This window comes from Strongylocentrotus purpuratus, unplaced genomic scaffold (assembly GCF_000002235.5).
Source record: "Strongylocentrotus purpuratus isolate Spur 01 unplaced genomic scaffold, Spur_5.0 spur5_scaffold_14, whole genome shotgun sequence".
NCBI lineage: Eukaryota > Metazoa > Echinodermata > Echinoidea > Camarodonta > Strongylocentrotidae > Strongylocentrotus > Strongylocentrotus purpuratus.
This window is the reverse complement of record NW_022145599.1, coordinates 23,034,554-23,091,927: the sequence shown is the minus strand read 5'-3', so window position 1 is coordinate 23,091,927 and position 57,374 is coordinate 23,034,554. Positions and strand designations below refer to the sequence as shown.

Sequence of the window (57,374 nt, the reverse complement as noted above, 5' to 3'; positions counted from 1 at the left end):
GCCATACTAGTTAAGTTACGCAAAGGACCAGCAGATACCAACGCAGCAACGTAACCATGGAAACTTTACCAACAAATTTACGTGGACTCCGCGTGAAGCAACTACGTGCTGAGTTACAGAAAAGAGGTATGCATACAAACGGAGTAAAGGCGATCCTTCTTGAAAGACTAGAAAATGCAGTAGGCCTAGACGAAATAAGGAACACTAATGCCGCTGGTGATGTAGATGAAGATAAACATGAAAAGCCAGATGATGTCTTCAATGATGACGCAGACTGCCGACAACTACTGCATAATGTACTGAGTGAAATAAAAGGCTTGAATAGTAGGCTAGATACTATCGAGAAGAAGTTCAACAATCTATTCGAACAGCATACTTCTACTTCTACTTCTACGACGATACTCAGCAGGATCCATAAGTCAGGATGTAGTGCAAGGGAGAAGGAGAAGGAGAAGGAGAAGGAGACGGAGAAGGAGAAGGAGAAGGAGCAAGGGAATCTGAGGGCACAACAACAAGTATCTAGGCCTACCACCAAATATTTCCCGACAATTGCTACGCATAACCGGTTTGAAATACTATCCGAGATCACGGAATCAGACAACAGTGCCAAGAGTGTATCAATGCCAATTGAAGATCAACTTCGTGACTACAAGGCCAAGCACCTGAAGTTGTTCTCCAAAACCAACATCACCCATTCTGAAGTTATCTCTGATGACGCAACTGATGACAGCGACGCAACTGTTGACAACGACGCAACTGATGACAGCTCAGACCGATCTTTGTCAACACCTACTAGTACTACTTCTACTTCACCACCATACCATGAGCAGATAGAGGGATACCGCCACCGACATAGTGTGATCCGCAACAAACGAGATGTAGTTGTGGTCGGTGATTCCATGATAAAACACATCGACGGAAGACATCTCTCCCGCAGCAAGAATGTGAGGTGCGTCTCTTTTCCCGGTGCAAAAGTGAGAGACATATTCACCTCTTCACCTTGCGAGTTTCTCAAGCCAGGGGGAGAACTGATCATCCACGCTGGCACCAATAACATCTCTGAGGGTGCTGGTGAAGTTTGCCACCAAATCACAGACCTCGGCAAGTCTGTTGCTGCCGAGGGGTTTAACGTCTCAGTCTCTACGATCATCCATCGTAGAGGGGAGAGTGAAGCGGACAAGAAGCGGGTTGATGAGATCAACTATCTGATGGAGTTGGCAGCCAGCGAGAACAGATGGGGCCTCATCATCAACAATGATATCAGCGAGCAGCATCTCGGGCGTGATGGCGTTCACCTCAACAGAGCCGGTCAACGAATCTTGGCAGGCAACCTGAAACGCCTCATCAACAGTGCTGACCAACCGACAACACGAGGCCATGGCTGGACTCAACGGTCGTCCGATCAAGTTACAGGCAGTGAACCTGGAGCAAGGCGGCATCAAGCCATCTACCGAGAAAACCAGAGTCTTCATTCTGATGAGGAGAAAAGCAGCCCCGTAAAGTCCTACGCCGAATCTGTTTCTGGGAGATCTTTGGATTTCAGTGCAGTCAAACAGAGGTCACGACTGAAACCAGCCTTCAGACCATCCAAGGTGGACATGAAAGACTGGGCGAAATATCTTCAATTTGTAAGAAGGGTATTGAATTAAGTGAAAGTTTGACAAAATCTAGTGATGATCCGAAAATTATAGTTGACGGTCGAAAATATAAGTTCCCTTGTGGGAACTGTGATAAGCCAGTCAAATGTAATCAACACGGCCTTCTGTGTTCTTATTGTAAAAAATGGTTTCACACTAATTGTCAAGCTATCAGTTTTTCAGAGTACCGCAGGTTATATTATGAATGCCCTGATGAGAAGTGGAATTGTTTAACATGTTGTCTGCCATCTTTTTGTGACTCATTATTTAACGACGATTGTTTAGAGAAAGAAAGCCAAAACGAGTATAGACTAAAAGAAAACTATTTTAAGATAACGCGCGTTACACCTGAAAAGCAAGCGATAGCAAGAGTAATTCAGCCAAACCTCAGAGATGAAAACACTTCTCTTTATCAAGAATTTGAAGAAAAGTTTAAAGTTAAAGGTCTTCATTTTTTACACCTTAATGTGAGGTCTATTCTAAACAAGATATCGGAACTTAGAATTCTTTTTAAAAGAAAAAGGCTGTCTATTATTGCTTTCACTGAAACATGGTTAAACAATTCCATAAATGATGAAGAAATTGAAATAGACGGATATAAAATCATACGCCATGATCGATCCTCTGGCTCTGGAGGTGGTGTATGTTTCTATATCAGAAATGATATTGCATTTAATATTATGGATGCTATAAGTACTGGAGATACGGAATCCCTGTGGATAAATTTGCTTATACCAAGATCAAAACCAATTGTTGTTGGTGTTCTGTATCGACCTCCGAAAAACAATTTGTTTATCGAGAAATTGTCCAATATTCTTGATACATTAAAGAAGGATGACGAAATAATTCTTTTAGGAGACATGAATATTTGTCTTCTTCGCAAATCGCCACTGGCTAAAAAATATATTGACTTGTTGAGTCTTCATGGGTTTAGTCAACTCATTAAAGAGGCAACACGCGTTACACCTACATGTTCTTCTCTATTGGATCATGTTGGTTGTACCAAAGAAAATAAAATAAGTCAAAGTGGTGTCATTGATCTAGGTATTAGCGACCATTATTTTACTTTCTGTACACGGAAAAATGTTAGACTGGCTATAGGTCATCACAGGACTAATGATATCAGATCCATGAAAAAATATACAGAAGAGTCTTTCAATCTTCAACTATCTGTTGTTGATTGGTCACGAATAACTGACTGTACAGATGTAAATGAGGCATGGTCAATATTTCAACATGTTTTTATCTCAAATTTGAATATGATAGCGCCACTGAAACGGATAAGAATAAAACAAAGATCAGAAACTTGGGTGACTAAAGATATTCTTTCCCTAATTCAAGAGAGAAATATAGTATACAAAAAATGGAGGAAAAGAGCAAAAGATGAGAAGCTCTATAAAAGATACAGAGTATTAAGAAATATGGTCCAAAGAGAGGTGAAAAAGGCTAAACTCGATTACTTACAAAACAAGATAGAAGAAAATAAACAAGATTCGAAAAAACTTTGGCAGAATCTAAAAAGCTTAGGATTGAAAAATAAGAAGCGAAAAGAACAAGAATCTGTCATTAAAATTGATGGGGAATTATGTCATGATAAGATGGCCATCGCTGATGAATTCAATTCTCATTTCACAAATGTGGCTGCCAAATTAGTAGACAAACTCCCCCCTTCCAAAGACTTTTTCAGCGCAGACAATGATTGTATTCGTGACTTTTACGAAAGAAAAGGTGTACGTGAAAACAGCTTCGAGTTATTACCAATCAGTGAACAATTTGTTTTCAAAGAGTTACGTAAGTTGAATGTATCAAAAAGTACTGGGTTAGACTTGATTCCAGCTAAATTTCTAAAAGATGGTGCGAAGGTTTTATTTAAGCCTCTAAGTTACTTAATGAACCTATCTATCTTGACGAGTACTTTTCCAGAAGATATGAAAATAGCAAAAGTGACTCCACTTTATAAAAAGAAAGATAAAACTGATGTTAGCAACTATAGACCTATTAGTGTTTTAAGCGTAGCATCAAAGATTCTAGAAAAATCGGTCTGTGTTCAAATTGAAAGATACTTCAAAGAAAATGATATAATTTATGAATTTCAATCTGGTTTTCGACATGATTATTCGACTGAAACATGTCTAATTCATTTGACTGATTATTTGAGGAGAGAAACTTCCCAAGGACGCTTTGTTGGTATGGTGCTCCTTGATCTGCAAAAAGCTTTTGATACAGTTAATCATTGCGTCTTATTGAAGAAGTTACAACTAATGGGTTTTGATAAGGCAAGTTTAGATTGGTTCAGATCCTACTTATCTAATCGGCACCAAGTAGTGGCCATTCATGATATTCGTTCCAAACTAATGCCTATAACATGCGGTGTTCCTCAGGGAAGTATTTTAGGCCCAATTCTATTTTCAAGTTATATAAATGATATGTGTATTTGTATAAAAGACTTCAAACTATTATTGTACGCAGATGACAGCGTACTACTCTATTCAAATCCTGATCCTAAATATATTGAGGAAAAGCTCAGTGAACAGCTGTCTACGTGTGTCGATTGGATGACTGATAATAAGCTTTCTTTACACTTGGGAAAAACAGAAAGCATTTTATTTTGTTCTAAAAGTAGTTCTAAAAAGTCATTTGAATTCAAAGTGACACACAATAATCAAGCAATCAAGAGAAAAGAGTCTGTGAAGTATTTAGGCATTGAGTTGGCTAGCGCAATTTCATTTTCATCTTTAGTAGAATCAGTTGTAAAAAAAGCAAATTCTCGTCTGAAATTTTTGTACAGATATCAAAGTTGTATGGATTTAAAAGCAAGACGTACACTCTGTTTTGCTCTTATTCAATGTTTATTTGACTATGCTAACCCTGCATGGTACAGTAACATAAACAAGTCAGATCAAAAGAAGTTGAAGATTATACAGAACAAAATGGTGAGATTTATCAACTGTTCTGGTCCAAGAACTCATGTTGGCTATAGCGAACTTTCTAAAGCTGGTTTTCTTGAAGTCGACCAAAGATCAAAACAACTCGCATTGCATCACGTGCATAAAATATATCATACTAGGGCGAATCATTATATTCGATCCAACTTCGATCTTGTTACTGACGTACATGATTATAATACAAGAAATAGACGATTCAACTTTAACTTACCAGAAAGAGTAGGTAGTATTGGAAATTCGTTTTATTACAATGCCATAAAACATTGGAATTCCCTTCCCAATGGTGTAAAAGAAATAGGAAACTATGATCATTTTAAGAGGAAATTAAAGGAATACCTAATACTTGACAGTCAGAGAAGAGAAGTGAATGACATGTTATATGATTGAAATTGTTATTCTTCTGTCGGTTCATACTTTTTCATGTTGTATATACTTATGTTTTCGTACGTTATAGAAATTCTACAAATTCATCATTATTTTCCTCTTCTTCCTTCTCCTCTTTTTCTTCTTCTCCTTCTTCTTTTTCTTCTTGTACTTAATATCATTTCTATCATCAGTTTAATGTTGTTATTATTATCTTTAATAAGTAGTTCTTTTAATTTTCTTATCTGTCTGTAAATATTACTATTTTAATTTATTAATTGTATACATGTCTGTAAGGGACCCCACTGGAAATAAGCTCTCGAGCTTTCGTGGGTTATCCTGTTCAAGCTGACTTATTTTTGATCTGTTATTATTGTATATTGTTGTATATTGGAAGCTTGTCGAATAAAAATCAATCAATCATCAAATAACAGTTGAAAACTTCACGGAGGGGGGGGGGGGGGATAAATCCCCGATACATGATGAACAACTATTACCATTTTATGAATTTACATAATTTTGCGCTTGGGAAGAAAAAGAAAAGAAAAGGAAACAGAAAATCGGTTACTGAGTTAATTTTGTATCTGTTTAACATTGATTGCCATAAAAAGCCTCGATCTTTAATAGCCTCCGTAGCCTAGGCCTATACTGGGGGGGGGGGGACATAGGCGCCGGAAGTGGGGGGGGCAGGGGGGGCAGTTGCCCCCCCAGTCAAAAAAGTGGGGGCAAAACGCATTTTTGCCCCCCCAAAACGCCCCCCCCCTCCAAAAAAAAACAAAAAAAAACAGTAAAGGAGTAAACATGGTTTGTATTTTTAATCCAAAAGAACGTAACAATAATAAAAACCTGAATTAAATCACATATACAATTCCATTCAAAGAAAAAGGAAAGTTCACAGGAATTAAATTTCATAAACATTGCGCATGCCACCTATACGGTATTTTAAATGGAGGTCTCTATAATAGCGATACGCGCATATCGTGAGCATATTGTGCGAGAATGGGAAAGCGTGTCCGTTTTTTTGTTATAGGGGTAAGAAGACATGAGCCCCTGAACGCTGGCGTAAATGGGGGGGGGGGGGGGGGGGTTACGTATTTCTTATTCGAAACAAGTGATTTACAAATGTTGATGTTGTGACATGATTTTCCGGCATTTTTTCTCCATTTTTTTTGTAAGTCATACCTTTTTATGCGTTTGTTGGAAAATAAGAAATTCCCACAGTCAGGCGAAATACGCTTATTTAGAAGCCTTTATGTCATGGTCTGCAAAGTGGCTGGGCTGCCGAAAAAAAAAAGGTGACCTGCCAATGTCACAAATAAGGTATAAAAAATGCTCATCTGACCGTAATTAAATGCTTAAAACCCCCGAGCTTCCGGGGCTTTGCCCCCTGGACCCCACCAAGGGCCCTAAGGCGGCCCCCTTGATGCTTATCTGACCTTAATTAAATACCTAAAACCCCTGAGCTTCTGGGGGCTCTGACCTAAGGCGGGCCCCTGGATGCTCATCTGACCGTAATTAAATACCTAAAACCCCTGAGCTTCCGGGGGCTCTGCCCCCTGGACCCCACTAAGGGCCCTAAGGCGGGCCCCTGGATGCTCATCTGACCGTTATTTAATACCTAAAACCCCTGAGCTTCCGGAGGCTCTGCCCCCTGGACCTCACCAAGGGCCCTAAGGCGGGCCCCTGGATGCTCATCTGACCGTTTTGAATACCTAAAACCCCTGAGCTTCCGGGGGCTCTGCCCCTGGACCCCACCAAGGGCCCTAAGGTGGGCCCCTGGATGCTCATCTGACCGTTATTAAATATTAAAACCTCTGAGCTTCTGGGGGCTCTCCCCCCCCCTTGGAACACATCAATTGCCTTACAGAGGGCCCCTGGATGCTCATCTAACCGTAATTCAATACCTAAAACCCCTGAGCTTCTGGGGGCTCAGCCCCTTGACCCCCTGCCGAGGCTCATTCCCTAGACCCCACGCCAATTTACGCTCTACCTGATCGATAATACTCCACTTTGAAAAACGTTCCGCGGGACCTGCATGTAACGTGTAAGACTGGTGGTGATGCAGATTTTTCGTCTGCCCCCCCCCCCCTTCCGAACTTTTTTTCTCATTACGTCACTGCCCCTGGAAAGTGAGCCCCCTGGAATGTTTGCCCCCCCCCCCCAATCCCAAACTGCTTCCGGCGCGCCTGGGGGGGGGGGGGGGGAGAGTACTCACATATTAGGACATAACCTAAACATATATGGGTCCCAAATACCATGAAAAATGGTTCCTTTTTCTCAAAATTTCCAACCCGAAAAACACTCGAAAATTTTGACAAATGCAATAATAATGGGTAGGGGTTTCGAGGCTTGAGCGGCACACCCCTGAAACCAAATTTGAGTACCCCCCCCCCCCCCGCGGGCCTAAAATGTCCACAAAACTTGCATGCTTTACGTTCGCGCTTACATTATTGTAAGCATTATGAGATCGTTGTAAAATGATAGAGGTCATTATTGAGATAAAATTGTTCTAAAAACTTTCCAAACGAAGTTTGTCCATTTCAGAGCGTTTAATTTTTGCACTAATTCAGAGTGTCTGGCGGGCTATACAGATGCAACACTTTAACACGATTGTGAGTTGTCATTTGTGATGAACAGTCTTACAGAGTACAGTAATCCCCTGCCTTTTCCTTTTTAGGTTATAATTATAAATATGTTCTACTATATTATATTTAAACTCAATTTAAAATCTATTTCTTCAGTCATGTTTGATCCAGCTAGGATACAGTCTGTCTTCTGCCAATTGACTCTTAAAACATGGGCATGGGTTTGAAGGCTTCAGCCGCGCCGCACACCTAAACCAATCTTTAAGTAGATAGATTTAGGTAGATTTACGCCTTCTCTATACAGTTTTAGGCTGCTGATTAGCATCTCCAAAGATTTATCGCATTAAAAATAGATATGAGAGTGAAAATTTATTGTATTCGTAGCCTCATTTGCCCATGATAAGTCAGCCGTTTCCTCTTTGAAGAGATCAAAGAGGTATATGAGGCCTTCACAATAATAATTTATCTCACTCCTTCCCGAATACAGGGTACGTTTTGCCCTATTAATGCCGATCGAGGGGAGGCGGGGGGGGGGGGGGGGCTACCTCCACCGGCTTGTTCGCCAAGGACATGAATCACCGAGCACTTGAGCACATCTTTCATGCCTCATAACAAATATTTAAAAATTCACTTGTGTTGCTCCTTCTTGCCCTATTTTGACCAAAATATTACCATAATTTTGTTTAGCTCACCTGAGCCGGAGGCTTAAGGTGAGCTATTGCCGTCCGTCACCGTCCGTCATCCGTACTCAGAACCTTTTACATTTCCATCTTCTTGTTGAAAACGCATAGTCGGATTTTATAACCAAACTTGGCAAGCATCATCCTAGTGACAGGGGATCCAGGGGGGGGGGGGGGCCGGGGGAGGGCCGCCCCCCCCCCCCCTCCCCTTGAGAAAAAAAAATCATGTAAAAACACGTGATTTTTACCTTTTCGGGTGGTTGGCCCCCCCCCCCTGGCGCTCAAGGGGGGGGGGGGGTGCAAATTTTGAAATTTCAGAGGACCAAACAAAAAATGTGCTCACTACCCCCCCCCCCCCCCCCCCCCCCCCCCCCCCCCCCCCCCCCACTGAGCGAATTTTCGGCCGGCTCGATTTTCAAATTTTCGGGAGCAAAAATTTGAAGAAAAAAAGTTGGGCCCTCTCCCCTAAGAAATCCTGGATCCGCGCCTGGATCCACTGTTGTTCATATTGCACACGGGGGGGGGGGGGGGGGGCGCTCAATGTTAAAAGTGTCACTGTTTCATCGGCTTCAAAAGCATATTTGGATTTTAATGAAAAACTTGACAGAATTCATCCTTATATAGGGTATAGTGTGGTACAGTATGTCACTGAAACAGTTCCCGTAGGACTTTTGTGCCAAAATTGATTCATCGGGGTCTTTAAGCTATCAGAAATTGATAGGGTTCAAATTTCCCGAAGACACCAAATTTCCCTATTGCGCTTTATATAAGCCATTTTGGCGCCCAATATGGACCCCCCCCCCCCCCCCCCACCCCCAGGAAGTGAAGGAGGGGTCTGAAAATTTGAACCCCATCATTTTGGGCCAATTGGGACCCTTTTGAAGCCAAAACAGCAACAACAACAACAAAAAAAAAAATCACTTTTGGCAAAAAAATCCTACGGGATTACATACCATACCGCACTAGTAGGGGATCCAAAGGTTTTCAAATGGTTAACAGGGGGAGGGCCCCTACAGCCAAAACTGTGTAGCTAGCCTACAATTCAAACAACTTCTCCAGATCCAAAAGTAGAACAGTCAACTTATATTGTGAGTAGATACCTTCTTAAGTGAAGAATACAAATTATTCATGCAGTTCCCGAATGGCCCAATTTGGTCCATGAGAGCTAGGGTAGTAGGTGGACATGCTCGTTTCATCTACTTCTTCAAAAACCATGGTCAAACTTCAACCAAAATGTGGCAAGAATTAGCCTTATATAGCCGCAGAAAAGGCAAGGTTGTCCAGGTTGTATACTTGGCCCTTATGGTGGCTCAAAAAGAGGGCCCCAACTATATAAATTTCTCTTTCCCAACAACAGACAATGCAGTCAAAGATTGTTTGCCAAAAAAGTTATAGATAGGTGAAGAATAAAAAACACTGCTTAGCAGTATATGTCCATGGTGGCCCAATTTTTACCTCTGACATTATTACCTTTGACATTTTTTACCTGGCACTGTCTAGTCACCCTAGCTGAAATTGTGGGTTTTAATAAACACAGGTCATCACAATAACAAGAAACAGAGTAAACAGTTTTTATCATTGGCATGTACGATTTTAATTGCATTTGAAAGAAATTACTATATCCAAGCTCTCCATGTATACAAACATACATGCATTTTCAAAAATGTATAATAGTGCAAAAATAGAGATATGCAAGAATTTTGAAAGTCACTGATCAACCGACTATGATCACACAAATCACAAACTGGAATCAATTATAGAAGTGTATGACACATTTCACTTTACAGGAATCATATGAACAGGCGGCATCCCATCCAACAGGAGGATCAACAGGCTGAATTCAGTCTTGTTTAAAATAAAGGGCAACTCACAAGACCATGAACATTAGCCCTATTTGATCTGATGAACCTTCGTCAAGACTCAACAGAATGATGGGCTAGGTATCAAATATCATCAGTTTCACAATGATCTTGGTTTACCGGAAAATGCTTCCTCCGATCAACAATAGATTTTAATTTTTTTTAAACTAATATACATATGGTATAAATGTACGAAAGAATTAATTCCAGACTGTTACTCCAATGATGGAGCTCTACATGTATCTAGTAAATAAGGAAGATGTTTTATGTCCTCTCGATACAAAATGTTGAGAGATTTGTTGTTTATTCCATGGCTCTATTCAGCTACAAAAACACAATTTGTGTAAAATCCAAAAGCCAGTCGTTATGAAATTGGATTTATTTATCTATTTATTTATTTGAATACAAGTATATATTGACATTGAAATAAATCAATAAATAACTATAATCCATATTTACTTGCATTTGGATTTGTACCTTCCACTCCTTAGTTTCTGTCATTCAAAGATGTCTTTTTAAAAGAGACCTAGTGCATGCCTTTAAAGTGTACCAATCACTTATATAATCATAACAATAATAATAATAGTGGAGTCTTGTATAGCACATTGCCACTCCTGGCACTCCATTATTATTACCCCAGCTTTGACATGGCTGCAATTACAGCGCTCAAGCATTTTAAGGAATCAAAAGAAAAGAAAACCTGACAAACTACAGCATAAAGCCTTATACGAAATAGTGAGCCAGTTGAAAACATCTTGAAATTGGAGTTGGATTCTGTATTTCTTCATACCAGTACTCCATAACAGTTAGCCTATAGAATGCCAGGTAAAGTGTCCCTTTTAAGTTTTAATTATTCCAGCTTTACACAAATAATCTTTGTATTAACAAAAATAAAGGTGCTTGGTACACTTTCAATTTCTTGCATCTAAATTACCTCATGCAAGAGCTTTTCTTTTCACCTAGATTGATATCTAGATGTATATCACCTTATATAATAACCTGATACTAGCCCTTTTCTAGATTGATACCTGTATTTATATCGCTCTATAATTTGTATAGGACACTTTTACATGCATTGGCATATCCAGAAACTGCCACAATAGGGGCAGATCTAGACCTCCAGAAAAGAGGGGGAGGGGCTTTACGTAACTTGACAGACCTGCATGCAATATAACCTGTTGCCAGTTGCATTGATTTTACTTCATAGGCCTTTGAGCAAGGCATACTGTTAAAACAACTTCAATTTATACTAGATATACCACTATAATGCACAACAGAATACAAGCAGAAATGGATTAATGTGCCACTGAGACTTGATGTGTAATTATATTCCAGATGTTAATAAAAGAAGAGATGCAATAAATTACAAAGTAAAGATTTCATTTCATCCCCTTGAGTTTTGCAAGTGGATGGAATTCAGAAACTAAACAGCTCTGAAAACAAATGGGAAACAAAGTCTGCCAAGCTGCTCTTCATAAGATTTATGTAATGTCCTTTTATATCTCTTCATGCCTTTCACTAGTAGAAAGAAACATTGAGAACTGTTTATAACTGCAAAAGAACTCCCCAAAGTTGGCTAATTTCATCCAATATTGCATCTCAGTCTACAGGCACAGACCCTAATTTGTCACCTTTAAACACGATTCCATCTAGTCTTGAGCCAAGCCGGACTATGTCCGTCTCAGTCTCATAGTTCAGACATACACACTGTGGACTGACAAGGGTTTACAATTGTAAAATAATTTCATCCAGCAAAATAAATTTATAGACAGTAATGTAAATCTATTGATATCAAATGTTGAAAATGAAAGATATCCTATTTTTGCAATTTGAAATACCAAACAATACAAACAAATTAAACATATACATGTAGACAAGACATTCCATATTTCCATTTCTGAATCGTACAATTAACGTAATCATCACATATACACTTATATGTATATACATAGATAATATATAAAAAAATCTTGAATTTGATTCCTATAATAAATGCACTGAAATTATAGTAGCTAAATGACTTACATGTACATGATTTATAAATATCCTGTGTTAAATGAAAATCAAAATGCACAGTATTAAATGTATATAATTACATACTACCAAGTAATATTCCACATAAAATTCTTGAATTGATTATCAACATCACTACAAATATGAAGAAGTTGATCTGTTTGGACAACCAATTGGTGCAGCAGGAGTCCCAGCTATAGCCAAAAAATTGTGGTGGCAACTGGGGTTATATTAAACCCCAGGTGGTGATAATATTGTTCAGTCTGTGACATAATGTAGATGATTTAGTCACCAGTTGGAGGAAAACAAACTTTGAAAGAAACCTCCTGTAAACACAGTACCTCCTGCCAAGCAACTGCCAGATTTTGGAAATGTCTTAAGCTAACCAGATCATGTGGGATAACTTATCACAGACCAACTGAGGAAGAGATTTCAAACTCCAATGAGTACAGGAAACTCTATCTAGAGGACTGAGTGCTTTCACTGCCAAGATCTTTCTAGTGACATTAAAAATGAAATCTCTGTTTATCCATATGAACACTTTTCACACAGGATGGTATATACATGTAATTTCTTCTCAGAAATTCAAGTTTTTCCTAAACAAGGTTAACCTCTAATCTATCACAGACATTCATAGGGGATCACCATGGGCAAATTACTCCCCCCCCCCCCCCCCAGTCAAAATGTGAAAATGTTTAAAACATGAATACTGAACATTTAGTGCACCTTGCTAATACTGGGAATATTTCTTTCCTGTTTGTCAGAATTCATTTACTCCTAACTTTTCTTCTGACAAATGTGAAACTGTTTGACACTAATAAACCAGAATTGATGTAACCCATCACAACAGATGTTTGAGACTCAACTAAAAATGTAAACAAACATCTTTTGAGATTTAAAAATCTGAATTGGAGAAACACAATATTAAACCCAGTAAAAGAAACCTGGATCCACCACTGTCCATATACACTGTATGTACTCTGTTAAACCATTATTACTACATGTAAAATCAAAATATGTTATGTTAACAACTACTGGGATTGGGACAGAAAGAATGTATGCCACAGTTTAGGTCAACTTTCTTCTGATTTATTATGTATTTTTTTATTGATAAATAAAAATAATAAAAATAATATTATTAAACTTAATGCTACATAAGTACTAGTGCCCATGTCTATCTAAACACATTTTTAAGACATTCTCTAATTTTTACTTCAAGTGGAAAATAGAAAACATAATATTTGTTCCAATCCTAAATTCTACATTTTATGTATGCTATAAAAGAAGACAAAACACATTTAATTTTGATGCCAAAGTAAAATTAAAGAGGTTTATCAAGTGAAAATATAGGTTAATTATCCCATTCTTTGAGATACATGTAAGAGAATACATGTGTTTACTGTACATCATACATCTAACAATGTCTCCTGCTTTATACATGTATTTCATATACAAAATTTTAATACTATGAACATTACAATTAAAATAGCATAGTGCGATGATAGTTTCCTAATTTTGACATATACGTTAACATGAGTGACAAGTATTTAGTTCATGAATATACATGTACATGTTCCCTACTCCCTTTTTCTTATACCATTGATACCATCTGGAAAAAGGGAAAAGAATTGTATACATGCACATCTAATAAATACATGTTTATTGTCATGGTGATTCTATGATAGGTAAATACTAAGTACATTTTAAGGTGACCCCAATTTGAGCTACCATTAGTCAAATAATGTGAATTCAGTTTATTCTTTTCAAACTAGTTTTGGATTACAGTTCTGAGAACAAATAATAATAATATGTCTTGTTTACCCAGGGTAGCCTCATCAGTATTCATACTGTTCTCCCTGAGGGCCCTGCAATCATATTATGATATGAAAGTATGATTTACTTGCTTCTAATTATACTTTTTCTTTGTATCCATTCCACGCATCTGTCTTTTCGTTATTTAACTGTCCAATAATGTCATACTTTCACTTTCCAGCTTTACCTCAATAACTTGTGTTCAAAACTCATGTGGACAAACTATTTCAAATTGAGTTTGGAAGAGCTCATAATAAACAAGAATACAATATTTGACTAAACATAACATATATAAATCTCTCTGCTGTACATAAATCATAGGTGTGTGCAGAATTTGGTGATGGGGGACTGAAACCAGGCGCGCCCGAACCATCCCAGCTTGTTTATTGAGGGTTCCGGGCATGAGGAGGGCTTCAGCCGCCTCCACACTAGACGGGATAGTGTAAATGTAAAAGCTACAAGATATGAAATCATATAAATTCTTTACCTTCTCACAGATATACTACATGTTATCTTTTAAACATAATTACCTGAAGACTTCAAATGACAGATTGAATTTAGATTAATATATGACAAACAAACTTGTTAGCGTCAAACCCTATAAGGCAAACATGTTGTTTTCTGCCTCGTTCATCTGCATCTGCCTATTCTGCTGGGTGGATGCGGGAGCAGTCACATTGCTATGGCTACCGATGTTGGCTGTTGGGAGCGTCTCGCCCACTTGCGCCCTCTCCTGCAGGAACTTGTCAAACTCTGGAATAGAAAGGACAACCAACAACTTACACAATAATGTTTACATTACATGCAATTGTTTTTGTAAGGAAGTTACAATGCTCTTGAAACAGGCAGTCATTGTACATACAATCTGCAGGATAGACATACAGAAAGATAGTAAGGCAATCACACCAACAAGAGTTGGTCTCTTGTAATTTGCTAAACATACAAGTACTGAACAGGTTAAAAGCAAAGAGACAACAGACAAGAACAGGAGGCAGGCAGATACACAAAGGAAAGAGTAAGAGAGAGAGAGAAAGAGGGAGAGAGGAAAAAAGTAAGAGATACAGAAAGAAAGAAGGATGGGATGGGACACGAGGGTTAGACAGATTAAAAACATACGCAGGCTTTAAAGGGAAAAAGAGCATGAAAGAGAGAAGGGAAAGAAACTGTTTAAAATGAAAAGACAACAAACTTACATACACACAGACAGGCAGGACAGAGAAAGACTGATAGAAGACAAGAGGATGGAAGATAAACAAGGTGCCAGAAAAAAAAAAACAGGTAGTAAAGATATCATTTTCAAAGGAAGTAATGTGTCTACCGGTATCTGTTGGGAAACAAGGAAAAGCATGCAAAGCACTAGGGGGAACAGGCAAGACGGATGGAGGCAAATAGACATACAAACAGCTGCACTGAGTGTGTGATGTTTTGATCTTACCTCCAGTCTTTGCACCTCCAATGGCAGAGAAAGAAAGAATGATAGAAATATAATCTTTAAATGAAACGTAAATCAGAGACACAAAGACGACAGGCAGAGAGTTAAACAAACCAACAGTTTAGGTTACTTCCATGGTGTTTACCTGATTTTAAAACAGCAATGGGGAACAAAGAAGAGAGCAATCCCAAGAGAGACAAACACAGAGCGAAAGGAAATTATGCAGACAATGTGCTATGTATCACATAGTAGATTTTATAATGTACATGTATGTACCTCCGTTCACAGAAACAGAGAATAGGGACTTTTAGATTTGCGTGGACTGAAACGTGTGACGTCCATTCAAGGCAGTGCATTAAAAGAACGTCGATCGTAGCATAGACCTATTGTCTTTTTGCGAATCTAAAAGTCCCTAATAACAAACCAGCACTGCACAAAGACACAGTAAGAGGCAAGAAATAGAGTGAGACGGGCAGACAGAGTGACACAGATCAACTACAATTACAATCATTTAAAGCAACAGACAAATAAGGAAATACACAAAAATATACACACACAACATAAACATTAAATAAGAAAAAATATACAAACAAACAAAATAATCTTTTGTATTTGTATTTACCTGAGCATGAGATAAATATACATGAACATGTATATCCATTGGGCCAACAGAGAAAAGTAGGCAATTCATAGAAACAGAGTCAACAGACAAGGAGGTACACAACAGACATAAAGAAAATAAACTTCAAAATCAAGTATTTCCTGAGCATGTATCATCCACAAGGAAACAGAGGGAACTAAAAGTAAACAATTAAAAGCAATAAGTACAGATAAACGGAGAAAATTACAGACACACAGAACTATATTGTGTGTATTTGGTACTCACCTGAGCTGCTAATACCTGGATCATCCACATCATCGGAATTAGTATTAGCGGCTGCGTATGTATCTTGTGCTTTGCTCTGTTTATAATTAGAAATGATAGTACTGATTACATCCCATGCTGTTGTATTGATGTATAGCAAACATTGTCAAATGCTATAAAAACTAAATATCAAATGTACATGTAATACAAATCTTAAAAAATAAGTAGGGGCTAGAAAGTTTGTTTAACACACAGCAGTTTAGTGTTGCCTTTTTATGACATTTTATTTTTATCTTGTGATCCAGAATGCTCTACATTACAAATCATACATGATTGAGCAGGAAGTGCAAACATCACTGGAAAATGTTAGTCTATTTCTGTTCCAGTACACTGTGCCAATCGTAAAACAAGAGCAATGTACATGTACTAACAAATAATAATTGAAGTCTATAATTTGGCAATGCAGAGTGAATTTATAAACACTGTTTTGTATACAAATCAGGAATTTCTTGCTGATATTTAGTATAATTTTAATTCACACTGTTTCATTTATATTTAATGAGCATTCTTTATTTGTTTAAACTATAAACAAGTTGAAAATATATTATTAAATAAAAAGCCGATTCATTTAAACGTTTACAAAACTAATTGCTTTTGGTTAAAGGTTATCTTGAGTTCTGGTACAGAAGTATACCAACTACTAATAACTCTTATTACCAAATCACTATCTGTAAGCCACTGCTCCATCTCGTCCATCCCTCCTGCTCCTTTCGATGCTGGGGCAACGACCGGTTGCTGCTAGAAGAATCAAACAAATTATTATGAAATAGTAGATACATTCTGTAGCTCTTTAATACAGATACAAAGGTGTGATTGGTCCACAGCTCGTCATATGGTATAGATTATCATGTTCAAAATGAAAAACATATTTCTCTCCTGGTCATTTTTCAATGGTTATATTGACCATATGGTCAAATGAGTATATTTTTTGGTCATACTGGATCGACGAAACCCTGCGCGTACCCATTATATGCATTGTTTTTTAGGCGTGCATTTGCTAATTGGCTTGAGAAAATTAAAAAGGCACAAGATCGCAAATACCTTTAATCTTATATCAAGGAGAAGATAACGCCCTCCAGCAGTCCAATGAATGTTCAGATGCCAAACTCTTGACACAAAAAAATAGACTGAATATCCTAAAAAGTCACATTTTCACGAAAACTCGACATTACGACTGGCCCGATGGCCCCGGGCTATTAAAATGTCAAAAAAAATGTTTTACTGGTAGGAACGTACCGGGGTAAAATATAACATGTTTGCTCTTTCATTAACATTTAATGAGAAGATTGTAAAGCAAAGTTTTTTCAGGTTTGCACGGTTTACTTGTTCATGTTTCTATGCAATGCCACAGTTTATATGTGCGTTTTGTTTTTGTTTTAAATATTTTTTTTGGAAAGATGAAAAGCCGTGTTTGCAAGAGGCGATATCGTATTATCGTATTTCCCCTTTTTTATCGTACTAAATACGATAAAATCATACTGGTTGGCATCTCTGTATACCGCACTGTATATCATCTCATTAGTGATTAAGGAAGGGAGATGGCTCAGTCGGTATAGCATCTGCCTACATAGAAGCAGGATATGTAACAGTGGAAAAGACTCATCCCTTGGATAGGATGTTAAATAGAGATCCTGTATGGAGGAGAGTCCCCATCCTTGCGTTTTAAGAACCCACTGCACTATCAAAGAGGAGGGCTGTGGTAGTACACCTGAATATGCCAGATCAGTTTGTTATACATGGGGAGGAGAGACCTGAAAGTTTGCCCCCCCCCCCCCCCTACCCCTCCACCGGCACATGTGATGGCAATGCTTAGTTATAATTTCAGTAATACCTTAAAAGCAATATTTTCATTAAATACATGCAACCTTAAAGTAAAACATACAAATCAATGTATCATGCGAGTGTATGCTATATGAACATTTCTATTCCAGCTGTCATGTAATACACAACTCACTCATTCATTCCTTTTTTTTAGTTGTCAGGTATACACATTCATGCGCTATAAAAATGGAATCCATACTGTCTTCAAACAAAAAGAAGATTTTAGTAAGTTTGAGAATTTTGTCTTATCTTCCATATCAAACAGCTTAGGATCCTGTGCATTATCTTTATGACAAAAACACAAAAAATACCCAGCAAACTTCCATAAAGGTTACCGGTAGTAGAAAAGATAGCAAAAATACAGTTCACAGCACGTGTTACAGAGTCCATGCAGGAATGTCATAAACCTATTTTAGGAACAAAAGAATCATGCTGACATTGAAGGATTCACACACAAACACACACACATTAACGTACAACAGTTTAGTGTAATCTTTTTATTAGTGATGTTCATAATTTTGATCTCTTGTATGGGCAGAAAGCGCAATAATCATTGGAGAATTTGCAAGTACATTTGTAGGTTCACAGAAAAGAGTGATTTAATCAAATATAATGATTTAAGTATCTAAACTGGCAATGCAGATTGCAATTTATAATCAACTGTTGTCATGTAAAAGGATGCTATTTCTTGTTGATTTTTGTTGTACATTTTATTCTTTTAAAGTACAAAAGGATGGAAAATACAAATTATTGTTGCAAATTCTAGGAGGGAATGGTGATGCACTTAGACCTGTAGAATACTCTGAACTGCTATGTATGGACCTTTAGGAATTTTAGAGTAGAGGTACGAATAAGGAAGCTCAGCAAAATGTAGTGGCATATATAGAGTTTTGGTAAGCCCTCAAAAACTGTTTGCCAGAATTCTTTTTGCTGTTAGATGATAAAAATTGCAAGATATATTGGCCAAAGTACGATGCTGTGAAGTTTTTTTCCTCCTCAAGCGGAATATTAAACAAATAAGAGGCAGACAAAATGTACTAAATATATAGTCTGGGTCGTAAATTCCAACAATGCAATACACATGGTATCTGCATATGTATATAGCATTGAGATTGTTGTACGAGAAGCCGTCAGGGTGGAACGGTCCTTGCATAGGAGGGTATTGTATACACATGATCTAGCATTCTTTTCATTTACACTAACATTCACCAGAAAACATGGATGGAATATCAAATTATCTATCTTTCAATACAAGGAGAATAATGTGAGACTATATTAAACACGTTTCATGACAATTTTCTTTCTGCTACCAAGACTGTGCGTGTGCTTCAAATGCATGGAGGCAAAACCAGAATATTATACGTCTCGCAAATAATACATTAATGGAGTGTTATTTGAGCTTCATTCCTTGCTTGAGGGAGAGGTCCCATAATGATATATATCTGATAAGTAGACATTGTTCAAAGTATTGAATGATGCAAATGTACTTTAGGGGAGAAAATCCATTTAAGACATAGAGTAGAAGAGAAGGAGAGAGAGAAAGGGAGAGGGAAAGATGCAAGTATATAACCTTCCTACATATACATGAACATTGAAAAAGGCTATTATTCAGAAACTTAGGGTTACACTTTTACATTCAATAGCATCACCAAAAACAAATATGCCTCTTTTTATGTGCAACTTTGTTTTGCTATTAAAGCTAGCTATACACTCATCAACAATTTTCCACTACAGTCTTACCTCCTCTGTCATGACAGCATCATACTGAATGCATGGAATGAAATAACATCATGTGACTCTAACTACATGTACATATATAGCTGCATGTGAATTGACGTGCCCTAGCTAGTACAGACATTTTATCTACATTTTCTCCTTTCCACCCAGGTGTTAAATGGGTACCCGATAGAATGTCAATGTTAATGTGGTTGGATTAGCATGTGCACTGCCACAAAAAGGCAATTAGCTGGAATGTTCCTCTACGAGAGGGGGATGTGTAGTGTAATGTGTAGAATAGTAATTGAATCCAGTGACCAGGGTCATAATAAGCCTGTAAGCACTTTGGTCAGTTAATGAAAAATTGCTTCAGAAGAAGCCTGACGAAAACAACTTGGATCTACAGTTTAACCCCTTCTGTGCCTTAAAATGAAACATTTTAATTTGTTTTAATTTTTAATTTTTTTTTTTTTTTTTTTGGGGGGGGGGGGGGAGATTTTCTTTGCCCAAAAGTCAAGAGAAGGGAATTACAGTATCCACAGCATTGTCTATGAAATGTACATTTATCTTAATACTCAATTCTACAATGAACTGTGATCCACAGTCTGGAGACTTATCCACAAGACCACAACATAAACCAAATGACCGTACCAGTCAATTGTATTTGCATTCCTCAATATTTTGTGACGTACTGTAAAACCAGAAATGTTCAGACCATGAAAAATTGTGTATTTTGTGCAGAAGAGTTTTTTTTTGACAAGAAACTTTCACATATGTTCGTATTATGGAACTGTTCAGTGCCATTAGTGAACAAGTGCAATTTTCATGGCAAGAAAGATCTTCAAAAATTCTGTGTCGTGTCAGTTGTGAAATTGTGACATTGTAGTGCATCTAAACCGATTGCGCGGAACATCATTTTTGTGTGAGTGGTTCAGGCATGCAAATTTTTCAGTTTACAGTGTTCTCAATGTCATCTGCTTTATTCAGCTGTTGTCTGAAAGTATACCATTGATTGACATATAAAGCTAATACTCACTGCTGGAGGAGGGAGGGACCTGTTCTGTACAAATCCTGCCAAAGCACCACCGGCCTGGTCTACATTAGTGTTGTCTTGATATGTACTGCCCCTGCAAAGGAACAGATAAAGACAGTAACGTAGATAATAATAATAATAATAATATTCAGTGTTTATATAGCGCTCAATAAATCGATCCAACGATGTGCCTAAGCGCTTTACAGATATACTATTACCCCGGTCATCGGATTCAGGCTTACCCACACACAATGCATGCACATTTTCCACTTCCTGGGGAGCATTCCAGCCAGTCGCCATTTTACAAGCGCACACTTGCTCGTTCAACCACATGAACTTTGCTCAACTTGTGCGCGTGTTACACAGAACCATCTTTGACAAGGCCTCAAGTGACTTGTCGTTCCTCTGAATCTGTCACATCTTTTTAGCATGCCATCACAAGTCAACTTTAAGTTAGTCTATGGGCAGCAAAAAATGAAAATTGAAAAGTTAAAGATAATATTTTTTGATCTCCAACTCTTGATTTCTTGAACAGTTCTTATTGTTGTTAAAATGTTTTATACATACACACAAACTGTTGATACAGTGTTTCAATGCCCTAACAAGCACATGAGACTAATATTATTTATCCACACATCCATCTACCCTAGTCACATCACGGAGGATTGAACAGCCTGTATTTAAAGACCCATTTTTTTCTTTAAAAAAAATAGATATCAAAACTGCGTGTCACAAAAATATCTTGTTATCAGAATGTTCCTAAATAGTAATCAAATCAGGGTCTTCTTTCCATTAGATATGAGTTATGGTATCCCCTCATTTACAAATTGTAATTTTTTTATATTTTTTTTTGTTATAAAAACAACCTTGAGATTACCCCCCCCCCCCCCCCTCATAAAAAAAAAATGAAAAAGAAAAAAATCTTAAATGCTAAAAGTAATTGATCTTTTCATGAAGATTGGATATTTGTATCATTAATGCTACAGTGCACCACTTTTTTCCATCTTTTTATTACTAAACAGTTTGAACAAAATAGAGCCTCAAAATCTATTTGGGTAATTTAGGATGAACCAGATGAATTGTGACAAAGAATATGTATTTATTAAAGCCGATAGCATTGATGTCATAAAATTGTGGATTGTCATGGCTTCGTCAAATGGGTTTTCAGCACAAAGGCCTGGTTCGGATGTTCGGCAGAAAAATGTAAACGTTTTTGCAAGCTAATAAACTTGTCATTTTGTACCTAATTTTCATGTCATGATAGCTCATTTTATATTTACTTTTTTCCCATTTTCCGCCTTTGTGATTTATGCCTATCCAGTGGTAGGCGCGACTTCACTGGCGCCATTTAAATCCCAAATCTTGACCACGCTACGTCGCGATCGCAAGCCATAAACAAAGATACATGTGCGTGATCACTGATCAAAACATGTTCAGCTCAAGCCCATTCAACAAAAAATGATATTTTAATTGTAACAATATTGGACAAATTTCGCAATATAAATAATGAAATAAATATATATTATAGTATGGTATTTATTTGTTCAGGAAAAAATAGGGATTTTATATTTTTCCTATTGAAAATAAAAACTTGTAAAAAACAGTTATTGACGAGCCTGATTTGCTATTCAAGATGGCAGCTTTCATGACTCTAACATTAGACAACAACTGTCTCGGAAAATCTTTAAGAATATCATTTATTGACAAATTGAAAACATGATTCTTTTAAAATTGAAAATAAGACACGATTCAAGACGGAAATACGAATGTAAGTAGTACTTTTCTTCACAAATAATTACGTTTAGAGCAGTTTTTTAATGTGAACTTCGTGCTGGTCGGAAGCAGTGTGCAGAACTCCTATGTGCTGGTCGGGCCCGGTCAGCTGGCCGGCACGCCCAGTGCCGACCGCTGTGGCTATAACGCTGCTTGCTATTATATTACCGAACCCCGAACCGAACCAAGTTCGGGTGAAAAATTGCCGAACTCTCCCGAACCGAACCGAACACGAACATAGCGTCTGACTTACAGCACTACTTTCAACACCTTGGTGGACCCAACTGTCGCATCTCCAAGACAACTTTGCAAGACATTAATGTATATTTGCCACTCTCCACTCGGGTGTTAAAAGGGTACAGGTAGGATAGAATTCCTTGGATGATGTGAGCACGAAAAATCAGAAGCCTACCTCGGGCAGGACAAATGTTGAAGTGCCTTAAGCACCATGCATGGTCAATATGAGCATCACAAAAGTATTGAATATCATCATATCTGATTATCATATCTCAACATACGATCTGATGCTGTCTTGGTATGTGGTGCCCCTGCTCTGTGCAAACATGTCAAAGTCATCTTCCGGAGGTGGCGGATTCACTGAGGTTGGCACATTACTGATCTGACCCAATGAGTTGCTCACGCTGCCTCCAGTCATTGCTGTCAAACAAAGTACACACATTATTATTCATGACTTTCTGATTCTTTGCCCAATTTCTGTCCAATTATCATCATTTTCTAAAGTTGAATCAGCTCTCACTCCTCAAATTGGCAACATTTATTCTTATCTTTAAGTTAACACTTCAATGTATATAGTATGAGACAAAGTACAATGTGTATGTCAAATAATCATGCAAATGACAAATGCAACACAAAAATGACAAATTTCTTCAATGAAATAGTGATTATCCATTCTAGTCTTTTGTTAATTGAACAAGGCTGGTTGAAGTTGGTGCAATGCTGAAGTGAAAATGACCCAATGTTATTTTGGTTTATATTAAATCATTCTCGCTTTAGCCTTACAAGAACTCCATCCAGCATAACGTGGGTGGCCTATATAAATGTCAGAAATAAACAAATTCATAGAATTGGTCCACCCATTCTACCGTCAATAGCGTGGTTTGACCAAACCATTCTCATACTTACAGAGCCCTGCTAATTGGTCAGTTAGACCACCAGCTCCTGGACCTTGGTTGGACACCTCAGGGTAGGGGAGGCCATTGTATGCACCCCTGGAGGGCCCATCATGCCCCCTCCCATCGGTGCTGCTGGGGGGTAGGCTGGGGCAGGTGCAGCAGCGTAGGCGGGGGCCGGTTCGTCCAATCCCAGATCAATTAACGTTCCTACACTACTCTCTCCTTGGCCAGGTGCTTGTGCCTGCATGAAACAAACCACAAAACATATCCTTGCTTGAGAATGAGAAGGGCCTCAACTCCATATCTGGTGAAATTAAGTCTTGCAATCACTTTGTAGGTCTCATTCTCTCTTACAAAATGACATAATTTGCAATTAATGATTTTCCTTAAAGGTAATACAACGTTTTGGTATGGGGTCATGAATTTGGTTCAAAGGAACATATTGGAAGCATATGCGATCCTACAATATTCAGTGATCGTTGTCGCGGTTGAAATCAAGTCTAAATTTATGAAATTGTAAAAATTAAACTCTTTATGTTGTATAGCTCCCTCTCAAGGTCAAGATTTTAATTAACCTATAAAAAATGTTTCTTGACTAAAATCGATTAGCTATTACCGTTTGGAAATTATCTATCACAACCGTAACTATCACGGCCGTAGGCGCTATTTGAAATTTATCAAAATTTACCGGGAGCACCAGTAAATTGTTATAATCAATTTTTCTCGAAAGCAGAAGTGTTTAAGGGGCTAAATTTTCTAGTGCTTATAATAAATCCACAGTGGCATCCAAATATATCAAAATATTAAAGAATCACTATCCTCCCAATTTTCAAAATTTCCCAAAACTTTGTATTAACTTTAATTAATAATAATAATAATATTCCACTTTTATATGAGATATTTATTAAAGATAAAACTTTTGCACATCTTTGCCAAATACAGAATAGAAGGGACTTAACTTATGAGCCGGTCTCATTCCCGATTTCCCGAACGAGAAGGTTCTAAACTCCCTGGTCACATTACACGTTCGTTAAAGTGTACGGGTGACACTATATGCAGGTTTTTATTCAGAATGAGAAGGACCATTGCTCCTATTCAAAATGCAATAAATTGTTTCTGTATCATAGCCCAAGACAAGTTCAATGCCTGTACATATAATAACTTCCAACAGTCAATGACTCTAATGGCCATGACAAGATTATCTTAAAATCTGTACAGAAATACCGCCTGGTTGCAATATAATGGGTCACTTTTTGTAGACATATTCTCCTACTTTTTCAACAATAGGACAACCTTCACTGTAGTTTAGGAGAGTAATTAATCCTTTTTTGGTGCATCAAGACAACTCCTCAAAAGATTTTCCCTCCAAAGAGGACCTTTTCAAACTTCTTCCACAAAAATTATTTCTATGAGAAATGTCAAGTGGCACATTTGAATTTTGCATCATGTCAAATATCACACAACAAAATGCAATTCAGAAATTTTGAATCTTGTGAAACCTGTATATAAAGACTGCTCAAGGGAGACAAGAAAAGTAGTCTTTATTAGCAGGTGGTCTTAATGTACAGGTTCCTTCAATGATAAACGCTATGCAAGGGAGACAGAAAATATGGTCCTTATATACAGACTGTAGCAATAATCTGTGGGTTAATTGGGGAGCTACCTACAGGGGCAATATGGGCAGCTCCAAGGGCAAGGTCGATTTAATCCCTTGTAATTTGAAGTTGATCAACTCACTGTTATCGGAGCGGCAGCAGGGTATACTGCTGGCATGGCAGGCATGGTAGAGGGGGCTTGAGATGGTTGGGTACTCTGTGCCTGGGACTGGCGATAGCGCTCGTAGCGGTCGAAGCGGACAAACATATTGTTCAGGTCATCGTTCACTCTCAGTAACTCTCCTGAAAAAATACAGAGTCAAGAGAAAACAGAACTATTAACAGCTACAATATGTGTGTAACATGGTGGAATATTGCTCATGTAGTCCTTTTCTCTTCTTGCTGTATTCTCTCTCTCTCTCTCTCTCTCTCTCTCTCTATCTTTATCTTTGTCTCTTTCTGCTGTATCTTTCTTTGTCTTAATTTGTTATAGATGTATTTATAAAATGTGCTGGCATGTCTAGTTGAAGCTATCTATTGAAGCTATCCTGTTCCCACACTGGGATATAGCCTTTATGACCCTATTGCCATTCACAGTATAAATCCATATCCTGTTCGATACAATACTGAATACTAGTGTACTAGACTTTAGTGCCATTCATAAATCTGTAATAATAGAGATTAAGTTCCATGAAAGGGGATTTAGATATCAGACGGGCTCTTTGTGGTCATTCATGCTTTGTGACTATTCTTTGAAACATATTCTTTGAAGAACACCTCATAGGACTGTGTCTTTGGCCATGAGTGGTGACCTTGAACCAATAAGAGTAGAGCTTTAGATTAGACCCCTTCCCCCTTTTTAAAGTAATGACCAATAAGATGATCGGAGGAAAAGTCGAGTATGAATGTTTAATGAGGTATAAAAGTAGTTTGCATGAATGTTTTGCTCACTTGGCTCCACCCTGACTTTGGTCTCCTCTACCTGTACCCCTGTCCTCCAATCTCCCTCAAGCTGTCCCTGAACTAACAACTAATTGCTGAAGGTGAAAATCAACAAGTTCTGGACTCACAAAGTTATCGAAGTACAGCGTTGTTCCAGAATCGTTCAAGAAAGCCAAGTCACTTCAATCACCAAGTCAGGAATATTCAACTTAAATTATACAACATACTTTGAGGGAACTTAACTTGAAAATGTCAGGAACTGATTGATAAGGAGGAACATTGATAGGAGGAACATTGAGTGCAGATACGTCGGCAAATAGGTACCATTAACCCTATGCCAATTTGATGCTGTGTTCCTGATTTTGATCCTGAGTTCCTGAATTTGAGCCTGTGCTTCTGCTGTGTATCTTGTCGTCCTGATCCCGCAACCGTGTTCCCGATTAGATTCCCGTCTCCGACGTCGTCATCTTCCTGTCCCCACACCCGTAGCATTGTTGTCCATCTCTTCATCTCGTCTCATCAGTACATCCATTTGATTCGCGAACAGTCTACCGCGCTGTATGTAAGTGGCCACGGTACTAACAATTTCTAACTAACCTCCCTCTTCCCATCCCTTAATGTCCCATTTATTTTAGACCAACAAGTTAAGGCTTTTAAACTATATTTTAGCTTAAGGTGTATTTTGATATAAATATATGTTGAAGAGAAGACAGAGATCTTCTGGATTATTGATACTATTTTCACGACATTGTTTGATAATAAATACTGTTAGAAGAATAGTTGATACAAGTCAGTGATTGGTAAATAAACATATATGACACCTTAAATACTATATTGTGTCCCAGCGCTCTTATTCTTTGACTTTATTTTAAATCGGTGGTTTATTTGAACTAACCCCTCCCCCGAGTGGAAGTCATAGCTAGAGGACCAATACAAAAACCTGATTTCACTCAGAGCTCGATTCTACTATTTCATTATAATAGAAGACGGCGTGGCGTGGGCGGTTAGATGTGTATACATGTACGTCAGGTATTTGTACTATTCAAATGGTTTTCAAATAATAACTTTCTTCTACATGACTCGCCCTTGAAATCATGTGTGTAGTATAAACAACGATTTCTTACTCATCTTTTTTCTTCTAAACTTCATTCTGTTCTCTGTTAAAAGAAGAAAAATATTCAGTAAAACAACAACAAAAAAATTTCTACTTGAATGACCTACCTGTGACCTCTTCATGAGTGACCTCTGATAAAAGTGTAACAACCCTCTTCTGCATTGTACGACAGGTTTGGTTCAGTTCCTGTATGACAGACGATTCAAGAGTGGAAAAGTTTGGATTGAATGATTGATTAATTAACTGAATGACTGATTGACGACTAATCTATTGATTGACTGATTGAGTGATGGACTTGACAGACTTATTGTTGTCTGATTAAGTGGCATCTTTCCAAGACAGGGGTTCTGTCAATGTAACTGGGCAGCTCATTTTCGGACCCCCATATTACAGGTTTAACCAAGTTCTTCCCAATCACCACCACCTTCATCATTGTAGGTGATGTCTTCCCAGCACAGATCATCTGCATCAGTACCGGTACCTACTCATTTTTGTCTGGATAGTGTTGGAATGATTGAATGAATGGACAGCAAGAGATCTTAACATTTATGTATTCTTCTCTAAATTTCTAATTCATCTTAAAAAATCACAAGGCCCCCAAAATAAGGTGTTTAGGAAATGAAACATATTCAATGACATAGGTAATGCTTTGTTTTCTTGATATTAACATATATTGCACTGCATGTTTTTCACATGTTTCGGACAGCAATGTGTCATAAATATAGACAGAAGAGATGTTTGAAAATTAGTTTTTATCTATCTTTTATGATAATTGAACAATTCATGTACATCTTCTGATCTACATTGCATTCTGTCAAAATACTAATGACAAAAATTGAAATTCAGTGCCAAAAAGACAATAATCTGCAATGTTATGTCCATGTGAATGCCTGCGCTAGTGTGAGTGTGTATTTGTGTCTGGAGAGGAAAGGTTTGGATGACTGCAGATGTAAGGTAAAAGTTAAACTGATGGTTCACATTGTCGTGAGTGTTTCAAACTTAGCCAGTGCTCACTCAAGCATATATATATTGTCAATATTTATAGTGCCATTGGATTGAATGGACCCTCATCGATAACTGCATAAGAAAACAAATCATGCAGATATTGTGAAATTATAATTTTGGAGGATATTTTGAGTGATTACTTTTTTGTATAATTCTATGTTTGTCCATAATTATTATCCTAATTAATATTCTCATTTGTTTAAATACAAACCTGGAGCAAGTCAAGATCATCTGGATTCTCCTGTCCTGGTTGCATTTCAGTCAGCATCTCAGACATGACCCTGACATTACCCAGGACCAGGTCTAGTTCCCTCCTGAGCTTGGTCATGTGATCTGCTGAGAAGGTCATTGGTCCCTGCTGCTGCTGCTGCTGCTGCTGCTGCTGAGGGGGTACTTGGGCAGGAACATGAACAGGTCCAGGTCCAGGTATAGGCTGTGTTGGCTGAAATTAGAATGGATATTGGGGAATGGGACCAAATTGATGTCGGGGTAGGAAATAAAGATGGAATGAGAACAACAGCTACTGTTACTACTTCTACTACATATAATTATTGTTCTTTATGATGTTGTTGTTGTTGTTATTGCTGTTGTGTTTATGTTGTTATCATCATCATCATTATTAGTATTATCACATTCATTGTACATTGATTGAATCTGAAGAAACTTGATTAAGAACGTACAGGGGCCTTACATCAATAAACATGTGCTCTAAGGTAACCCAATCGTTAAAGTGTAGCAATCAACCGCCAACAACAAATATTATCTTGATGTGAAATTGTAAGAGAGTCCATGTTGCTATATTGTATTCAGAATAGGAGGTTCAAATATTACTCAGTACAGAGAAATATTGCAGTTTTAAGTACACTCTCAGTAAACATAAAAATCACTTGTTGAGAAGACCAGTTGATGTCACACTTACAGAGAACAGGGTGCCTTACAGAACCCATATTCCATGCAAAGGTTCCATGCAAAGGTTTCATGGTATCCTTTTAATATATACTTCATACTCCTGAAACCTATATAGCCGGGTAAAGATTTTTTAAAGGTTGATTTTGTACATTCTAGCAATAAACAGACTTATTATTGCAGGTGATTGGTATACACTTTAAATAAAAAAGAAAGTCCCCACCTGCTAAAACCTTTATATATATGTGGCAAATGGGACAAATTGGTTTGGCTGGCATTAATATAAATTGTGGGTGGGGGAGGGGGAGGGGAGTGTAAAGTAAGGGAAAGGATTAGGCCACATCTGAATGTCAATACCTGTCTGGTAGGAGCTGGTCTATTCATAGCAGGGTCTACCTCTGGTGTGACTCTCAATGGGGTCCTGATGGGGGACAGTGCATCCAAGTCCATTGGAGGGAATTCAATGGACTTGCTCTTCAGTTCCTCGTACACCTTGACCACGCCTTGCAGGGTGGGGTCGTTCTTGAAGGCGTCGGCCCAAGACTGAATTAAACCCAGAATCTTCTCCTACAAACATCATACAGAAAATTCATGTATCAGGTATTTTGCCAGACCTACTTCTGTTCTACCAAGTGTTTATCATTTGTCAAATTCTTATATTAAATGAGTGAACTTCTAAGTCTTGACATTTTTCTTTGGGCTGCATGGTTTTATTCTTTAATTGGACACGAAATATCTTGCATAGGAATAACATTTTATAAAAATGACTACCGTATTTGCCAGCGTAAAGGCCGCAGTATTTTTGGAAGAGAAAATATCAAAAAGTCTGGGTGCGGCCTATGCTCAACTACAGTCAAAAGTCGCTGGTCAAAACAGCACGTAAAATCATACATATGGGACTACAATGACTATACCATTAATGTACAATGGTACAGGACATTCCTAGAATAACTCCACACATCTTCAGAGATGCCGAGTTCAAAGATCGGCAATGCGTGACATTTTCATGATTCGGCGCGCAAGCGCGCGTGCGAAAGTATAACACACGTATAAGGTATAGCGTTTTTCAAAATCTAGCGCGCACGTCGTGCGTAAGAGCATTTTCAGACCCTCGAAATGCGTGATGTCACGCCTAATGCGTGATACATAGTAGCTCTGCATCTTACCGACAATTTTATGTTGCATTGTAAAGATGAAAATAATCTTCATAACTGATTGTTCAAACAAATTCTACCAGTAGATCTAGATCTATTGTTTGTGCCATTGCATCGCTAAAAAGTAAAACAGGGGACCGTTACCGAGCTGCCGCACAACGCAACTGCGCATCCAGCCGAGGTCGCAATTTTGCATTACACCGTACATTGTGGTAGGGGTATATATCGGATACCAAATCTGCATGCGATACAGTACTACCATAGCTTAAAAATTGATGAAAATTAGCTAAATTACAATCATTTTTTAGGTAAACTTCCTGTAAATTTAAAGGGCCCATGACATCATGACATGACATGACATCATGGGCCCTGTAAATTTAAAGGGCCCATGACATTGAAATACAAATGTATTCCTGTTGGTGTGCAGTACTGCATACATCTCATATTTTGATATGTAAACTTTTGAATTTGTTTCATAGATTTTTAAATATATTTTGAAATATTTGTTTTTCAAACTTGCTAAGCTCCCCCCCCCCCCCCCAAAAAAAACCTCCAGATCTCATTCCCCTTGTGACATTATCTGTCAGTCAGAAGAAGGAGAACAAAGAAAAGGAAGAGAAGAAGAAAAGTACTAATAGCAGATTCTTGGACAACATTTCATATCCACAATGCATGATATACTCACATATTACACCAGCAACCAGCTTGAGCTAAACTTGTATGTTGCTATTGTATTACGTATTGTAACAGGTGGTCGACTTCGGCAAAGATACATGTATACCACTTTCTCAAGTTAGCTCATTGATGACTGACAGATGATGTCACAAGGGGAATGAGATCTGGAGGTTTTTGAATTGGAGCTTAGCAAGTTTGAAAAACAAATATTTAAACAAATATTTAAAAATCTATGAAACAAATTCAGAAGTTTACATATCAAAATATGAGATGTATGCGGGACTGCACACTAACAGGAATACACTTGTATTTCGATGTCATGGGCCCTTTAAAAAAATGTTGATGAATTTGGTATCAGTTTGCAGAAAAAATAGTGTTCTACGAGAAAATAATTATTATTTTTGTTTAGTCCGTTGTTTTTTTTTTCCTTTCGTTTTTTTTTTTTCCTCTACGAAATGTTGAAGTTAGAGGTGCGGCCCATGCGGCGCTGCGGCCTTATCGCCGGCAAATATGGTATACTTGTTTCTATTACAAGAAGTACAGCATAGACTCTCTTAGTCCAAACACATGTCTTACTTTATAGCCATCCACTGTGGATGATATATTTGGAATGTGCAGACTTGTAATGGTTTGCAAATACCTGGACATATTTCTAATACTTATGCAAGAGTTAAGGGAATCTGTTTTCATTGAACAAACCCAATTAAGCCTTGTGTAGAAGCTATGATGAAAACCTGATTAAAGGTTTGTACACCTTGCTCTGCAGTCAATATCCTGCACAAGCTGCATTCCTAACTTCAACAATGGACCAGACACTATACTTCTTCTTCTGTAAGTCTTCAAAGGGCTATGCTGCCTATTTCACTAAGAACTGCATGTATGTAGATTACCAGTTGTGTATGCAGGCACACTAAACGCCAGGTTTACAACTACTCCCTAAGCGAAGTGTAGCATATTATTATACATGCTTAAGGTGTGACTCTCCTAGGGCCTCCAGCTAACATTCTAGTCCGAGGGGATTTTTGTCTGCTCAGTGCGGGACTTGAACCAACACAAGTAATGAGTGTCATGAGAGCCAGACGACGATCCATTTGCAGAACACTGCCTCATCCATAACCAAAAGTAACCTTAAACCTAACCTACATGTAAAACCTATGTGCATACTTACCCTAACCCTGGTTTTTCAATGAAATAAGGCCTAGAGAAATGTTCACTGGAGCATAAATGTATGTCAGAGGACCTTATCAACACAATCTTGTTGCTTATATACCTGTACAATAGTTGGTGGATTCAGGTTGGGTTGAATGACTTTAACCAATTCCTTGCAGAACTCTTGCTTACAGATCGGTACATGGAAGCGATGCTGACAGTTCTTCACACATGTTTCCAGAATCTGGAAGAAAAGAATGTATCACAGACAGCTAAATAAATGCTATCTTTCAAAAGCAAGATCTTACTTCTAATAATGATGATAAAGATGATAATTACGATGAGATGAAGGAGGAGTAGGAGAAGGGGAGGGGAAGGAGAAGAGGAGGGAAAGGGGAAGGAGAAAGAGGAGGGGGAAGACGAAGAGAAGGATAAGAAGAAGAAGAACAAAGAAAAGGAAGAGAAGAAGAAAAGTACTAATAGCAGATTCTTGGACAACATTTCATATCCACAATGCATGATATACTCTTGCCACTCACATATTACACCAGCAACCAGCTTGAGCTAAAGCTACCCTAGCTTGGTACTCACACCATTCAAGGAATATATTCCTACCAGCTATCCAATCACTACACCTGGTTTTAAAGTGGCAAATGTTGATTGATGACTTGCCAAAGGACATTAGTGCCAGGTAGGGAAATGAATCCCCAACCTCTTGATCTAAGTTCATGTGAATAAACCACTATTACGGTACTCAAACACTTTCACAAAACTTTGACACAAAGAACTAACAGTAATAGGATAATGAACACACAGGTACAGAACTCACACATGTTAACAGTATAGCTCAAGTATAGTTCTCTATAGAGACAAAACCTGAATACAGGGAATAATTTTCCTGGTATCGCATCGCAATTTGCTATGCATTTTTGCATGACTGCTATACAAAATATCTTTTGTGTAGCAGTTTTCTTCCATAGAAATGTACAGAATTTCATTTGAAATATTTATCCATCGGCTGAAATTGCTAATCAAAAAATTTGAGGAAAATTATTCCCTGGAATAGCTCACTTGCCAGTATTGTGCCTTGGAGCAGATATATCTAAATGTGTGTGAATGTTATTGCTACATGTATGTTATTTTTAATCTAATGAGGAAGTACTGGTATGTGGGTAATTCCATAAATTAGTGACCCACTTTGTGACATTTTTGGTGTCCCTGTTACATAAGGAACCCACACGTATTTGTGGCTCTGAGTCCCCCCCCCCCCCCCCCCCCCCACTCAGTGTTATTTAGGGTACACATATGCTTGTTCCCTCTTTTTGAAAGCACCCCCTATCTGAGGACTGCCAACATTTCCAAACCCCCTTTCGCGGCCTTTTCCTGCCTCAGAGACCCCCCTAAATCATGAAAAATGCTCAATGTACCCCCTAAATTTGGAATAATTTTTCAGGAGTCCAAAGAGATGAGAGAAAAAAAGAAAAAACACCCCCTTTTTAAAGAAATCTCCGGGTGAAAAGTTAATAAACCCCTTTTTTTACAATTCTCGGGCCGGACTTTGTCGCACGAAAAGTACCCCTTTACCGGACATTTTGGTAACACGCATGGGGTCCGTTCGTTCTCGGAGTGGGGGGGGGGGCCGGGCTCTGAGTAAAGACTTAAATATTGGAGTATGATTGTTCAGTGACTCTAGGTATGAGGATGCAATATTATGCTTGGAAATCACTTTACAATCTCACTCCACTATCTAAGTCGTTACTCAGAGCCACAAATATGTGTGGGTTCTCATGTAACAGAGACACCAAAAATGTCACAAAGTGGGTCCTTAATTTATGGAATTACCCCTATGTAATCATAATTCACGGCCAAATTGCCCTAATGGTAACATGTACATGTATACATATATATTTGCCTCTCTCACATTGAAATGAATAATCTTCTTCGTAAGACATTTAAGGAGATTATCAAATTGTCATCTCTAGCAGCAGGAAGTGCAAACATATGACTCACACTCCATATGAAATATAGAGATCATATTACTTTGGAGATAGAGACTTGTAAGCCTACGTCAGGATTGGAAGGGCAACTCATACATGTATGCATGTGCTGTAAGATAATATCAACAGTTTCTAAAGCAGCACGATCTAAACCATAATTTGATAACATTTACTTTAATCTTGTGGATGTCTTGCTCGGTTTGTCGGGACATTATTCATAGGCAGGGTGGCCCATTAGCAGCCCCCCCCCCCCCCAATGAAATCCTCTGAATATACTTGTAGGCTAATCAGCATTTTTAAGTGAATATTGACCAAGAGTGATCAGAAGAATTATTTACTATAATTTGTACCAAGATTAATAACTTTAATGCAATATGAAAAAAAAAATAATAATCCTCACATAGTGACCTAAAAAGACCTTTGACCTTGACTTTGTGACCTGGAATTTGTGTCGTAAGATTTGTAATACTTGATGACCCTTGTGTACAAGTTTCATTGAATCTGAACAAACACTTTTGAAATTATGCTAAAAATTCAAAATCTTGATGTTAATGCCACAAAAGAGTCTAAGTTTGTTGACCTGATATGACCTTTGACCTTAACTTAGTGACCTGAAATTGTACTCATATGATTGGGGATACTTGATAACCCTTGTGTGAATTTTATTGAATAAGAACTTATACTTTCAAAATTATATTCAAAATTCAAAACTTAACCTGAGGTTAAGTTTTCGATGATGATGCCACAACATAGTCTAAGTCTGTTGACCTGAAATGACCTTTGACCTTGGTTTTGTGACCTGAAATTCTGCTCACATGATTGGGAATACTTTTAAACCATTTAGTCCAAGTTTCATTGAATGAGAACTTATACTTTCAAAATTATACTAACAATTCAAAAACTTAACCTTAGGTTAAGTTTTTGATGTTGAAGCCGTCGCCGCTGCCGCCGCCACTGGAAAAGCGGCGCCTATGTCTCGCTTTTTCCTACGCAGGCGAGACAAAAACAAGTGGAAGGACTTTCTGGATTCTAGCCAGGGTAATAATCGGGGCAGCGCCAGGAGCGTCACAACGTGACGGACATGTGCGCTATATAAGAAGCCACCATTATTATTATTATTAGTATAACGGTCAAGGGGTAGATTTGACTCAACCCATAACAGTATAGAGTTTTCTACAGGTATGAATCAGCTATCTTTCCTCAAATTGAAAGCAAGTATTTGAATTTGCCACTCTATTGTATTAAAAAAAAAAAGTATATAAAATGAAAAAGTGTGAATGAAAATTATAAAAAAAATCAAAATGAAACTGCCAAATTGTACATAACAAAAATGATGATACATTTCATTCTGCATTGCCCAGATAGACAGATTTAAATCACTCTTATTCATAAGCAGCACAATGTACGTCACACTGCAAGAAAGGGACTCAAATTTTCCAGTAACTTTTTCAATTTCAATTTCAATTTCAAATTTATTCATGTTTTCAACAAAACATTACAAATCAATTATAAGCATTTAAAAAACAATTAAAAATACATGTTGGAAACAGAGGGGTCCACTAAAAAGCAATGCTTGTACAAGTGTCAACTGTGAACACTTCAAATGAAACTTAGGAATAATGAGTAATTAAATTAACTAATCTGTAACTACAAAATAACTTTTGCTCATGTACAATTTGTAATTCAGAACATTCTGGATCAAAAGTAGGCCTAAATCGTAAACTACATTATACAGAAAATAAATAAATACACATTGTTTGTTGTTTGAGGTTACTTACCGTTAGACTGAAGATAACTTCTTTCCACTTCTTATTCCCAAATAATCTCTTCTTCAGGGCTTTTACAGCATCTTTGGCACTGTAAGAAGAAATACATAAAGAAGAAACATAAACTTCATTACCGGTAAACAAAACAAAAAGATGAAGAAGACTGCGTCTCTAATATATGCCTCCACCTTCATGTACAATGTATGCAAATTCATTCATGAATAATCATGTGACCTTTTCCATCTGATCTCAAGGACCCAAATGCTTTTGATTTAATTTCTTATGTAGGAGAATGTTTTAAATAATTGAGCCCAGTGACGCTGGTTCACTTTGTATTAAATTATCACTGACAGCATTAAAGTTTTTTTCTGGTATTAATGAACACTTTTATGACCCTGTGACCTTTGACCTCTTCCATCCAATATCTTCACAATTCATCCTTGCATGCATGTTCACAAATACCTCATTGAAGTTTTGTTTGAATGGCTTCATTGCTTTTCACATTATCAAGGTAACAGGATATTTTCTGGTAATTTTTAACACTTTTACGCTCCTGTGACCTTTGACCTATAACCTCTTCCACTCCAAAATCCAGTCACTTTATCCTTGCAATGCTCATGCAAATAATATAACAGTTTGGTTGGAATTGCTTTAACATTTTTAAAGTTATCAAGGTAACAAGGTATTTTCTGGTATTATACCCAAACAAAATAGGACACTGTGACCTTGATCTTTGACCTCTTCCATCCAAAGTCTATTCAGTTCATCCTTGCATGCCCATGCATACTCTATCCAAATTTAAAGAAAATCTGTCCAATGGTTTTCAAGATATGGCAGTAATGAAATGCGGGACTGATGGATGGACGAACGGACGGACAACCTGAAACATAAGATCTCCTGCACCATCTCTTGTGGCAGAGCATCATCCAGTTCAAGACTGTCAAAAGCTGATGGAATCAGATACATTAGAGAAAATAATGAATACCGGTAGTTTTACGAAGATATATGATGGAGACATGTAGGCCTAGATATATAGGCCTTTCCCAGCACGCCTTCAACAAAATGTTACATAAAGATAAAATTGTAAGCAAATGTATCTGCTTGCTGGAATACATTACAGGCCATCTCTTTGTCTTTGAACAGGTCAAAACTGCAAGTTTCCATTCACTGGTGCTATATGATCCATTTAGATCCAAGACTCCAAACAGTATCAATAAAACTTATAATATCTCAAGATGCTTCATGTATAAATTTCCCTGCAAATCACCTCTGCAGTACAACAAGTGATCCATTTCTCCAATTCTATTATTACACAAAATGGACAATGCATACAACACAGATACAGTGTACTGTACATTGTACATGTTAAAGGAAACCAAAACCTTCATACTAAGTTACTTTTATTGTAAAGTTTGAAAGATTTGAATAAAATCAGTGAAATTTGAACAAAATCAGGCAAGGAATAAGAAAGTTAGAGCATTTTGAAATGACTAGTCACTAGAGGGCGGTATTCAATTTGATGACATCATCTGTGAACAACTCTCCATGCCTTTTGTACATAAAATTTCACAATTTTTTTGTTTTCTTCGTATTTATTTGTGTTCTTGATCCGACTTCATAACATGTGAAGTAGAATATCATTTTGCATTCTATATATTGCTTTCAGGGGAGTACATTATCTCAATCACAAGAAGGAAGGAAAAACATGAAATTTGATGTACAAAAGGCATGGAGAGTTGTCCACAGATGATGTCATCAAATTGAATACCGCCCTCTAGTGACTAGTCATTTCAAAAATCTCTTACTTCCTTATTCCTTGCCCGATTTTGTTCAAAATTTCACTGATATTTTTCAAATATTTTAAACTTTACAATAAAAGTAACTTAGTATGAAGGTTTTGGTTTCCTTTAACATCAGTGAAGATGTGGCACTATGAGAAAGAGAGAGAGAGAAAGAGAGAGAGAGAGAGAGAGAGAGAGAGAGAGGGGAGGAGAGAAAGAAATAGAAATGATTATTTCAATTACTCCACGTTTAGATCTCGGTTTCTATGGATATGACAAGGCTACCCTTTTTTTCCCTTCATTTTTTAAAGAAGTATAGTATAGAATTTATTGACTCATTCGACCCCCTTCTGGGGTATGAGAGTACAACACATGTACATGTCATGATAATGAAACATAATAAAGAATACAAACATAGCTTAATAATACAAAGAATACAGAATACAAAAAAAAAAAAAGTATAACGATAAATAGGAATGATCTAAACCTAGCCTATGCTAAACATAAATACAATATTATACAATATGGCAAGCATACTGTACATGAAAAGTGGAGAACACCACATGAACAATCTAAATACAAACATGAAGAAAAAGAAAGATAAAAACAAAAAATATTTTTTTTTAAATACATTATTGTCTGAACTATACAAGAAATTAAAAGTTTCAATTTTGGACATGTAAGTGAGTTGTGATTGGATTGTTGAGATATACATGTATGCAGACTAACGAAATACGGCATAATCGTCCATTGGACAAACAAAAACATAATGGAATATAATGTAATAAGACAAACAAAAACAAAAAGAATACGAGTCATAGAATATTGCAAGATGAATAAACAATCATTGTCTTGACTATTTTTCCTTTCCCTCTCCCTCTCTCTCTCTCTCTCTCTCTCTCTCTCTCTCTCACCCCCTCCCCCCCCCCCTCTCTCTCTCTCTCTCTCCCCCTCCCCTCTCTCTCTCTCTCTCTCTCTCTCTCCCCCTCTCTCTCTCTCTCTCTCCCCTCTCTCTCTCTCTCTCTCTCTCTCTCTCTCCCTCTCTCTCTCTCTCTCTATCTCTCTCTCTCTCTCTCCATGCTATCCTCTACCCCTTGTTTCCTTCATGCAATGATATGCTTTATGAATATGAAAACAATTTTATTAGCGGCTTCATCTTTATACCAGCTGGATCAATGGATATATGAGCTCAATGAAGGAGTCGACTGGGAGCTGGAGAAAGGATAGGACAGTAGATACAAACATGATGATCATTATACAGTAGGTTCTTTACAATTATATTACATACTCACTGTAGTATTTTTATTTTGAAATCAATTCCTTCAAATGTTTCCACACAATTTTGTCTGTATCAATTTGTTCCTTAAGCTGTATTTTTGTCCAAGATGAAATTTCTTTATGCCCTGCATCAACCACTTATTTGGTTTTATCCTGTGCCATTTTGTTCTGCAAGTTTGATCAATGAAGTGATGTTTAAAAAAACTGTTTTATCAATCAAAGTATAATAAATTATGAGTGAACTGCATAAATTTAAAAGTCCATTAAAAAAATTACATGTAGCAGCAAGAATGGAAAGCAACAAGGCAACACCTTAAAATAATGTCAATAATTATTATCAATATATTATAAAACTAGATGGATCTTCAACTGCATGCAGTCAAAAAATATGCCTCTACCATGGAGTAATTTTTAAAATTCAAGTTTGATTGTATTTGTAATCCATAACAGGTTCTCAGAATATTGTGATTACAAGCTATTATTCATATGGCTCTGTTGACAATCAGCCATGCATAAAGTCTTTCGTCTATGACTAGGAGCAGCAGCATCAAAACAATATGTGTGTAGATTAGAGTATAATGCATCTCTGTAGAAAATTTCAAAGAAATCTGTCAAGAAATGTGGCAGTTAGAGCGCAGTTAGAGCGCACAAAAGACAACCACCAAAATATGACCTTTGACCCTATAACAGACGGAACACAGGTGGCAGCATCACCAAACACATAAAAAAGTGTAAATAGTATTAGTAGTAAGACACACCTCCATACAACATTTAAAAGAAATCCATCAGGAAATATGTGGCAGTTAGAGCTCATAAAAGACATATGACCTTTGACCATATAAAAGATGGAACAATAAAGGCAACTTTGCCCAAAGTGTAGATTGTACCAAGATACATTTCTACTTCTCTATACAAAATTTGAAAGAATTCCGTCATGAAATATGATCTGCAGAGCGCAATCTACCCACCAAACTATGACCTTTTGACCCTATAGAAGACGGAACACTGGGGGCAGCATCACCAAAAGTTGTAGGTGTGTAGATTATATACCAAGTATACCAAGATACACCTTCACACAAAATTTGAAAGAAATTTGTTAAAGTTGATACTCTAAGACAATCCCAAATACTGAGATAATTACATAAATAGAAAGCTTTTAACCCCCATAATAACACCAAATGGTGTCCACCCGACAAAACAAGTTTAGAATAATGAATTTATTCGAGTAAACTCTACCAAAATATCTAAGTCTGAAACCCGGAAGTGCACGTAGAGTCGGGCCTCTATCCGTGACGTCACGAACGGGACTCATGGGCTCAGTGAGAGTGAATGGCAGTGATATCCCTACGTAAACGCTATCCTGTCAGAGCTTAGATTTGTTGTTGACAAGGAGTATATTTGATGGATTTTCTGTTTTCATTTGAATGAAGAATAACGAAGCAACATTTTCCAGTCGCTGATTTCTTTTTATATCCTCATATTCACCTATTTGGTAGAGATTTAAGACTAGTTTACTGCTTAGGAATTAAAGTTAAATCGCGCATGTATGAATATAGGCGGATGCATTATATATTGTCATCAGATAAGGTACAGGAGCAGTTTTGTAAAACGAATAGGTCTAGAACTATGATAGTACTTATCATAGATGTGTGTGACTGCCTCAAAAAAGGATACAGTACCAGTAAAATATCAAACTTGAACGAGATCATGCAAGCGCGCTTCCTCTATAATATTTTGGCGAGTGATGCGACTCTTGCATGAACGTTCGTGAAGCGAGCAGAATCGGGAGGTAAGACCAAGCCGCTGCTTGCTTGTGATGGAACGTACGTGCGCTATATGTTTATAAATCGGCAATTGCAAGAGAATGAAAGTGACGTTGCCAGCTAAGAAAAACAACTAACAAAGACTTGCTCCTGACTACCGGTGTCAGAATTGGTAGATGAAGGATCTTCAGGGCCAAGGAAGGCGAAAAACATGGGAAAAGGGAAGAAGAAACCATCGGGAGATCGCTGTAGTGTATGGTAATGAACTGTGCATGGGTAGACAGCTACTGTTCACTCCGTGCCTGGGCCGATTTCAACACCAAAACAAAAATTACATGGTGAAAATATCGACTAATAGCACATTGTTGGCATGTATATGTCATAATTTTTAAAAAGGGGAATTGACATGATACTATGAAGTACTAGGGGAAGGTAAATAATTGTACATAGAATTATGATTTATTAGACTTTTCAGCCTTTGAATCAAAAATATGCTGAAAATCGTATCACTCTGCACATGTTTGCTATGGAACATCCGGGTACGTGAATACTCTTTCCCGGACGTGAGGTCATAAATAGTAGACCAGCGCCGTGACTAATTTTCTATGCAAAGAGAGGCAGATATTTTCGACATTTCAATTGAGGATTTCGAGTAGACAGAATTTTTTTGTGATATACTAAGTAATTGAAAAACTTAAAAATAACATATACTTGCCGTAGGTAACAAATTAAGGGACATTTATTTGCTTAGTGTATCAACTTTAAGGAATGATGCAGTTAGACCGCAAACTAGAGTGCCACAAAGACATCTATCAAAATATGACCTTTTGACCCTATAGAAGACAGAACACTGGGGGCAGCATCACCTAAAGTTATAGGCGTGTACATTATACCAAGATACACCTCCATACAAAATTTGAAAGAAATCCGTCAAGGAATGATGCAGTTAGACTGCACACTAGAGTGCACACAAGTCACCGATCAGAATATGACCTTTGACCCTATAAGAAACGGAACACTAGAGGACGCATCACCAAAATCTTTAGGCTTGTAGATTATACCAAGATACACCTTCATTCAAAATTTTAACGAAACCCCTTGAGAAATGTGGCCTATAGAGCGCACACAAACACAAAAATATGGCCTTTTACCCTATAAAAGACGGAACACTGGGGGCAGCATCACCAAAAGTTATAGGTGTTGAGATTACACCACGATACACCTCCATACAAAATTTGAAAGAAATCCGTCAAGGAATGTGGCAGTTAGAGCGCACACAAGAATATGACGCGGCGGCGTATTGCTGCTGAATCCAAAGTACCCCACCGGCATACTGCAGGGGGATACAATAAATAATAATAATAATAATCTTTTAAAGTCCACTCCAAATTTTTATTAAACCGAAGATGGAAATTCTTTTTGCCCAATTGATCGTGATATTGATTGAAATCATGCTAGGAAAAAAAATTCATACTTACATTTTTTTTAATTTTTTTTTTTTCAAGAACAATTGACTACATAGGTGTCCTTCATTTCATACAATTTTTCTCTCATGGAGATTCATGAGAGAAAAACAGTCTGTACGCCTGCCAATTAAAAGTGTGTATCTAGTATCTACTACTCAGTAAAAAAAATAATATATATGAAGATACTTTTTGCCGATACCAATCAAAGGTGCGAGGGAGTCACTCCGTTCTACTAATCCGATCAGAGCCCCAACTTTCAGGGTTAACGAGAGGTATTCTGAATTTAGAGGTAAATATATGTTATATTGACTAACAAAATGCATGCAATTTTTGTGATTTAAAATCTTTGAGGGTACAATTGAGGCCTATTTACGATCATTTGGAGTCAGGCACTCTCTATTATATCCAGGTTGCCTTCGCGTCAGATGCGCACAGCTAAGACAATGCAAACAATGGGTATGCACTATGCACAGGAAAGAGAGGTGCGCAGTCCTATTCACTAATGTAACACGTACCATTAAAAAAAAAGGTTGCTACATGTACATGTATATTGCACATTCGTGTAATTATGAAAAAACTGTTGATTGTCGTATGACATCTTTTCAGAATTTTATCCAACCTTATTGATCATTTGTTGTTATTCACTTACCCTTCTTCTGTTTCATTGATGATATCAGTAATCTCCATAATCAGACCCCAGTCTTCTGAGGCCTGGCTCTCGTTGGTCGCCCTCTCTGAATGAGGAAACAAATTGAATAGATAACAGATTAACAGCAATCATGAACATCATATTAGGCAGTGGAGTGTCCCCACCCCCCCCCCCCCTTCGACATTTTTGATTGGTAACTTTGGGTTTTTTAAGATTTGTCTCAAAAGTGCAAATATTGACTTCTAAATCAACACTATCTAATTAATAGGACTGGCAACATCAAGGAAAACTCCCTCCCTCCCTCCCTCCCTCCCTCCCTCCCTCCCTCCCTCCCTCCCTCCCTCCCTCCCTCCCTCCCTCCCTCCCTCCCTCCCTCCCTCCCTCCCTCCCTCCCTCCCTCCCTCCCTCCCTCCCTCCCTCCCTCCCTCCCTCCCTCCCTCCCTCCCTCCCTCCCTCCCTCCCTCCCTCCCTCCCTCCCTCCCTCCCTCCCTCCCTCCCTCCCTCCCTCCCTCCCTCCCTCCCTCCCTCCCTCCCTCCCTCCCTCCCTCCCTCCCTCCCTCCCTCCCTCCCTCCCTCCCTCCCTCCCGCCCTCCCTCCCTCCCTCCCTCCCCCCGGAATAGGAGTATGGGCAGGATACGGGCTCTGTAGACTAATCGCAGGCCAAATGTAATCCAGGCATAAGGTAGTGACTTCAATGCTAGATGAACAAATAAAGATTTTTTTTGTAAGTTTGAGTGAAAACAGACCATTATTAATGATAAAAATTGGGGAAAACTGATCTGATTGATTCCGTTATTCTCCCAACTATATTATAACAATTTAATTATATCTTAGGTGAGTTTAAATCTTCACAAAGCAGTGAATTGGCTCTACAGATGTATATACAATCCCAGACATTTAAGTGTTGAAAGATTTTTAAAAGCCTGTGTTATGTCTTTTCATGGAAAAACGGTTGGGAAAATTCAAAAATGGTTGGGGGAATTTACTGTTAGGGGGCGTTGCACAGTGACACCTTCAAAGAAAACCATAAATATCTTTGTAGTTTGAGAATTTTTTTCAGGATTTTTTGCATGTTATAGGATTAGTACTACTTAGAAGGAATATAATAAGTACCGTAATATTACATACAAAAATTACTCAATTTTTTCATTGACCTTCAACAATGTTACCGAGTCACTTTAAGAAATTATTTATTTCAATCAATGCACGTTTCTCTCCAAAACCCCTGGTTACGAACTATCTAATTCACCTGCTTTACATGTAATAGCATCTATACAGATTTGCAACACTTTGCAACATTAGCTGCTATTGTCTGGCAAGCATCTGGTAAGCATTTGAGTTGTTAAAAGAAAGTTTTGTTAAAGAAGTAAGCATTATAAAATTAGTTAATAGGTCCAATTTGGGTCCAACCCATCTTCAAGCTCTTTTTCCTTTTTGCCACATTTTTTTTTTTTTTTTAAATCTGTGAATTTTTTTAATTGTTTTTTATTGTTTTTATTGAAAGCCAAAAACAAAAGCAGAAGACACGATGATAACAAATATATATGTACAAATATACCGGTATATGGTAAAACTTAAAAATCCAATTACATGTACATGTAACATGACGAATAAGATCTCTCCACATGTACTGTACATGTACAGTGTACATTAAAATGCCATCAAATTCAACAACAACAACAAATTAATAAAATGTGTTCAGAGGATGAACAATTAAGTTTCCAAATTACCGGTAAAAACCATTAAAAAAAAATTTAAGTATAACTTAGAATTCTTTTGTGCAATTTGAAATTAAATATTCTTTTTTACCTTCGAGATAGAAATAAAGACCTGCAAGTTAAGATCAGATTTTTGGAACCTACATTGAATCACACAAACATTAAAGATAAAGACCAGTTATGCGATTGCATTGTGAAAGAAACGTTGTGGAATCAATCAGAAAAGGTTGAAAGGTTCTGGAATCATCAAAATGATAAGAAATTTGGCCCAGTCTTCGGAAAGTTACAAGCACTGTACACAGAAAGATGTATATGGGACTATGCACACATGCGCGACACGTGCGTTTATCTCTCACATCCCAATAGATAAACTTATTTACCAAATATATCAAATAGTAGGCGGTTTCCCGGCAAAATTGTTATCATCATGTATTAGTCAAAACATATTCTTTCACATGATTGGTAATGAGCTTCCATTTCATTTTTTGAAATTGGGGCGTTTCCATTACTGGTCTTTACCTATAAGACACAAGCATATCCTTTTTGCTACATTGCTTTCATTGACACTGTCCAGGGTCATACTCCATTCAAAAAATCAACCCAAGAGAACTATCAAATGCAACTGCACTCTCAACAAAAGCATATTGTCCTGCATAATAGTGAACACAATATGACTCAATCATCCTCCTACCGCAGTACAGGGGAATACCACTTACCGATTCATTTAACGTTCATGGACAGTAGACTGTGGCACAATAAATATCAATCCACAAACATGTACCATAATAGTCTACAGTAAATGTGATAAAAACCTACAAGATACTTGCTTAGTACTTTTTACAACTCCTTCATAAAAACTACAGTATATCATTACACAATATTTTGAGAGCTAAAAATATGGAATGTGTATCAACTCCATAAACTATCTAAATGTATTTGTGTTGTTAATATGTATCAATTATTGAATGATAAATTGCCCCAGTCCCTAATTCAGTATTGTTGTTTCATAGAGCACAAATATGACACTAGAAAAAAAGAGAAAGTAAGAAGTTGAGTGTACCTATAGAAAGACAACGCAGGTCGACTTTTCAGTGTCATTCAGAGGCATATGCTTTTGGAATGATTTACCCCTATCTCTAGGGAGTAAGCATCAGTGTTTTGCTTTTGTAGAAATCTAATATCATATTAGAGTTCTACAAAATGAAATATAGTTTATGGAGTTGATACACATTCAATCATTTTAGCTCCTGAAATATCGTGTAGGCCTAATGTTAGACCGAAAGCTTCAGTCTCTATAATCGTCGGTTGTTCCACTGAGACTACGTCTGGCTCCACTAGACCTCCGGTTATAGAGACTGAACGACTGCCTATGCCAGCCTGTGTTGAACTTATTCCGCTAGATTTTAGCCGCTAGGCCCCTCCCACAAACTTGCCACGGCCGTATTGTTATGCCCCCAAAATCCCCCAAAATGTATTTTTACCTCGTTCATTTCCAATTTTAAATTAGGCCTAGGCTATAATACATCGGTTCCACTTACTAACTTCATTGATATAATCCGTTTAATGGTCCCTTTTAAGGAAATTATCGGTCAAAATCGACATCCATGTTGAAAATCTTGCAAGCCGTGTTTAACTCTCGCTGCCGTCAATCTCATCCCTTCTAGTCTACGCTGAAGGCAAAATGATTATGAAGGAAAAACTGTGCGCCATCTACACGTTCGTAATGGCGTTATCACAGTTTTTCCTTCATAATCATTTTGCCTTCGGCGTAGACTAGAAAGGATGAGATTGACGGCAGCGAGAGTTTAACACGGCTTGCAAGATTTTCAACATGGATGTCGATTTTGACCGATAATTTCCTTAAAAGGGACCATTAAACGGATTATATCAATGAAGTTAGTAAGTGGAACCGATGTATTATAGCCTAGGCCTAATTTAAAATTGGAAATGAACGAGGTAAAATGACATTTTGGGGGATTTTGGGGGCATAACAATACGGCCGTGGCAAGTTTGTGGGAGGGGCCTAGCGGCTAAAATCTAGCGGAATAAGTTCAACATAGGCTGGCATAGGCGATCGTTCTGTCTCTATAACCGGAGGTCTAGTGGAGCCAGACGTAGTCTCAGTGGAACAACCGACGATTATAGAGACTGAAGCTTTCGGTCTAGCCTAATGTCAGATCTACTGTAGTTTTTATGAAGGAGTTAATGTAAACTCAGTGTACAGCGCTCAATGCGCAAAGTTCTTCATGCAAGGGTGGTGCCTCTCCTGTACACATGCAGGGCCTCCATTTAACGTCCTATCCGAGGGACGGAGTGTTTTCCACTGAACATAGCCTGCGTACTACTATGAAACAAGGGCACGTTAAATTAACACACAACGCAGTCTTCAGTCATCCGCTTTACTGACTGAACCAACTCGCCGCGCCTCCTCTATAAACACAACACCCATCATAGCACAACACCCATCACAGATTCATACAGTTTTGGCAGCAGCAATAAACATACTAAATAGTAAATATAGAGACTAGACGTAGACCCTAGTGACTAGTCTTAAAGAATTATCCCGTTTATTAGATCTGACCTAGAGTAGACTAAATCTAACATATATGCAATGTCTAATTCTAGTCTAACCTAGACTAAAATTAAACATTGGCATTAGTTATTAGTTAATGTTAGATCTTTGAGACGTTGAGTTTGACTTGAACTTGAAGTTGAAGTGAAAATAAGATTATTTTGTAAGCCTAGATCTAGTAGATAGAGGTCTAGACCTAGACCTATTTGAAAGTTTTTTAAAAAGCAGGCTTACCTATTCTCTGACCAACGGGCGAGGTAAACGGGTTTGGTCGCATGAACGACATGGCTGTGACTTTATGCTTTTCGTTCCAATTTCATGAGATTTAATACAGAGAAACCCTAGCATAGCCACGTAAGTCTGCACAAGCTATAGCCTACAGTACAGCAGGTTATCTGGGTATTGTTATTATTGTGGTCCCATATGTTCACATCCGAGACGGGCTAGTTTAACGCTTTGTCTACGAGTATGACTGTACGACAGACTCGCTTGACAGACTTAAAATGTAACTTCGTTTGCAACATGATCATATTGTAATTTATGTAATAATTGATTGAAATTTCATTCAGAGAAGTGTGCTAATATTATTACACAAAAATTTACAATTTTGAATGTTTACTAGAGGTCTAGTGAATGTTTTACATAGATTCTAATCATACTGGACATGTATCATCAATATGACGTAATTTCTATTTTTGGAATTGGACCTGTGTCGAGCAATATGCACATGATTATGCTTGATCCATAAATATGGAATGAAAAAGATATAAATCTGGGTGCATACATGCATGCATGCATGCATATCAGCCAGGGGCGGCGATCCCGGGGGGAACAGGGGACCGGGGCGGGGGGGGGGGAGGACACGTCCCCCTCAAAAAATTTTAGGGGGATATCGTCCCCCGGCCCCACCCCCCTCCGGAAAATTCGAAAAAGTACCCTAAAAAATGTGTAGCAAATACTGACTAAAGACTGCAACACACTTTCAGGCTCTGGAGGGCCCAAGAGTGAGCGTTAATACAAAAAAAAAATGCAAAATTTTCTCGCTCGATCGGCAGATACGCTCCCTCGCATAATATCCTTCAAAATGTACAAGTAAATATTGTAGAAAGGTGAAGTGTGAAAAAAGTATATTGATGGTTTTAGTTTTGCTAAGGAATGTAATTTTGTAATACAAAAAAACTTCAAAATCCTGTGAGTGAGTATAGTCACTTCGATCCGTCACCTTCACCCCCTCTCGTGCAATATGCTCCCTCGCACTGCAGTGTCGTACTGATGGGGGGCGGGGGCAGCCCCCCCCCCCCGAATAAGTTCAAACGTGCTGTATTTCTAATTCGATACCAGTGATTTACAAATGTTGCTGAAATGGCATTAATTTTCCCTGAGCTTCCGGGGGCTCTGTCCCCTGGACCCAAGGCCTCAAGGCGGCCCCCTGATTGCTCATCTGACCATTATAAAAATGATGCCTAAAACCCCTTAGCTTCCGGGGATTCTGCTCCATGTACCCCACCAAGGTCCCTGAGGCGGGCCCCTCTATATGCTCATCTGACCATTATTAAATGGCTAAACACCCTGAGCTTCCTGGGGGCTCTGCCCCTTGGACCCTACCAAGGGCCCTAAGGCGGCCTTCTCTATGGAAATTCATGTGGCCATTATTATTATATTTTTGCACTGTCACTTATCTAGTGTAATCATATGACTAATGAGTATTCATGAAATATGTATTTTTTACTAAAAGAACCACTATTTATCAACAGAACTGTATTGAACGTCGTGAAACTTTAAGTTATCACGTTTCTGTTTTTTTAATAAATAATACCCTCTCTCAAAAGTTATTTAAGCTTACACCATGTTTCTACACGTTCAATATTTATCATGACAGAGCAACAACTTTTAACAGTTTTCTACCTCTCATGAGTTTTTAAAGGAGGAAAAACCAAAATTCTGGTAAGTCAATGAATTGATTGATTGATTGATTTTTATTCGACAAGCTTCCAACATACAACAATATACAATAATAACAGATCAAAAAAAAGTCAGCTTGAACAGGATAACCCACGAAAGCTCGAGAGCTTATTTCCAGTGGGGTCCCTTACAGACATGTATAAAAATTAATAAGTTAAAATAGTAATATTTACAGACAGATAAGAAAATTAAAAGAACTACTTATTAAAGATAATAATAATAATAATAACATTAAACTGATGATAGAAATGATATTAAGTACAAGAAGAAAAAGAAGAAGGAGAGGAAGAAAAAGAGGAGAAGGAAGAAGAGGAAAATAATGATGAATTTGTAGAATTTCTATAAATTAACGTACGAAAACATAAGTATATACAACATGAAAAAGTATGAACCGACAGAAGAATACAAATTTCAATCATATAACATGTCATTCACTTCTCTTCTCTGACTGTCAAGTATTAGGTATTCCTTTAATTTCCTCTTAAAATGATCATAGTTTCCTATTTCTTTTTTTAAAAAAAGAACACATCTATGACACATCTATGTGTTTAAAAAAACTTAATTCTAACTTTGGCTGTTTACCAGGGTGTAAAACTGTAAAATTAGACGATTTATCAATACGGGGAGAGCGGGGAGTGAATTCGCCCTATTTTTGATGTCACTCTTCTAGAGCCGTCATTTCATCATACGCAGGAAGACCATGCTTTTTCATGTATCAAGTCATAGGTAATGTCTAGCTAATATCCCACTCTCACTGGGGTCAGGCACACAGTTTTCACAAAAACGAATCATAAAGTTAATTACGACAAAAGGGCGAAATTGCCCCACCCTGGGGCTGGTTCGTCCGTTTGGCGGGGTATGTACGCCCTGTTACGTACATGAAACAAATATAGTGTTTTAAAACTTCAAAACATTTATTTAAAAGGAAATATAGAGCCAACGAAATAATCTCTGACGAAGGATGGGAACAAATAAGCTGAACCAAGGTGTACTGAGCGTAGAACAGCTGGTGATAACACTAGGCGGACTCTGAAAAAGGAAAACAAAACTTATCTCAAAATAAATAAATATAATAAGTCATAGAATCAGATCAAGTTGGATAAACACAGTCGTCACTAAACTTTACTAAAGTTGCCAGGTAAGGGCCTGTATTTTCACTTTCAATGAAATCTAATAATTTTGAAGAGCCCCAAAGGTAGGAATAACCACATTGAATGGGGTAAGTTCGCCCCTCAATGCGGGGCAAGTCCGCCCCCGGGTGAACATGACCCGTCCAAAACGGGCGAACTAGCCCCATGGGGCTGTTATCGTCGTTTATCTCGTCCTAGGCAAAATGTACAACCGATGTTGACTTGTTCCAACATTTTTTAATAGACACATATCATACCATTTCAACAAGAAAAACTACCATCACCACCTCTATCAATGTTTACAGGTAAATACAAAAAACGTAAAGACATTTTTTTTTACTCAAGTGGCCTTGAAATTGAAATTTTAGCATAATTTTGTTTATCAAAAAGCCACTGTCCTCGTGCTGTTGTATGTTGTGCGGTGTGGCTAGTTTGTCATTACATCACCGGCGAAAGTTTTATCCAATCACCGCAAGGCTGAGAATCGAGGGGTGGGCGGACTTGCCCCCAGGGCGGACTATTTATACCCAAAGTCCAGTATCACTCATACATGTAGTAACGTAAATTTCGCATATAGTAACGTAAGTTTAAACAATATAAACAGAGTAACAGTACAAGGCATTACTGAAGATGTTCTGATTTGAGATAACAGTATATTTGATCAAGTTTACAAAGTTTACGATGTCAAAACGATACTGCATGATTTTCTGTTCACGTTTGAAATTCAGATGTCAACTGAATTTCTAGGTTTACTTACTTAACACGAGATTTACAATGTTTTAAATGATGCCTAAATTGGTAGATTTATTCTCTTATTCTGTTTCTAAGATACTGGAGCCCTTGATACACATTATAGCCATACAGTTGAGCAATGTTTTAGATGTTTCTTTAATAATTTGATAACAAACATCTTAATATTTCTGTAATGAATCTAATATTAAGTTTCAATGATGGTAAGTTACGTGGCTATATATTTAACTTTTTTCCTTCATTCTTGGGATAGGAAACGGAAAGAAATGGAGAAAAAAACATGACTTTCATGCTGAAAGAAAGAGAGTCTTCAAATCAGTTGTTATAGATAAATGAACTTGAAGACGAGATTGAGATATTTGACAGATTTTTATTATCATATTTCGGTATTGGAATTTTTATGTCATTTTTATGTCAGTTCATATAGTTTGACCAACAGGCATTGTATATAACAATATTTCATTTTCATTTGCATATCATTTTGTATAAACATTTTAGGAGACATTATTTTAAAAAGGGTGTTCAAATAAATCACTGGACGTTGCAGCCTTGAACGATCACTTATGCATGTCAAATTGACTGTAACATAAATCATGAAGACAATTTGAATCCTATCTTAATTACATTTCAGCGTGAAGAATTTCATGTCTCGATCAGTAAAGGGTGATGGATAATAATTTCCTATGCTTTGGTTGGTACAATACGTTGGTACATAGCAGTTGAAGATTGAATTGAATTGTTAATTTTCATACAATTTGCTGTGGCTACAATAATATGAGCTTGTAATTTTGATCGGAAGATACCATCTTACTTGCTTAGATAATTATGTTAAACCTTCACTATCATCATAGGCGCCGGAAGTGGGGGGGGGGGGGCAGGGGGCACTTGCCCCCTGTCTGTAGTAGTTTTATTTCTTACCTTTTACCCTTTTGATTTTATGTCTGTTATTTATTTATGACATGTGTATTTGTATTTGTATTTTGTATTGTATCAATAATATCTTAATGTTTAATAGTTCAGGCCTTATGTTAATTTTGATCTAGTTTTTAAGTTGTTTTAGCTCTCTTATGGTATCTTGTTTATATAATGTCTTTGTTTTTTTACAATGTATTCTATTTTTTGTAAATCTTTGTATGTACAGGGCTCTTTTGTAAAGCAGGCCTCTGGCACTGAAAAGACTACCCTGTTTTTAAATAAAACTGAATAAATAACCAAAAAAAGGAGGGGAACGCATTTTTGCCCCCCCCCCCCAAAAAAAAAACAAACAAACAAACAAAAAACGCCCCTCCCTCCAAAAATGGTGGTTAGTATTATCAACCCAAAAGAACATAAGAATAATAAAAACCGGAATTAAATCACATATCAAATTTCATTCAAAGAAAAGAAAAGTTAACAGGAATTCAATTCCCTAATCATTCTGCATGCCACTTATATTTATCAATGGAGGATTTTATAATAGCGATAGGCGCATATCGTGGAAATATTGTGAGAGGATGGGAAAGCGTGTGTTTTTTTGTTTTGTTATAGGGGTGAGAAGACATGAGCCCCTGAACGCTGGCGTACTGGTGGGGGTATTTCCTATTCGATACCAGTGATTTACAAATGTTGCTGAAATGACATGATTTTCCGGTATTTTTTTCTCATATACCTTTTTATGCGTTTGTTGGAAAGTTAGAAATTCCCAAATTTACAGTCGGGCGAAAAATATGCTTATTTAGAAGCCTTCATGTCAGGGCCGGCAAAAACGGCTGAGCTCGGGGGCTCGAGCCCTCCTCACTAAGGCGGGCCCCTGGATGCTCATCTGACCGTAATTAAATACCTAAACCCCTTAGCTTCCGGACAAAATCAATTACCTTAAATAGGGCCCCCAGATGCTCATCTAACCGTAATAAATACCTAAAACCCCTGAGCTTCCGGGGGCTCTGCCCCCTGGGCCCCTGGATGCTCATCTGACCGTAATTAAGTACCTAAAACCCCTGAGCTTCAGGGGACTCTGCCCCCTGAACCCCCACAAAGGGCTCAAGGCGGGCCCCTGGATGCTCATCTGACCGTAATTAAATACCTAAACCCCTTAGCTTCCGGACCAAATCAATTGCCTTAAATAGGGCCCCCGGATGCTCATCTGACCGTAATAAATACCTAAAACCCCTGAGCTTCCGGGGGCTCTGCCCCTCGACTCTCCGCCAATTAGTGACCTACCAGTGTCACAAATAAGGTATCTCAATATGCTTATCTGACCGTAATTTAATGCCTAAAAACCCTGAGCTTCCGGGGGCTCAGCCCCTTGACCCCCTGCCGGGGCTTCCAAACGTTTTTGCTCATGACGCCACTGCCCCTGGAAGGTGAGCCCCCTAGAACGTTTGCCCCGCCCCCTCCCCCAATCCCAAACTGCTTCCGGCGCGCCTGACTATCATAGCTTGCTGGTATACAATGTATGTATAGGTAACAGCTTGAACAAGATGGGCTTTCCAAATAATGTTTTTTTCTTAAAAGATTTAAATTGCGTATTGAAATCACTGCTCCTTAAATGAAATTATGATGAAATTATGATAAATTTATGATGAAACATAAGACAAACAATTTCTTTACATGAACATTTACAAATATACTGAGACCATCAGGTCCGTAGATGCAAGTCGTTTTTTTCTTCTTAACAATCAAACTTAAATGCTGATAAATATCAGATAAATCTAATAAGTATAAGTGTATAAATGCAAGAAAATGTCTTGCGTTCAAATTCGACGGTTTTAGTGCAGTCAGGTATATCTCGGGTTTTTATTCCCTTTTCTAGTTTTCAAATCTATGGAATTTTCGGTAGAATGTACGTATGTTTCATTCAAATTAATGAACAATGTGCTTCTTTCGCTATTTGGTCATTCGATTTGGCGCAACACGATTTTCTGACAACGCGACGGTGTACTTTTAGCATTCTAATTCATTTGTAGCATTCAAATTAGCACTTTGTGCACTTCATGGTTAATATACATTTCTCGTTTATTACACACTTTTTATAGCTTATTCTTTTTCTTTCAAGATTGATTTTCATGTGTATTTCATCATATTTCATTTTCTTGCATTTATACACTTATACTTATTAGATTTATCTGATATTCATCAGCATTTAAGTTTGATTGTTAAGAAGAAAAAAACAACTTGCATCTACGGACCTGATGGTCTCAGTATATTTGTAAATGTTCATGTAAAGAAGTTGTTTGTCTTATGCATCATCATAAATTTATCATAATTTTATCATAATTTCATTAGGCCTAAAATAAAAACTTGTTGCATTGCCCTTTGCGACCGACCCAAAAATCTGAAAATCTACGGTCGGCATTTTAAAAAAGTTTTATTTTTTAAAAACCGTTTTTTTTAGATTTTTTGATATTTATGAATAAAAAAATATGTATTTTGTTTGTTTAAATGGGTATAAATGCATAAAATCAAATTATTCCAAAATTCTCACTAGTGCAAACCATGGATAATTATAAGGTGAAAAAGATATCAATGGAATAATGTGAAACACAAAGCATTAAAAACGAGAAATATCAGCAAATAGAGGGCGGGGAAAAAACGGGAAAGACACAAAAACATTCAAATCTAAAAAAATATCGGCCCAGAGAGGGCGACAAAAAAAGTTTAAAAAAATAAAAACTTTTCCGACCGACCGACCCATATTTTGGCACCCAAAGGGCAATGCAACAAGTTTTTATTTTAGGCCTTATGCCGGAAGAAGGGTACAATATTGTGACTGGGGTAGGGACTATATAGAGTCAACAATTTGAACATGATTCATTATTTAGCCATGTCTTTAGCCATCGATCTGCTGGCGGGCAAGTAAACTATGAAACTCTGTAAGAAAAACGGAGGGGTGTGCTGGGTATGAGAGACGATGTGAATTACTTTTGTAAAATTCCGAGTCTGTAGTAAAAAGGAGCGATTGAGGGTACCCCCACCTTTCCCGGGTATGAACATGTCCGTGCAGAAATGCCATATCCCTTGATTTCGCCCCTTCTTTACTTTATGTCTGACTACACCCATCTGCATTGTCCTGAAAATAAATAAATGAAATAACAGCTTAGACCCTAATGGAAAATCATGCATTTTAACTGCATTATTTAAAACTGTAAAAGTTTGTTGCAATTCTTGAATAAAAATATAACGAATACGAATGACAGGTGTTAATTTGAATGATAAAAATTACGCTTTGACAAGTGAATATTAATTAGAATGCTAGTTGAGCAGTTTCTAAATTGAATGACAGATCTATGAAACCCTTCGACCAAAATCCTAAATTAAATACAAAAACTGGAAAATTGAATGATAATTGGCATGGCAAAGCCGATCTGCGTTAACTTAAATGCAAAGTAAATGAATTCGAATGACAAACACGCGAATTTGGCCGGGAAATCCTATAATACATTTAGCAGAGTTGGAGTTTTTAACAAAATGAATATTGTTTCATTCTGTTTATCGAGCTTAAGCTTAACGTGTACTTCTAAAGTAATAGAGGTAATGGATGACTACATCCTCGAGAGGAATTTGCTGGAACGTTAAAGGGATAGTTGAGTTCTTGTTTCAGACCACAAATGCCTTCAAAGTGCATGTTATTGCTTTTATTTATGACATTTCTAGTGATCTTTGAGGACCTAAAATTGCTATGAAGGTAGTTTTAAACCCCAAAGAGTGAAATTTAGCCAATACGATCATACCAATTATTCAGCTCCACTTTCAACAAAAAAAAAAAAAAAAAAAAAAATCGGTGACCGTTCATTAACTAATTAATAATAACAATACACGGGCCGGCCGGCCGGTTGTGCTTATTATAGCCAACACGAAAGTGCCAACAAAAAGCAGCAACATCGGCATTTGCTGGAATAAAATTTGTGGGGTACCACAAATATTAGAATTCGTGATATTTATGGTTATTTCAGCCGTCTCTGAACCGATTTAATCAAACAAAGATGATTTTGTCATTTAAATGGCATGTTCTTTCAAATGTGACACTCAATTTTTCATTATCTCACCAAAAAAAAATTAGTTCGAGTAGCGTCCTCTGCAACAAAACTCAACTATCCCTTTAAAGGATATCATCAGCTCAGTTAATAGGTGATATAAATGTGTTAAAATGTTCAGATTAGTTTTATTTGAATGATTACCATGAAACGAATAATGTTTTATTCATACTTTAAGCAAAAGAACATTGGAAAAATTACCAGTGTCTAAAAGCCGTCTCTACAGGCAAGTTTATGATGATTAGTTGGCGTTCTAAAGATTGGCAATATTTTCATTATACAGCGTTGTTCATTGTTTATCAAATTTTGGATAGAGTGTATATGCCCAACATCTGCAATCAGTATTACTAAAAAAAATATGTAACCTACGTTACTTGATGTCAGAAAATGGAAACACAGTAATAAGTGATATTATAATAATGACTGTCTAAATGATATCTACTGAAAGGGATATCCGGATCTTAATTTAATATTTCACCAGGTGGTAGGCCCTATAACTAGGTATTATAAAGCTTTATTCCTTTTGGTGAATTGCGTTTGTTTAACAACCAGTTTGTCGACTACCCATAATGTGTACACCCAGCCCGGCGTCTATTATCCACATGGTCCGATAATCATTTTATATAAGTCTACTTCCCATTTTGATCTATTGCTCATATATAGTCTTATTTCCAATCTGTCTAATTACCAGCTTGTCCACTGCCCATTTTGTCTATCCATATGATCTAATAATCGGCAATACACCAAATGTTCATATCAAATCATGATGTTCAAATGAATCATAGCAAATCTTCAGTAACAATGTGGTGGTCCTTGAAACGAATGACTATGAACTAACGTTTTCTGCAGTTAGTGTTTTTGGTGTGTCTATATAGAAACTAGTTTAATTCAAAAACTACAATAAACTCGTGTTTAGCAACTGCTCTCGAAAAATCAACCTTATGCAATTTCCATTGCTTGTGCCTCAGCTAGTGAAATGTGTGAACATGACGTGTTATGTAATCCAATAACGATTTATATGGGACATTAGGGTATTGAAATTGCCCATGACTTGATTTTTCGAAAATCAGCTCAAGTTCATAATCCCTTTGATGGTATGAAATCTTTACACAGTTAGACTTTAGAGTCCTTTCTAAATCTAAGTGCCCTTTTCCCTTCTGATAAGTGCCCTTTCCCCCCTTTTTCCATTTTCCATGCACATGAAAATGGAAAATGGAAAAATGACTCTAACTTAAAGAAGGTGAGTTCTGGTAATGCGATTGC

At 37.5% G+C, this 57,374-nt stretch overlaps 1 protein-coding gene across 1 annotated transcript; it reads right to left on the bottom strand.

Annotated features, from left to right (window-relative positions):
- Window positions 1-9,779: 9,779 nt before the first annotated feature.
- On the bottom strand, window positions 9,780-47,748 carry LOC100888559 (TOM1-like protein 2). Its single transcript, XM_030984499.1, is given in 17 exon segments — window positions 9,780-14,647; window positions 15,330-15,344; window positions 16,213-16,288; window positions 16,909-16,989; window positions 19,813-19,836; window positions 20,825-20,915; window positions 23,113-23,251; window positions 23,738-23,757; window positions 23,760-23,968; window positions 25,465-25,625; window positions 27,486-27,564; window positions 28,595-28,825; window positions 29,647-29,856; window positions 32,389-32,511; window positions 36,043-36,121; window positions 42,968-43,052; window positions 47,492-47,748. Coding segments are annotated over 17 exon segments (1,830 nt in total). The 5' UTR covers window positions 47,544-47,748; the 3' UTR covers window positions 9,780-14,492.
- Between the last annotated feature and the right edge of the window lie 9,626 nt (window positions 47,749-57,374).